This window comes from Poecilia mexicana, unplaced genomic scaffold (genome assembly GCF_051168715.1).
Source record: "Poecilia mexicana isolate PSO_F unplaced genomic scaffold, ASM5116871v1 scaffold_4, whole genome shotgun sequence".
NCBI lineage: Eukaryota > Metazoa > Chordata > Actinopteri > Cyprinodontiformes > Poeciliidae > Poecilia > Poecilia mexicana.
In genome coordinates this window covers 18,578,106-18,635,871 of record NW_028263373.1, presented here as the reverse complement: position 1 = coordinate 18,635,871, position 57,766 = coordinate 18,578,106, and the positions used below count along the sequence as shown (strand labels likewise).

Below are 57,766 nucleotides of genomic sequence, written 5' to 3'. Positions count from 1 at the left end.
CGCGGATGTTCCAGCACCGCCTCCCCTCAGCCACCGCCTCCCCTCAGCACCACCTCCCCCAGCCACTGCCTCCCCTCAGCACCATGTCACCCCAGCCACCGCCTACCCCCAGCCACCGCCTTGCTCTCACGGAGCTGCCAAACCCGCCCTGAAGATAGTCACCCTGTCATGTTCGACATTGCTCCCAGTCAATGCACAAAAATCTGGTGTAGATCAGCTAATATCGCAAGGAGACACAGGTGTTTGATTAACCTGGGTGCGCAGTAGAGTCAAATTGCAATTAAACTCTATTGGGCTCCTTAGAGGTTCACAAGTGTCACTCATAAAAAGTCTGGAGCAAATGGGATGATGCGTTTGTCAATAAGAGACGATCGTATGCATATGGTGAGGGACAGCCATTTTTGCCACACCCACAAGGGTCAGATGCCATTGACAGAGTTCATCTTCATGGCATTTTATGTCAGTCTGCACAGGATGAAACCCATATGACTTAGAGAGTAAAAGTCAGACATACAGTAGAAAAAACAGGTGACTTCCTGTCGGAAGTGGGCGGGGCTAAGGTGATGTCATCAATCGACCACCTAACTGTGATGAGGACTGGTCTATAATGAGACATAGAAAGTCTGATGCAGCTGTGACCTGGCATTAGGAAGTTATTTCACATTCATGTTTCATGGTGAATAGTCAAAGTTTGGGACTAAGCCACGCTTAGTCCCAAACTTAGCAGTAGGCATTTACAGAGTTCATCATCATCTCATTTTATGTCAGCCTGCACAGGGTTGGAATCCATGACACACCAACATTACTTAGAGAGTAAAAGTCAGACATACAGTAGAAAATAGAGGTGACTTCCTGTCGGAAGTGGGCGGGGCAAGGGTGATGTCATCAATCGACCACATAACTGTGATGAGGGCTTATCTATAATGAGACATAGAAAGTCTGATGAAGCTCTGACCTGGCATTTGGAAGTTATTTCACATTCATGTTTCATGGTGTATAGTCAAAGTTTGGGACTTAGCCACGCCCCCACGGGTCAGTAGAGTTCATCATGGGAGAGTTCATCATCATGTCATTTCATGTCAGCCTGCACAGGATGAAAGCCATAAGAATTAGAGAGTAAAAGTAAGACATACAATTGAAGAAAGAGGTTACTTCCTGTCGGAAGTGTGCGGGGCTAGGGTGATGTCATCAATCGACCACCTAACTATGATGAAGGCTGGTCTATAATGAGACATAGAAAGTCTGATGCAGCTGTGACCTGGCATTTGGAAGTTATTTCACATTCATGTTTCATGCTGTATAGTCAAAGTTTGGGACTTAGCCACGCCCCCACGGGTCAGTCGAGTTCATCATGGGAGAGTTCATCATCATATCATGTCATGTCAGCCTACACCGGATGAAACCCATATGACTTAGAGAGTAAAAGTAAGACATACAATAGAAAAAACAGGTGACTTCCTGTCGGAAGTGGGCGGGGTTAAGGTGACGTCATCAACTGACCATCTCAATGTGATGAGGGGTGGTCTGTAGTCAGATATAGGAAGTCTGATGCAGCTGTGACCTTCTATGTGGAAGTTATTGCATCTTGATGTTTCATGGCGAATAGTCAAAGTTTGGGACTTAGCCACGCCCACATGCTTTGACATAGAAAAATTCCTACGATAACTTTTCATCTTTAATGTCTCAAGTCTCTGCTGACTGAGTTTGAAGTCTCTATCTCAAAAGCTGCAGGAGGAGATAGATCAGATGCGATGTCTATGAAAAAGAGGAAATGGCTGATTTTGATCCAAAATGGCCGACTTCCTGTTGGGTTTGCACCATGGCTCCAAGAGACTTTTTTGTAGGTCCTGACATGATACACATGTGTACCAAGTTTCATAATTCTAGGTTAAAGCATGGCTTGGGGCTGATCATTTAAAAATTGCTAGGGGGCGCTGTAGAGAAATTAGGCCACGCCCATCAACGACTGTTATGGATTCCTGTTCGGGGATGGATAAGGATGCATCCTAGTGAGTTTGGTGCAGCTGGGCTGAACGATGTGGAATCTAGAGCCAAACGTATGGCGGCGGCGTTACCTCTGCTTCGCCGCGGTCCCACGGCCACGCCCTCTACAGAAGACTCTTGGCGCTTTAAAGCAAGTGAGACTAACATGTTATCTGTCATCCAACACAGAATCATGTTGATTAGGTGCAGTGAGCCAGAAAGGCAGCTTTCCATGGAAAAAAAAGCACTTCCTGTTCTGAGGGGGCGGGGCTTAGATGACGTCAGACTATGACAACATAGGATCGTAGGGGACCCTACCAGGATCACTCATGTCAAGTTTGGTGCAGCTGGCCTCAAAATTGTGGAATCCACAGCCAAACGTAAGGACACGGCGTTTAGGGTCACTTCGCCACGCCGCCACGCCCACCTGCTGGATTCAAATGAGCTTGGCTTGGAATCCTCAACACACCAACATGTTTTCTGTCTGTGGACACAGTTTCATGTTGATTAGGTCAAAGGGGTCAGATAGCGACAGTTTAGAGTAAAACATGACACTTCCTGTTCTCAGGGGGCGTGGCCTAAGTGATGTCATCATTTGACCATTGGGTATTGTAGGGGACCCGATGATGATCAATCACTGAAAGTTTGGTGCTGCTGTGAGTTTTTTTTTAAAAGTTATAACCGTTTTATTTTTCATGGCGACTAGGTGAACTTTGACCCCAGGTAACCCCCCTTCAGGAAGGTCGAAAACGCAAACCTGTGATAACTTTGGACCGGCCATGCCTTATGAACGATCTGACCGAGTTTGAAGCCGATCGATCGAAATCCCTAGGACAAGTTCGAAAAAATGCGAACCCTGTAAACGGCCAAAATCGTGTCAAAATCGGAGCTTCAATCCAAAATGGCCGACATTCTGTGATACTTGCACTATGACATTAATTGTAAATTCAGAGCGTCTTGGGGAGCTCTACAAGTGTGCCAAGTTTCAAGTCTCTACGATAAAGTAAGTGAATAGGAAAGGGTCTTTTGAAATTTGCTAGGTGGCGCCCTTGAGCCGTTTCTGTAGCGATTTTTCCGGGAACCTTAAAATACGTAAATTTTACACGGGCTCTATGCCCCCGCCAAGTTTGGTGAGTTTTTGAATATGATAAAGCCCCCAAAAAGCCAATTCATTTGGGAGAATAAAAAAAATAATAAACAGTACAGTTTCAATAGGCTCTCGCAGCGATAGCTGCTCGGGCCTAATAATAATAAGAAACAGTACAGAAACAATAGGCTCTCGCAGCGATAGCTGCTCGGGCCTAAATATATATTTGTTTTGCCATGACTGCAGAGCGCCGCTAACCCATGTATGAGAGTACGTGCGTGGCGTCTGGTTGGTAGGTTAAAACCCTCTGATGATGAACGTTACTAGGCGTAAGTTTTGAGTCGTTGTTTACCCTGTCGCTCATACGATCAACCAATGAGATTACAGAAATTCTATTAGCTCAATGTCACTCAACCAATCACAGACCACTATTCGGAGGGCCTAAACCCACAAACAAGCTCAGCGACAGCTGCTTGCTAAAGCTAAAAGAAAATCGATAAACCAAACGAAACCAATTCGTTTGAGCCAAACAGAGAGAGGACGATAATCTTCTGCAGGAGGTAATTTTTCCGAAGCGTATTTTACTAAAATATAAAGTACAATAATTTGTAGTTTGACTGCGCTGTCGGTTGTCGTCGCGACGTTTTGTTTGTTTTTTTCTAATTGCAGATATGGTAGCTGTTAGCCAGAAGCTAGCTAATTTTATTACAGCTGTACTTACTATATTCGCAATTGTGTGCGTGTGTGTGTGTTTAAATGTTTTCCTACTATAGAGACTGAAGGGTAGCTTTAGTTTTGTTCATTGCAGTTGACTAGTGTGGCAATATTTTAGCCGCTGTCATTTTGAATAGAATGCTAGTGGTATCAGCTGAGCAGGGCTAGCAGCAGTAACGGCATTGTAACAATAATTCACTTTGTTAATGCCTCATGAGACTTTTTGTATTTGCATGAAGCCTATAATATCTAACGAGCACAAGAACAATACATGTATTTCACGAGTGTTTGCATTTAGGACCATTTTAAGGAAGTAAACTGGATACAACATGGAAGTTTCGGGCCCAAATGGAGTTAAAGGTACCATTTAGGCCCCTTCATGTTGTGGTTTGGGACGGCAGGAGTTATTCTAGGCTCTTATCCAGTAAATCTTTCTTTGTGCGTTATTAAGGATGGCTTAATTTATATAGTTTAGAAAACGGTTGTTTAATCTGTGACAAGTAATTTTCAAAATATATTTGTAGATGTTTTTGGCTTGTTGGTGGATAGCATGTTTTTCTTTATAAAGTGTATAAAGTAGTGTTTACCAGTTTTATCTCTTCAGCTGCTTGAAACCTTATTAGGGATGGTTCTCCATTTTCTGATGCAAATACCTTTGAAGTTGTAAGCTCCATTTGCTTGGGGAAGTCACTCTGCCCTACATATTTGCAGTTGGTGCTGTTTTGCAACATCTATATTAAAAGTGAAAATAAATTTTCATTATTGCAATGTAACATGTTTCTTACTTTACTGTAGTTACTGTAACACATGAGCCAAAATGGGACTTTTTAAGTCATGTTGGTGTTGTAAAGTTGACTTCTCTGGGGTTTCACTTTAAGTAGATGTAATGTAATACATGCAAATATATTTGCTAGTGAAAGTCATATGTAGATGCAGTGTTCTTAAAGATGCAGATCAGAGTTTCAACAACTGTTGAACTATAATAAAATATGTATTTGCACTACAGAATCTGCTAAGTTTTTATAAAATTTGCTGAAAGAAATATTCTGTTTACAGATTGTATGCATCAAACTCGGATGTAAAACACGTTTTCTCAGTTATTTTCTATCATGCATTTTTCTGCTCCCCTCTGAATTAAAATATCATTGATAATCTGATAATATTTAGTAATTTATCTGTACAAACAAATAGAGTAGATTAAAATTAGTTGAAACAACTTGAAGCTAATTTTGTCTTAAGTATCAATGTGCAAGTTCAGTTTACTGATTTAGTAACATATTTGTTTTGTCTGTTTGATTCTCAAAAGAGAAAAAGTGCAAATTGATGTATTTTTTAGACTTGGCATAGAAAACTTTTAAAGACTGTAAGCATTGGCTACTTTTCAACTTGTTCTTTTTCAAAAGGTATATAACTTAAAAAAGTTAATTCAGAATTTGAAACATATATTTCAGCATGAGATGAAAAGTGCATAATATTTTTGCATTCATAATAAACTCCTGGGCTACGTAAGCTTTGTCGTTTTCCTGGCTTTTTTCTTTAAACTACATTCACTTGTTTACGACTTAATATTAGGACCAGACTAAGAATTTTTTTTGACTTATTTTTAATATGAGGACGTTGCGATAATACAAGGTTTAAGTCCGAATTTTATGAGAGCACTACACCAAGCTTCGTTAAAATTAGGAATACTGAGCATCCTGTGAATTTATAGTTGGTAACAGTTTTATATACAAGGAAATACTTAATGTTTTAACATGTCAGCAGGTCATTTAAACAACTGCCCATTTCAAAGAAAGAATGACAAACTTACTAAGTTGGTCAAGTCAGATCTTGGTAACTATCAAAGCTCTTTTTCAACTTTCTTCTGGCATTATTGCATCTTTATTCTGCCAGTATTATAGCTATTCTGGTAATATGACTGTGTTCTCGTAATGGTATGACTTTATTATTTTGATTAAATAAAATCAGTCAAGAGGTGTGGTACACCCTGGGCAGGTAGCTGGGCCATCAAATGTTAACACAGGGCAGACAACCATGCATACACAGACACTCACACCTAACAGCAATTTATAGAGACCTATTAACCAAAAGTCATGTTTTTGGGTTGTGGGAGGAAGCCAGAGTAGCCATGCATGCACAGGGAACACTTGCAAACTTCATGCAGAAAGATGCCAAATAGGGGTTTGAATCCAGTATCTCCTTGCTGCGGCAGAGCAACAGTGTTACCAACTTATTAAAATGCTGACAAAATTATACACTGCGTGGACAAAAAAATGTATCCGTTTGGATGTAACTAAAAAAATAGTTACGAGCTTCTGACTTGAGTGGCTATCTTTTAGATGGCAACAAGTTGTTTAACCCCAATTGATGCAATGAGTTATTTCTAAAACAACTGTGTTGAAAGACGTATAGCTGTGGTTGTGGAAACGATGTTAGTCTGTTTAAGAAAGGTCAAATTAATGGCATTGAGCCGATAAAAATATCTAAGGAAATTACAGAAATGACAAAAACCATGTTAAGAACTGTCCAGTGCATTATTAAAATTGGAGTGTGGGATCATTGTCTTTGAGAAAGAAATGTGGCCAGAAAAAAATCCCTGAATGAACGTGATCAGTGATCAATTACCCTGGATCACACTGCATGCAACTCTGCTAGATGTGCGTAGATGTGCTCCCAAAAGCATGCGTGAGTGATTAAAAGGATGAATGATGTTATATAAAATGCCATATTCCATGCGTTAACCGGTTGCAGTTTTGCCTTTTATCAGTCATTAAAAAGTCTGACCTGCTGATTCTGATTTTGGCTGTTACCAAATATTTTGTTTGAAATGTTGCTAAATATAGCAAGAAAGTCACCGAGTTGGCAACAGTGGTGTGATTATTGTTAACTGAAAATGTGTAGACATGACCTGGTGGACCAGTCTCAGTCAAAGCTTTCTCACAGAAGAGCAGAGGAGGACAGTGGTCGATTTATAGACCTTTGCTGAGATAGATAAGATTGGTGGATAAGATAAGATCAGTTTCACATATAAGTATCGGCTGATAACCAATTTCCCAAATTAAGGAAATTGGTGCAGCTAAATTGGTGCACCCCTAGTTCAACTTCCAAATATTTTGCCGCACATTGCTCTCTCATACTACTACTGTGACTTGAGTGGGAAAAAAAATAATGGTTTCAGAATCACATCCACATTTTATGTGTATGCGTAGTCATAAATGATGCATGCTGACTGCATACATATATAAACAGACCTATATATTCATTATTACAGCGAGAATTTCAATTTCTACCTTTTCTGTGATTAACATCTTCCTCTGGTAATTGGTTTTGATGGCAGAAATCGGACATTTCGTTGACATTGTAGGGCTTGAAATATATCTAACTTTTTATGAAAATTTCACAAAAATGCAACACTTTATCAGCTGTCAGACATCAATGTGAAATGGACAAAGCAAGTTGCCGAGCACATGCTGTACATTAGAGACGGAGAAGACTGATGTTATAGTTACTGACTAAATCAGAGCCCAGGACACAAAATAGAGCGTTTGTTTGGTCTTTGAGGTAATCAGGATAGATAACACACTACTTTGATTTAGACTTCAGAAATTAGAAATGCAATACTGTACAATTAAAAAAAGAAGAAAAAGAAAAAAAATAAACACAATACAATCAGAATGTGAAAATAAAATACAAATTTGACGAGGCAGCACTGAAACATCCACTGTGACAGTTTTTCCTTTAATTTTTGTTTAAAAAACAAAACTAGATCATGTTGGAGTGCATCAAGGATAAATTTGCATTCCTCTTTTTTGTTCATACTTTAGGCAGGATAATCATCCATGGAGTGGCTTGGCACTAGGGTTGCACAAATTACGCTGAACATCTCAGTATTGGTGAATGACACAGAATCAATTTATCTGTGATCAATAAACAAACAGATATTAATGCTTTGGGTTTATAGCAATAAAAAATATGTTTACTATAAGAAGCTAGAATTTAATGCTTGGTGTGATGGTTTTATTGTGAACACACCTAACTGTTTATTACATATCATTTGGTTTTCACAGTAGTATTTTTTTTTTAAAAATAGGTCAAGTCCAAAAAAATCAACCCCAACTGTCCTTGCTGTCCCCCACAGATTTACCTGCAAGCCTCGTAAGCATCTGATGGATACCGACAAGTCCATGGAGACGGTGTCGGCTCCGAACCCTGCCCCCACTACACCCCCTGATCCTGGACCGGTCTCTTTTCCTGCTCTCGGCTCCAGTCCAGCCCCTGATCATGTTCCCATCCAGGAGCCAGCAGCAGCTGAAACACCCAGTAACCCGGTGACCTCAGAGCAACACGCAGCTCCAGATATCACCCCAGTTCTGCCAGTAGACCTAGAGGGGACTTCCAAACCCGTTCCAGGTTTTGAGCCACTCCAGCAGGTCGGACCAGGTCCACCACCTCTTCCCCCAGCTGCTGCCAAGAACCCCAGCTGTAAGATCATGACTTTCAGGCCTACCATGGAGGAGTTTAAAGACTTTGCTCAATATATCGTGTACATGGAGAGTCAAGGAGCTCATCGTGCTGGCCTGGCAAAGGTAATGCTGCCAAAATATATGCACATATAATAGCTACTCGCTTTTCTACACTTGAATTCATTAGTCTTCTCCACACCAAGGCTTTTTTAGCTACATTTCCAGTCTAAAGAATAATGTAGGAGGTCAGGTGGATATTAATTTTCTTCATATAACTGCTAACCTTCCTTTTCTGTGTGCAGGTGATTCCTCCAGAGGGCTGGAAACCTCGCCAATCCTATGATACTATTGAAGACATGGTGATCCCAGCCCCCATCATGCAGGTGGTAACTGGTCAGTCTGGTCTGTTTACCCAATACAACATTCAGAAGAAATCCATGACTGTGGGTGAATATCGCAAGCTGGCCAACAGCAAAAAGTGAGTTGCTTTTGCTTTCGTCTTTGTAAGTTCTCTGTCATTTAAGCCACTAAGCTAGCAGCATTTCTTTTTTTAACATTTCTTGGATATCTCTTAAAAGTTTCCTCTCCTACATGTACACAAAAGTAGCACGTTAAAGACCAGTGTTTGATACAGTGAAATCAAGAAAAATCTGTAGGATCCAATTTTGTAGAGAACAAACTAAAATAAAGAATTGAGAAAATTGAAGATTTGTTGGAACTTAAGTTGTAGATGATTATCTGTGTTTGTAGCAAAAGAGATATCTGCACTTTCAGATAGCAGTATTTGATTATGTAAAAATTACTTCCAATCATTTGTCAACTATATTATTGAATATTCATAGATTGGTTAAAAATAGCAATATAATTTGGAAATAACTATTGTATTTATTGCAGTTGAAGATAAAAAGCAGTGAATTCCCTTACATCTATACATGGATACAAACATAAATTAAATCAGCAAGTCGGTGCTCTTGAACAGTCTGGAAATCAAAACCATAAATGCATTGGAAAAAAAAAACTCATACATTTTTCTTTTTCAATTAGAAATGTAGAAATTAAAATATTTTTTTCCGACCAAACCAATTTGGATTTTACAAGGTAATCTATAAAGACTGTAGATTGGATTACAGTCTTTTCTTAGAAAAGATCAACTACTGAAAGCTTTTCTTGTCATACCCCTTTTTATTATTTTTTTGTTTTAGAAACCAATAAACTCGATTTTTATGACTTACTTTTTACCTTTTTTCCAATGGTCTACTTGTTGAAGTTTGAAAATATATCAATAGCACCTTCTGGTGGTTCAAAGTAAGTATCATAAATAATATATTGAATTATTTTAATCAGATATGGTTTATTGCTGGCATGTGTATTAATGGATTTGTAAAGTGTTACTGTTAAAGAATAAGGGAAGATGCGCTCTAGGTGAAAGCGTGATCTTTTCACAGTTACTAACTTTAAAAAGAGCAGCAGCTGAACTCGGCAGACATAAAAAGGCTTATTTGACTAAATTTGTCCTGCAGCTCTTGTTTGGGAGTCATATTTGGAGGCAGCAAGCCTCCTCCCAAAATGTAACCTATATCTAATACAACTGTTAGGCAGAGTGAAAAATCTCAGATCAAAAATTCACAAGTTAGAAAAACATTTGTACAATTCTTAATTTTTCTTTTTTGCTTTTTTTGCTTCACTTTGTTTTTCTCAGATATTGCACCCCCCGCCACAAAGACTTTGATGACCTGGAGAGGAAGTACTGGAAGAACCTGACGTTTGTGTCACCCATTTATGGGGCTGATGTCAGTGGCTCAATCTACGATGAGGTGAGGAGTAGTTTTGTCACTGCAGTGGACAAGAAGCAGCTATTTTCAATGGGAAAGGTGGATAAGTTGAACCTAAACGTACAACCCAGATTCCAAAAAAGTTGGGACACTAAACAAATTGTGAATAAAAACTGAATGCAATGATGTGGAGATGGCAAATGTCAATATTTTATTTGTAATAGAACATAGTTGACAGATCAAAAGTTTAATCTGAGTAAATGTAACATTTTAAAGGAAAAATATGTTGATTCAAAATTTCACAGTGTCTACAAATCCCAAAAAAGTTGGGACATGTAGAAATTAGTTGCTGGAAAAAGGAAATCAAGCATATGACGATCAGCTGGAAGACCAATTAACACTAATTAAGTCACTTGACAACATGATTGGGTTTTCATGATGGGATTGTTGAGCAATCTGATGGCCAGAGGGAGACAACTATTTCTGAGTCTGGCTGTTCTGCAGCGGATGCTGCGGACTCTCCTCCCAGACAGCAAGCGGATGAACAGACCATGGAGAGGTTGGATGGAACCAGAGAGGATCTGGTTTGCTCTGGCTAAGCAGCGTCTGTGTGCAATGCTCTGGATAGGACATTGCACACAGACGATCCTCTCGGCTGTCTTCGCCACTCTTTGCAGAGACTTCCAGTCTGAGGCCTTGCAGCTCCCAGACCAGATGGAGATACTGCTGGTCAGCAGGCTCTCAATGGTTCCTCTGTAGAAGGTGGAGAGGATGGGGAGGGGGAGCAAAGCTCTTCTCATTCGTCTCAGAAAGTGCAGGCGCTGCTGTGCTTTTTTCACCTGTGAAGCGATGTGAGTTGTCCAGCTGAGGTTGTCTGTAATGTGCACCCCCAGGAACTTAGTGCTGCTGACGATCTCCACTGCTTTGTCATTGATGAGGAGCGGTGTGTAGTTTGGTCGAGACCTCCTGAAGTCGACAATGATCTCTTTTGTTTTGTCGACATTCAGGAGCAGGCTGTTTATTCTGCACCAGTCCACAAGATGTTGTACCTCTTTTCTGTAGTTCACTTCATTGTCGTCCTGAATGAGTCCCATAATTGTTGTGTCGTCTGCATATTTCATGATGTGGTTGGTGTTAAGCCTGGGACGACAGTCGTGGGTCATCAGGGTAAACAGCAGGAGGCTCAGGACACAGCCCTGGGGGAACTAGTGTTTAAAGAAATGATATTGGAGATGTTATTACCCACACGGACAGACTGAATTCTGTCCATGAGGAAGTCTAGCAGCCAGTTGCACAGTGGAGTATTGAAGCCCAGGGGGACCAGTTTGCATACCAGATCCTGAGGGATGATCGTTTTGAATGCTGAGCTGAAGTCCAAAACAGCATCCGTACGTGGGGTGTTTCTTTTCTCCAGGTGTACCATGCTCAGATGAAGAGCAGTGGAGATAGCATCTTCAGTCGAGCGCTTGGATTTGTATGCAAACTGGAAAGGGTCAAATGATGGAGGCACTCTAGAGATTATATGACCCTTAACCACTCTCTCGAAGCACTTCATGACGATAGATGTTAATGCAACTGGTCGAAAGTCATTAAAGCATGTGATGGTTGGTTTCTTGGGCACTGGAATAATAATAGCTGACTTAAAACATGAGGGGACAATGGCCTGATGCAGTGATGTATTGAAGATGTCCGTGAGCACATGGGCTGTTTGGTCTGGACACTCTTTGATCAGCCTTGCTGGAATGTTGTCGGGACCTGCAGCTTTTCGGATGTTAATGTTTCTCAGTGATTTTCGCACAGCAGATGTTTCAAGCCTGAGGGCCTGTTCATCAGGGTGAACAGCGTTCCTTGCAGGGTTTTTTTTTAGGGCTTCAAATCTTCCAAAGAAGTTGTTGAGCTCATTAAGGAAGTTAATTTAGTTAAGTTAGACCTCATCTCTTTCAGGGAAAACCCTGCATTTTTCAAAAAGATAATGCCAGACCACATTCTGCAGCAACCCAACATCATGGCTATGTAGGAGAAGGATCCGGATACTGAAATGGCCAGCCTGCAGTCCAGATCGTTCACCTATAGAGAACATTTGGCGCATCATAAAGAGGAAGACGATTGAACAGTTAGAGGCCGTAGTAGACATGGATGGGAGAGCATTCCTATTTCTAAACTTGAGAAACTGGTCTCCTTTGTCCCCAGACGACTGTTGAGTGTCCTAAGAAGAAAGGGGGATGCCACACAGTGGTAAAAATGGCCTCTTCCCAACTTTTTTGGGATTTGTTGATGCCATGAAATTTTGAAAAAACATATTTTTCCCTTAAAATGATACATTCTCTCAGTTTAAACTTTTGATCTGTGATTTGTGATCTATTCTGAATAAATATTAGATGTTGGCACCTCCACATCATTGCATTCAGTTTTTATTCACAATTTGTTTAGTGTCCCAACTTTTTTGGAATCCAGTTTGTACCATTTAGTGTTTTTTATAAGATAAGATAATAATGAAGTACCATGTCTTAAATGTAAGAAGTTGTTTTCAGACTGTTTTTTTTTTTTTTTTTTAAGAAATAGCAACTTATTTCAAGTGGTGTTCTGTGACATCTTTATCTGAAGTCTATACTTTACCAGCATCATAGAAGAGTTAGCATTCTTGTTCTAACATTGACATTGCTTGGCTAGACGGAAAACTAACCTGTCTCATGCAAACATCAATGTTTGCAATATGCTAATATAATGTTGACTTTTCTTAGATAAACATGTTAAGCTTTGTCTGAATACCTGTTAACCATTATCTCTTTAAAATATAATTTTCTGCAAATTTACCTCATTAAAATGTCTGGTGACTGCAGACTACTTAACTATTGATAAGTATTTCACTGAACCCCACTCACTCAGAAATGCAGAGAAATGCTCTTAAATTTAGAGCTATTTCCCACCACTGCTGAGTTCTTAATATACAGTACAATGTATGACAACAAATGGGCGACTGACACACATCTAATCATCAAAACACTAATAATGAAATGCAACATTTATTGTCCAGGGCATTCATGAGTGGAACATCGGTCACCTCAACACTCTGCTGGACATGGTGGAGCAGGAGTGTGGTATTGTCATCGAAGGAGTCAACACGCCATACCTGTATTTTGGCATGTGGAAGACCACCTTTGCCTGGCACACTGAGGACATGGACCTCTACAGCATCAACTACCTTCACTTTGGGCAACCAAAGTCCTGGTCAGTCTTTTTTTTTATTTTTAACCACACACATCTTCAGGGTTGTTTTTGTTTTTAGGATAATGGTAATTAAAAAAAAGAATTATTCCTAAAAGATGGATTTATAGTTGATGCATTTAACAGACTACAGAGCCAGTCACGTTGCTGGTGCTTCTGTGCGTTGCCTCGTACACTGTTGCTGCTCGATGTCTGAAATTTACCTCAATACGTATTTCACTCAAACTGGACACAGGCTGATCTGTATGGATATTTACATCTCAACATGCTGGTCAGCACGTGGCTCTGTGTCTGCACTGATAAAGTTTATGTATGTGGCCCCCAATGGTGCGTTAGTAGTTCAGCGGTTCAGCCTGTGGAGGAGTTTTCGCGCTTGCCTTGTAGTCATGTATCATGCTGGTTTTATTTTTATTTTATTATTATTTTTAGTATTATTTTTACGGTTACATGATGCATCAAACCATATCAAATGCTTTGTCCACTTAGTCAGACAGAGTTGATGCGTGCGGTCGCGTCCCGTAAAGCTCGGGCAACCAAAACAGTTTCTGTGGCTCTTATTAAAAACTTAACAGACACGAAATGGAAGAGCTAAAGCCACATTAGCAGCATTAAATTCAATATCCCGTTTATTGTGCATCGCTACACCTCTGTACAGTGCAGCGGATTTAACTCATCATGCAGGGCTGGACCAAGTTTGTATGTGGAATTGAGCAGAATTGAATTTAGGGGACCCTCTTCGTGCTAATAGCATGAGCACCACTAACAGCATTTCAACATAGATTTAGTAAATTCCTTTGGGAAGGGGGTAGTTTAATTGACATGACGCCGACTCCGACCCCATTCTGACGTAGAGCAATCCTCCCCCAATCATTCCAGGGCACTTGTCAGCAACTGACAATCAGTATCCCAAGTACAGTACTCAGACAGTATTGACAGTATCTATCATAGAAAACACCCAAACACATCAAAGAGTCTGGAATAACGCAAGAAATGGATCATGGACTGCAGCCCACCTTAAGTCCAGTTGAATGAAACTGATGGATGGAAACTACCACATTAGTCTGATGGCTCCATGCTAAAGTCTCACGACTCCTTAAAAAAGGCTGAGGCTCCATGCTAAAGTCTCACGACTCCTTAAAAAAGGCTGAGGCTCCATGCTAACGACTCACGACTCCTTACAAAAGGCTGATGCTCCATGCTAACGACTCAAGACTCCTTACAAAAGGCTGAGGCTCCATGCTAACGACTCACGACTCCTTACAAAAGGCTGATGCTCCATGCTAACGACTCAAGACTCCTTACAAAAGGCTGAGGCTCCATGCTAACGACTCACGACTCCTTACAAAAGGCCGATGCTCCATGCTAACGACTCACGACTCCTTACAAAAGGCTGATGCTCCATGCTAACAACTCACGACTCCTAAAAAAAGGCCGAAGCTACGTGCTAACGACTCACGACTCTTACAAAAGGCCGATGCTCCATGCTAACGACTCACGACTCCTTACAAAAGGCTGAGGCTCCATGCTAACAACTCACGACTCCTAAAAAAAGGCCGAAGCTACGTGCTAACGACTCACGACTCTTACAAAAGGCTGAGGCTCCATGCTAACGACTCATGACTCCTTAAAAAAGGCTGAAGCTCCATGCTAATGACTCACGACTCCTTAAAAAAGGCTGAAGCTACGTGCTAACGACTCACGACTCCTTAAAAAAGGGTGAGGCTCCATGCTAACGACTCACAACTCCTTAAAACAGGCTGAGGCTCCATGCTAATGACTCACGACTCCTTAAAAAAGGGTGAGGCTCCATGCTAACGACTCATGACTCCTTAAAAAAGGCTGAAGCGCCATGCTAATGACTCACGACTCCTTAAAAAAGGCTGAAGCTACGTGCTAACGACTCACGACTCCTTAAAGAAGGGTGAGGCTCCATGCTAACGACTCACAGCTGAACGGCTGACGGCTCCCTGCTAACGGCTGACGGCTAAATGTAAAATAAACATAACTCAGTTAAATTAGAACAACAAGGGGAAGAAATGCGGTAAATGTTGCCAGGCCGGGAATTGAACCTGCGACCAGCGCCACGAGGACTAAGGCCTCAATACGTGGGTTATGCTTTGCCCCTGCGCCACCATAGCACCCCACACTACTCTATATTTCTAAGTATTTTCCTAAAGGCAGATTTTCACAAGCCATTATTATTATTTTGTAAGTGCAAAGTGCGTCCCTCAGCGTTCACACTCGTGTCCAACCACACTTTGTGTCCTTAATTTTTCCTCTTGGGTTTTATCGTTGATTTCTCCATTATTTCCTGCTTATAACCTTATAGACCTGACATAGGACTAGTTAGAGAACTTTCTTGCCTGCTGTCTTTGCCTCAGTGTTGGTTTATAAGACAAAAATAACTCAAAAAATGTCTCAGGTAATGCATTGAGGTCTGTTAGTCTGTCATAACAGTTGGCTTGTCGGAGGACAGCTCTACTAACGCAGCGGGGCGGCGTCATGTCAATTCGCAAACCTAAAAAGCAATCAGTGATAATTGCAGTTTACTGAGATGTATTTGTGAAAAAAACAGAACTTAAACTCAAAGATTAAATTCACAGCATCAGATTGTAGCTATGGTAACAAAACAATCTAACTATGAAGATTGTTCTTTGAACTTTCACAAGTAAACTTGCCAACTCCTTAAAATCTTAAATTTAAATGTTAAACAATTTCAAATCTTTTAATTTATGTATGGTGAAACCATTAAATCAAATTTAGCAGCATTGATAATCTCAATAATTAAATGTTACATTCATAAATCTGTAGTCTGTGTTAAAATATGCATTTATGGAGGTCCCTAGAGGCCTGGGGGGCCTTGAGCTGCTGCTGACTTAATTTGGATTAAACAGAAGAGCAAATAATTGATATTCATTTTAATTGTATTTTTTGATTTGTTGTTTTTAAGACTAGTTGTGGATTTAAATGGGATTTCACTGACGATAATTTCCTGTAACATCGTCAGTGAGTATTACTGAGTAAATGTACTCAGTAATACTTTTACATTTCCTGTAAACTTAGCATATTTTAATACACGGTGGACTACCAGTGGAGGGCCTCGGCACTCTGACGACTGCGCTTACCAAGTTTTCTGGGGATGAACCCTGACCTTCTTCCCTGTTCTTTGTAAACTATTTTATATAGGAAATTTGTTGCTTTTGTATAACTTCTCATTTCTGATTGTATGGACAGGCTGATTACCTTATTAAGTCTACAAAACATATTGACTGTCTTTGTCACAAAAGGCTAATGAAGTCAAAAGGAACAACTAGCCTCTTCTGGTCAGTTTTTGTTGTTAGACCTACAGACTTGGTGATAGACGAAATCTCATAGTGAAAAACTGCACCACCTAGTGTTCTTAATGTGCATTTCATTTTTTTCATTTTATTTTTATTTCGTTCACTTAATGATGTATATGAAGAGTTCATGTAACAAGTAAAAGAAATCATGAATGAAAAGCAGCAGAAATAAGTATATAATTAGAAAAACATCCTTGTCAGACTCCAGACATTGTGACTTTCAAAATTCTGTATTCAGTCTGCAGTTATATCAGAAATGTCCCCATTGTGGAACAATAAAGGATATTTATTTTCTATTCCATATTAAATTATGAAAGTAATTTATGCAAGTACTTTGCAGCAAAATAAACAGAAACAAGCTTGGAAGGAAGTACTTCTGTGTCAGATGGTGTCCTGTTGGTTTTGTGTAAATCAGATAGGAAAGAAGAGATTCTGCTGAATAATTACTTTTTAAAGTTAAATTATAGTTTTATTTAAAGTGTGATCAAATTAGAAACAATGAAAGCATTATTTTCAGAGCTTAGGCTGAGTTTGAAAGTAGGATTGTAGTTTTTGTTTGTTTTTAAATGCATGAGTTTGCTTTCTAAAATTGCTTCCTTATTTTTTTTTAACTATGCACAAATCATTGAGTTTATTAGACCAAAACATTTTTTTGTGAGTTTTAATTGCTTTTCACAACCCATTAGGCAATCTGTAATAAAACTACATTCAGCATGAATTTAAAATCTATAAATAGCTGAAATTAGTCTTTGCAGTGATATGAAATGGGCCACTTTTTCATGATATACATTTTTCAAAAGGCAGAGTTCTGTGGCTTGCTGATGCGAAGCACCTGACAGGTTGGTGCAGCTGGCAAAGAGAAACTCCTGGGAAATATGAGGGAAATTTCAAATATTTGTTTTTACTCAAACTATTGATCTCTGCATAGAAACTAGTTGATTTGGATGCTTTCTCATGGCTGTTAATGCATTTGATACAACATCATCATCCTAGAGCAGTAAACTTTTCAAACTATTTAAAAAAATAATTGAATCATCTGAAAAGTGCATTAAACCTCTGACATCCCAACCCTTGTTTATAGACCAGGTAGTTGCTGTGATGTTTGTCCTTGCATATTGCTTTCTATTCTGTGCATCATTTTTATATTTGGCTCAGGCTTTCTCAGACACATGAATGTCCCGGTTTCCTCACTAAAATAGCTTCTCTCTTTAGATTGTTTGTGTGTGTTTTTAAATCGTTTCCTTCCCCCCATGATGTTTTCCATCCTTGGCACCGCAGGAGGGAAACGGGGACGATCCAGCTTTCTGAATTACGGTGTTATCTGTGCGTGCATTTGTGCTCGTCTCCTGGCTTTCCTCCTCTGCCTTCTCTTTCCTCACAGTATGCTCTCCCACTCCACACTGTCACCTCCTCCTATTTCTCCTGTCTTCGCCATCTCTTGTCCCCCTCCCGGTGTGTTGTAGGATGTCTGTTACAGTTTCCGCTGTGATGAGATCTCATTAAAATCATCGATTTCCATTTTCACAGCTCTCACTGTGCGTTTGCTATAACTTGCTGTCAAGGTCTAAGCAAATGTGTGTGATTAAAACAAGGTTCATGACGTGACTAAGAAGAAACGTTGACCTGACGCTAGGAGTTTTGCCGGATTCAGATTTCTCTTTAAAAAGTTTATAGGAAGCTGTATAAACAGTATTCATCATTTCCCATCCTCCCTGCTGTGACCAGTCATTAATTATTATTAGGGGTGGGGGGCTGACTGTGAGAGTCAGTGTAAAAATATAACATTGTTTTTTTTCTGTTGTCAAACACAGTCAAAATCATGGTTTCTCCAGTCTCAAAGTCTACAAAAGTATGTTTCTTTGCCCATTTTTCATGTCTGGAGAGGTATGGGGGTTAAAGAATATTTTGCATCGAAAGACATTGAAGACAAAAATCTAATAAACAAAGGTCTAAACTTTCTATATTTTGGATTTTATTTTGCTTTTACAAACAAAATAAATCTAAAGCACAGTTCACAAACTGTGCTTTAAAGAATATATATTAGAGGATACGCCAAGTCTTATTCAGCAAGCATAAAAGTTAGGTTTATTTTAACCACCTTACTTGCCCTCAAAATAGTTAACCCCTTAATTTTTCTTCACTTTGCTGCAACTTCCACACTGAAAAGTGTTGCCAAGTCGACATTACATATAATGCTTTGACTCTCAGAAAAAATATCAATTTTTTTTTTGTCTTTGCAGATCACTAATCACAGCACAGTGCTTAGAGCAAGTGTAATCCGTTTAAATATTTATTTTTGTGATGTAAATTAAAATGAATTTTGCACCACGGTACATGACCCATGTACGGAGGACTCCGTCCTCGACACGGTCGTCATGGGCTGGAGACCCGGCCCGTTGACCTTTGCCACATGTCTTCCCCTCTTTCAAAACCCACTTTGCTGTCACTTCCATATAAAAAAAAGCCACTATAGCTGAAAAAATCTTTGAAACAAAAAAAAGAATGCAGAGAACATGCTAAGAAACTAAAGTATCTGTCTCACATATACATTTTCTGCATTGGAAATAAAAAAGCAGGGCTGAGATGATTAATACTCAATCAACTATTGGAGTACTCATCAGCTAGTTTACTAGTTTATTAATTAACGGACTATGCATATTCAAAAAAAAAATCTGCAGATTGTGGCAGCTTTTTTTAACCCATTATCATAGTAAGTGATTACCAACTGTTTGTTGCAGCCCTATAAAAGATATTCTATAGAAAACCGATCTTATCTGTTTTGAAACAGAGATCTGCTCAGTTTTGACTTATGTGTCAGTTTACCTCATTTTATTCTTATTCCATCTTTACATTACCCATGTCATTTCTAAAAGCCAATTAGATCCCAGATTGATGGACCTTTCAGTTCACTATGAGTGCTTTTAAACAGGTCCGCCTTCTGCTTTTGTTCTGTTCTGTCTGATGTTTCTCCGTCACTCTGTCTTGAGTTCTTACCAAACCCTCCCACATCCCCCCCCCCGACACTGAACTGAATCAATTTCACTTCCATACTTGTGTGTGATGGGATAATTACAGCCATTTAAACAGAGCACAGTCCCTTAAAACACATTTATGCACCCTCTTTGTCTTTTTCTTCCTTTCCTCTCATAGTGCAACGGTTTGTGAAATTAAGTCTATTCCCCCAGCAACTCTGCTCCCATCAAAGTCAGTGCTCATCATAACTGCTGCTTCAACTTGCACACACAGTAAGATGGACAAGCAAAGGATCTCAGCCTTGACTGGCAGTCATATTTGTCCCCATCTTTACTCCATCAATTTATCTCCGTCTTTTCAATGTTGAATGCTTCTCTGTCAGCCCTGTTACCCCAATACACACACACACACACATAATCCTTTGAGCATGTGAGTGGAAGGCAGGGAATGGCTGACGTGAGTGAAATATTTTTTTAAGTGTTCCTCAGGAAGTCCATTATGTCTCCATCAGTTTTCATCCCCCCCTGTGTAGTCCACCATTATCATTTCTGAACTCAGAGGATAGGAAGGGTAATGATGGTCCTTATTCTCAGTTTGGAGTCTGGGTGTGGCATTTTGGACATGAAGTTAATGTCTTGTTCAGGAAAGAGCCATTATGACTGTCTTAGTCAGTTATTTAACCAAATTCCTGCAGTATCACACTATTACACGATATTGCTGGGTTCTTTTTGTTGTGCTCTTGTGATATGAATGCAAAACCACATATTTTTGGTGCAATAGCACAGCTTAATTTTTGTGTTTGAGAGCTCAGTGGTTTTTCACAGTATGCTTACAAATGGCAAGCAGGTGTAGAGAGACACAGGGTAACAAAGCACTGCTGGTTGGTGTGCTTCACAATGCCTGCTCTCCCATAAATGCATGTTTTTGGCTCTGTGACCGACTCCACAGTTAACTCCCCATTCCCATTTACGTGCTAAACACACAGGATATGATCCACAGACCTGCTAATCTTTCCTTCACTCTGTTTGTGATTCAAATTAAAATGTTTACATGAAAATAAAAAAGAAATGATCCTGAACGTAATATGTTTCTACATGGACTTAAGGGGTACATGAAGCAAATGGACTGTAAAAAAAAGGGAGTCCCATGCTCCTGAATCACACCTACGCCCTTTCAATGGTCACCCCTACGTGATTCACTCTCAAGTCACCTGTGAATGGTTATTAGGGAAGTCATTACATTTGAATCCAAGAGAACAAAAAAAGCAATGTCTATATTCACAACAAGGCCTGTTTCATTCATTCATTCAGAAAGACATCTGGAGGAGTTCATTCAGATGTTTTGTTGAAGCAACTTTCCTGCAGCTACAGTTTGTCTGTATTGGTTTTGAATGACTACAAATAAGATTTGTACCCATTATTCTTTCCAAAATGCTCCAGTCTATGGGGTGGGCCGTGTTTACTTAAAATTTCATCATGACATTTTCTGGTACTATTACAATAATTATAAAAGTAAAAAGAAGAACAAAGAATGATTAATGCCCACCTTTACCCCAAACTCAAACTGCAATTGAAGGCATCTGGGATGGCAATTTACCACATATTGTTTCTGGGAAGAAGTTTTTTTTTTTATTATGTGCCTACACTTTGACTGGGCCATTCTAAATCATCATTCTAACCTGCTTGAAAGTGAACCTCTGTTCTTGTCTCAGTTATTTTGCAATAACTCCCTGGATTATTGTCTGTTTAGCTCCATTCATATTCTCATCAGCTTCACTGGGCCGTTCCCAATGCATTACCCATAGCATGATGCTGCCACCCCCGCATTTTATGATGGGTGCCATACAAAGGTTTTTACATTCAGGAAAGAAAGTGTATCACATTATAAAGTAGATAGAGATTGATTAGCACAGAGAGGAATCCTCTGCAGTAATGGGAAGGCTGTTGTAGTCTGTTTCTGTGAACAGAGAGCTGAGGCAAATGGGGAAGTTGTTTTACAGCTTATTTACTGAATCCCTAAAAAAATAAGTGCAAATACTACAATGCATCCCAATTGTGTGGGAATCACCGTATGAGCTGTGCAGCTTCTCAACCTGTGATGACTCCTTAATTCCACCTGCCAGGAACATTGGCCCACCATAGATTAATCATACTCCTCCCCAGGAAAGGAGGGGATAAGTTAAAGCCTTCATTTTCTCTGTGTTGTCTTATGTGTTTTTTTTTGACTGCCTCTGGAGTCACATACATGTTGCTGCCATGGTAACAGAGGTGGATGGGATTTGGTGGACTCATGCTGCACTGCTGTTTTTTTTTTTTTTTTTTTTTTGTGCTGCTGCTTGTCTGCTGCTTACTGGATGCATAAACTGTTGAACAAGTCTTTAACATTTCAATAAATGTCTTATTTAATGCCTGGTTGTATGCAAAGATGAGCCTTCAGCTTAACCTTGTTATTTCCATCTAGTTAAACAGAGCCGCACCACTAAAAGTAGTTTGGAAAACGCACCAGGTTACAGTGCATTTTTGTGTGAAGTGAAGTTGGCATGAAAAGGTCAACAAGGCAGAGTGATCTCCTGTCTACGTATCAGTGCTTCATGGATTCTCATTTTGTAGCTTTATGAGAATGCCTGCTGGGCACATGCAAAGTGCGGCTGCTAATGAAAAATCATAGCCTGAAGTCAGGCAGGATTTGGAATGGATGCAAAGTTTCCAATTGTCTCTAGAGGATGATAGGATCTGCTAGCAGTTGGAAGTTATTACTTTTTATTGTCTTTGTTATACAGCCACAGGACAAGGTAATACTAGGATCCTAAACATTTGCCTTTTTTCCCTCATTGTGCATTTTATATTATATATAGGTGCAAAGATTTTGGTAAAATTGTCTTAAGTTTATCAGTTGCAGCTGATCTAAGAATTAACATAACTATGATCAATAATTCTTTTTTATAAGCTTTTAATATTTGTTGGACAGAACAGATAAGCAGTCTTGTTGGTGTAGGAAAAACCCTGGAGCAGTGTGACTGAGTGAAGGTCTGTGCTTTAGTCTGCAGGTGGCAGTGTGGCTCCATTCCTTTATCGTTGTCTATTCATTTGGACTTTGCCTTTTACTCGATTTTTCTTTATTTTTATCTTTTCTTTTTGTCCCACGCTTCTCCTCATTCCTCATGTCTCTCATTAAGTGTTGTTGCCTCTCACCATATCTGTCTTTCTTTCTCCTTTTTCCATTTCTCAGTTTGTTTCATGCACCCATAAGAGTTGAGCGAGGAAGAATAGACGAGGTGTTTCATCCAAGCTGTGCTTATAGCCTACAGTCTCTGGAGAGTTACACAAACTAGTGGAAATAATTACGGGAAAAATAATATCTAATAGTGTTTTTTCTTTTAAAAAAATGAACAGATTAGAGTTGCACTTACTCCCTCCTACTCTGTTTTACAAATACATTTAGTTTCTAAATGCAGCATCTGACATTTGAACTAATGTTTCATGACTTTTCAGTCCCTACCTTCTGTAAATTTAGTATAAACACATTCATAATGGTAATACATTCTTACCCTGTAACAGAGAAGGCTACAGGGTTAGTTTATTTTTACAGTAATAGCTCTGATAAAATTCATAGAAGGAATGATGGGACATTTAAAGATTTTAAACAAAAAATAGAGAATAGTAGAATGCAGATGCATTTCAATAAATTAGAAAACACTGAAACATAATTTAATTCAACAATTTAGTTACAGCAATGAAACTCAAGTTGTACTTAGATTTACACACAGTGTACAGTGATTCATTTAAATGATTTCTTTTTTAATTTTAATATAAAGCTTCTAGCTAAAAAAACCCCAATATCAAGTTATTAGACAACAATAGTTTAACACTCTGTAAGATCAATAAAAGTAGATTATCATAGAGATGTTGTCCTTGTCGTAGCGTTCACAATTATGGGAAGGGGTTCTCACTTCACTGTTGTCCAGCATACAGTCATTGTCATCCTCTATAAGGTGAGAAAGCCATGAAAGGTCATTGCTGAAGAACATGGCTGTTCACTCAGGGCTGCATCCAAGCATGTCCATGGAAAGATGACTGGAAAGAAAACATTTAGCAGAAAAAGAGGCAAAGACAGAGACCCTATTGGAAGAATAAAATGGCATAGAATCCAAATTTATGGAGGTCCAATCAGACATTTATACAGTCAAATTAATTTCTCTTCTACCAAGAGTGCCATTCTATAACATGAATTGCTTTTTTATACTTTTAAAAAATGTCAGTTGTGTTACTGAATAAACAAAAACATCTCAAACATTATTAAACTTAGATATATTTATGAAATACAACAAAACGGAAACCTATTAGCTTGCTGAATAGAACAAAAGGTAAAAATAATAATAATGAAACACTTAATCCCCCATGAACAGAGAGATGTAAAACAACAGAATAACATTTAAGTTAAAGATTAAGCTCTGCTGGAGCTTAATCTGACGCTCTCACAAATCAGTGGTGCGAGTAAGATTTTGTGCAATTAGTCATGTTTCCAATTCAGCTTCCTTCTTGTTGTAGTGCCCATCTAAACGGGAGGTAATGGTTGCTCTCAAAGAAATATTAAAACTTCGCTCCATGAAATGCACTTATCACAACATCCCTCAAAATCAATCATACTTACTGGCATCATGTCTTTTTTTCATCATGTTGCAATTTTTCTGTGTTATGCTCTCCGCTTTTCTGTAATCACATCCTTGCCTTCGGAGCACATCAATTTTGGGTTGAGAAGTACTTCTGTGATCTACATGTGTTTTTGTTACACTTCATGATGAACAGATCAGTCCTGACATGGAATGGGGAGTTAATGTTGAACAACCAGTTTGAACTGGGACTATGGAACCAGTTTTAATAATAATACAATGCAAAGCAAAAAGATTCTCATCAGAAGTAAAGGTCTATTGGTGCACACGGAGCAGAGACACTGATTAATCTTCCACTGACCATTTAACTGAGAAATGTTGAAAGGCAGAATATAATGGGGGGGAAAAAACAAGTTTGTGGGTCTGCAGTTGTTTTTATACTAGAAATATACAGTAATTTAAAACTTGCATGTGTGGTGAATGTATACTTTCTAATTGAAGTATGGAAAATAACTTTTCATTGATTTTATAATTTGATATGGATATTTAAAATTATTTAAAGCAGGAATTGCACCTCTTAAACATTAAACAGAACAGTGGCCTTCACAAATCTTACATCAGTGCAGAAAAAAATTTAACACCCTGGACAATTTGTTTTCTGAAACTGCTCAGAGCTGAGGGCCAAAAAAAAAAAAAACAGCCAACACTCTCAAAACAGTCATTTCTCTTCTTTTTTCCTTCACCAGTTTTTTTTTATCTCTTCTATCATCACCTTCCATTTTGCCCCCTTCTTTTCTCCATTCAGACATTTTATGATATTCATCTCCGCAAAAAGATTTATTTAGCACTCATTTTTTTCTGAGACTGATGCTGTGATGTTAGTATTAATTCTTAAAGTAGTTTCACAGTCATGTCCTCATATATTTTTCATAAATGTCAACACTGAGGGGATTTTTCTTTCTGCATTTATTTTTTAACAAACAATCAAAGAAACTGCTTTGTAGACATGAAGTGCATCTAGCTAGCAATATTCAAACAATTCAGATTGCTTTTGAGTGGAGTGTGTTGATGTGCCGAAGCTCAGAGCTTCTATTTGTTTCCTCTGTTTTTCCACTAGAATCACCATTCTTTATTTTATTTTTATATTTAGTTTGATTGCATTAATATGTAGTTATTTGCCTCCTATTGCAAACAAAGCATAATTGCTATTTACTTGTGACCTAAAAGCACCACCGTGAATATTGTTTTTGCTTGACAAGGTCTGTGGAGCAGAAGTCAATAATTTGCAACTTGTTCAAATTAGATTGTAGAAAACAGTGGGCATTAAGTTGCTGAGAAGTCAGGCTGGTGATCGTCCACCTTTACAGTAAAAGACATAACTGAGCACCTCATTGCCTCTCTTTGCAGGTACACTGTTCCTCCTGAGCATGGCAAGAGACTGGAGAGGCTTGCACAAGGTAAGCCAGAAGAACCAACTTTAAATTTCATATATTATGCATGAGTTTTTTTCTTTACCACATTTAGATGCTGTACAGGCTTTACTCAGTAAGAACATCTAAGCCATGCTGTTTAGTGCATAAAAGATGAAGAAATGTTATGAGCTGTGGCTGAATTTTCTTATTTTGATCATGCTTATTGTGTTTCTTTATTTCTAAGGCAAGCTGTGTTAATTAGCTTTAGGCTGCCCATGTAGGTTCGGTTTCTTAGAGGCTGTTACTGTTTCTCTGACTATTCCTGGAAATTGTCATTAACCTGTTTTTCTCAATGCTTCACCACCTGGTCCTGATTTCTCACATGCAGCTCTCGTGTAAAGCTTTGGTTATTTCTGTTGTTTTTCAGATTGTCTTTTCTTCATTGTGTTGTTGCAACATGACTGGACTTTAGATCTGAAGTTTTCTTTTTTGAGATCTCGCTGTCTTAGTTTTTATTAATAAAGGCTCTGGCATCATAATAGTCTGATTGCCTGGATGCCTATATTTGGATCTTTTGTTTACAACAGATGACTGGACCAAACCTGCTTAGATTAGAGCAGTGGTTCTTAACCTGGGTTCGATCGAACCCCAGGGGTTCAATGAGTCGGTCTCAGGGGTTCGGCGGAGCCTCTGCCGCGGAGGTAAAGACACACTTGTGTAAAGTCGTGATGACGCCCCGCTTTGCCATCACTTGCTGCAGAGGATCACGTTACATTGCTGAGCCAATCAGTGCTGCGGGAAGGAGTTCCACTCTCAGCATGGATTTGAACTTGTGTCTTTAATTACTTCAGCAAAGCTCACCGTAGCTTTCGGTGTACTTCTAAATCTGCTCTGTAGTCGCATCTTTTCGGGCCTGCTACTGCCTCTAGTGGCGTGGGGGTGGGAACACAACTAATATGATTACAATACTAAATCAGAATACGGCAAAGTCTTTATTATTTATTATTAATTTTTCATTCTCTTAAGAATATAGAGCTAATTAAATAATCTAAACAAGACCTTAAAGTGGTTCCAGTTTCTCTCGATGGCCAACCTGTTGAAACTGTGGAAAATTTTAAATACCTTGGGTCGTTCCTGGACAGTCAGCTCAACTTTGCTGAAAACACCGACTATATTTTGAAGAACTGTTCTCAGAGACTCTACTTTTTAAGAAGACTTGGTGATCTTGGGGTGATTCTAGTTGGGTCACCTCTATGTCTTGAATTTGGGGGGGAGGGGGAAAATCTGATTTTAATTTTATTTATCACTACAGAAGGGTTCATTGAATGCGCATATGAAACTGGTGGGTTTGGTACCTCAAAAAAGGTTAAGAACCACTGGATTAGAGGTTTTTTTTATTATTATTTTGATGCAAACTCAAATATATTTGGCCTTCAGCTTAAGCCTGCAGCAGGGCTTTTTACAAGTAGATCATATAGGAGGAGAATTTAACAAGCTCCAAACATTCTGTTTCATCTTCCATGGGGGGTCAAGGTGAGCCCTTTCTGACAGACCTGACTTGCTTTCAAAATGCCTCACACCTTAGCTTCATCTTTCCCTCAGCTTCAGCCCTAGTCTATCTCCGATCATCAGTTCCACTGCCAAAATCGGACTGCTTCCAGCTCCATGCGACACTCCGTGTTATGTTTCCAGTCTCCAGCCTCAACAATGTTGTATTTTTCAGCCTGAGCTCACCATGCTTAATGCCATTGACTCGGTCTTAGTTTAGGTTCATTCTTCAGCCTTAGCTTAGTTCCTATATGTCAATCGGGAGCTTCTCCACCACAGCACTAATGTAAGCTGGGAAATCCAGCTGACCTTTGGAGAGATTAGTGCTCCATTTCTGACAACATAACATCCAACAACAGTTCCTTCTTGTCTGAGAAATGTATTTCTACTGAATACAGTCACACACTCTGGGGCTCTGCCCTACAAAAACCTTTTGACACGTATTCTGTGGGAGTGTGCATCAATGTCCTACTTTCTTATGATTTCTTTTGTCACTTTGCTGAGGGAAGAAGTGCAGCTTGGAAAAATGTTTGTGTTAAATGTCTGCTTAACAGATTAGGAGGGTAGAGAATGGTGAATTAAAAAGATTTTTTAATGGGAGTTGAATGTACCGGTATTTATTTTTCTTCAAAATTTCAAAAAACTTTTTGTACAGGTTCATGAAAATAACTCAAACTTCTAAATTGTTGTGATTTCATTTAGTTTGGTTCCATGACTAGAGCTGAACCCTTTGCTGTCTAAACAGAAATCTCACAGAAACATGGCTAAAGCAGAAAAAAAATTAAATAACAATACTAATTGATTTCTTGCAGAGTTATGCAAAATACTTGAAGAAATCAATGTTTTAGTTTTATTTTATCAAATAAAGTCTTGTGAACGGTTTTCCTCCTAAGTAGAATTAGTGAAAAAAATACTGCTTTAGTTTATTAAGATCTAAAAAATACTATTCTTTTACTAGAATCTCAAGATCAAGTATGCTCTTTAGAAAGAGATATGGTGACACAAACAATTAGTTCACTGCAGCAAAAATAAGCTTTTCTTTTTTACAAATGGACCCATCTAGACCCCATTCTGAGCTGACTCTGGTCAGTGGCAACACGCAAATCAAGTCAGCAATATCACAGAGCTTCAGAATAGTCATTATGTGGGTTGGACAACCACCCTTTTAAAAGGCTTGCCCCTATTGTGTCTGCCTTTTCAATTTAGTTAGATTTGAAGCGACACCTAGTGGAGAAACGACCCACAACTGAAACCAAATGGGGTATTCTACTTCTGATGCCTTCCCAAAATGCTACTGATAAATATCCACCACACAAAGGTGGTCTTTGTGTTTTTAACTGAAATCACAAAATTGAGCTGAAACAGGTGGTCTACTCTTACACAAGTCAGCTGCCTCGCACCTGAGACTGTCTTGCTTGGCGAGTTGGCAGCATAAGAGTGTTGGGTTGTCTGCAACAGCCTAACCAAAGTATGTTTCAGTCCCATAGATGTAATGGATAATGTAGTGTGTAGCTGCCTTTCTTTGCACACGTTCCTGCATTGGTCATATGATAGCTCACCTTCTCATTTGCCAGTACTCAATCACCAATCCCAGCTTTTCATTGTCCAAGCCACCTGCTGGCTTTCGGAAAGTATGTCGCCCCTGGCAGCACTTATATATGGGGCTTATTGAGTTTGCCTTCTCAGTGAAATGATAATCTGAATTATATTCTTCTTTGTGCCATATTCAGTGTCAAAGTAAGAAGCATTATCTGAGGTGGATAAATGAGACGCAGTGAAGTGAACCCATTCTGTCTTCTTTCTGTGACACATGACGTCTACTTTCATCCCCTACTTTCTTTTTAAGATCTTGCGTGCCCGTCTTTCTCTTATTTTGATCAATGGGGATTAGCTTTAGTAGTGCATGTTAGTCAGAGAGGGAGAGGGGAATCGGGAATCTGAAGGAGAGTGGGTTAATCCAAACTACATGACAGTCTGTGATGTCGCGACGTGCTCAAAACAAACCAGTGATGAATGTCGTCCTTTAAGGATAGAATAGCTAGGAAATGTCGCACTTTACTTGGAATATAAGAAACAAGTAGTTGCTTAAAAGTACATCTGTCACAATAGCAAATTTTTTTGGATGATAAACTGTCCAAAAATTATTGCGATAAACCATTTTCACACAATATATGTATGAGGTTATATTAAGAGTTTGTCCTATCAAAGAGTAATAAACTTTAATTTTGTACAGAACACAACACTGGAACTGGAAGACATTTTAAATATGTAAAATAAAACATAACAATCAAAAACAATAAATTAATTGGAAATGAAAATCACCCAAACTAATATAAATAAAATAGATTATAAAGTCTGTCAGCAACACAGCCCTTCAAAATTAAGAATCATATTTGAAATTATCAAACTAATTTTGATTTATCAAGTGATTGATTAATTGCTTATTGCAACAGGCTTAGCTAAACCCTGTTTTTTCCAATGAAATTGGTTAAAAAGTACAATTCTATACATTCTGTGGCTTGATTTGCTCAAACGAAATTAAACTAAGGTAATTCACATCATGTAAAACAATTCTTAATACTATATTAATTAGTCCTCAGATCATACCTTAGCAGCTGTCAGTTTGGATGGAAGCAGCTGTTAAATGGCCAACACATGACCCATTAAAGCCACTGTTGGCACACGCAGCCATGATGTTTATGGAGGTCCCAATCTGACGGTTTTTGCAGAAATGCTCAAAAGTACACAGACTGTAGTCAAGAAAACACTCCAATCAAGCTCTGGGTTCAAGTTCACCTGTAATTTGTATCACTTAGTTTATAGATTCTCCCAAAATGTTGGACTTTGTATATAAGCAGGGAAAAGGCATAGAAAAGCGAGAGAGAGAGCTGCCTAATTCTGAAACTCAAAAGGACAGAGTGAAACCTTTAAGTTAATATTACCCTGTGGAGATCTCGGAGAGCCAGCTGCATTTTAATGGGGATTAATACCCAGGCTCTGTCAGCACATTATTCACCTTTTTATCAGCTCCAACAAGCACGAGGGCAGCAAGAGCGTGGAGTCCCTCTCTCCCACTTTTGCTTTGTAGGGAGGAACAGAGGCTGAAACAATGTGGTGAAAATGAAGGATGAAATGGGCGCCGATTATACTGTCAGTCACTTTAAAGTTTAACTGGTGGGAGGCTTAGATGGAGCCCCTCCTCTGAAGTAAAGGCGAGTATAGACTATAAAGAATGGGAGCGTTGTCAACGGGGGAAAAAGTTCTTTCTTTCGATTATGCGCAGACCGTCTGAGGCCGTCTAAGAACATAAACGAGCCTTTGTTTTAGAGGGCGAGCGCGGGCTTTAAACCTCCAAAATGTCAGTTGGATTATGATCTCAAGACAGTATGTGCCATTAAGGAAATGTATTTATCTTGCATAAAAACATGCAACATCAGAAGTTGAGGCAGCTAAACAATTTCTGGTTTGCCTATTAAAAGATTAGTAACCTTTTTTTTTTTTTTTTTTTTTGTATATTTGCACGTCACATAGTTTAACAGGTCTTAGAAAATACTGCCACTGCAAGGGTTTTTAGTTAGGACCTGGACTTAGGATCAGCAGTTTTAGTACAGCAATAGAAAAAAAAGTTATATTATTTAGGATTAATTATTTTGCATAAAGAATACAGAGTAGCCAGGACATTGCTAAAAGAACATGTCCTCTTTCTATAAAGGGAATTTATTATTTTTAGTATTATTCACATTTTGCAGGTTTATGTGCTTCAAGTTTGGTCTCAGCTGCTTCTAAGAACAGCCCTAGCACTTCAAAAAACAAAAACAAAAAAAATACAGAGCCATTTTTTGGCACGTTTGGCTGGTTTTACTCCTGCATTTCTGTTGGTTGCGAAGAAGGCTCTTCTTGCTTTTTAAAGATGGACGGTTATATAATTACATATCTGCAACAATTTCGTGTGAGATTGTAAAAGCTGAGTTGGAGGGCGTGGCCATCAGTATCTTATTTGGATTTAAAGTGACGAGACTTTAAATCCAAATAGCTCAATTTGAAAGGGATTCAAAATGGGCAGAACTGACCAGATTAACATCTCTTTATCTAAGAATAATTTTGTGCTAAAAAGGTAAGGCCATGTTTTGCATAGCACATAGACCTATCCTAACCTGTTCCAGGAAGCATAATAGGTCACCTTTGATATTCTCCTGTAAAATTGTTTCCCTCCATTCATTTTACACCACAGATCTCCAGGCAAAGATTTTCCTCTTTGTTTGGCTTGAGTAGCATCACAGTTTTGAGGTGATGGAACCTGGTTTTAGTTTAGTGCTGCAATCCATCAGATTTCTCCTGAAATCCAACTTGAATCCTCAAAATCGATGCATTTACATGGTTTTTAGTAATGCGATTATAACGCACTGAAGGCAGCAAATTAATTTGTTTCCGTGTCACTGGGGGAAACTGGATTTCCCTTTCCAGGTTATGGGATTATAACAGTAATGTGATAAACGCTGCTATTTTTCACATGCTGAAAGCTCTTTAATTGTGGGTGTCAAAATACATTTGGATTATCTAAGTGTTTGGAAATCTGTGAATTTTGTGAATCAGACTTTTTCTTTTAACAGAAACACCATGCCTGGTTTATTTAAGATGTTTTGTCTGTTGTTCTGGTTAAGAAAAATCAGGAACCTAACAGTGATATTGTAGAAATCGAATGAAGAATCCAGCATCCTCTGTTTTCTGCTGGACTATCAATAGCCTTAATGTTTTGGCTGTTCATTACCATAGATGTCATATTAACTCTGGGCTTTTAATAATTTATTCAAGTAGTTTCCATGTTGGAGTAATGTGAAAGACACAGCTTCAGTTACATGGGCTGACAGCCGCTAATATCATTGTAATGACTGACAACGGATGTTTACCAGTATTGTACATATTTCCCCACACTTCAACAACGTGAAAAAGCGACCACTCCGCTGACATTGCTTCTCTGCTTCAGTTCAGCACTTTGCAACCCTGTGTGTCACTGTGACATGACCAAACAAAGAACACATGCACAAACTCACCCAGAAACACGGCAACAAACGGCAACATCAGTTGTTAATATCAACCTAGTTTCACTTCTTGTAGGCTCAAACATATACTTTCACTCCCATTAATCTGTAGCTAATTTAACCTTAGCAGGTTACAGAGAAATTGCACATTTTAGTTGCCATCAATAAGCTTTTGGTGGGACCTTTGACCCCTCGCTTTGGCTAAAATTGGTAGAGTTAATTTAAAAGTAGTTGGTTTCTTGGCAGGGACATAAAAAATATATCCTCAGCCTGCTGCAGCCATTCCAAAACCAGTATTGATGTGTTTTTAGGATCATTGTCATCCTTTAAACCCAATTTTCCACTGTTAGTTGTTAGTAGGATGTTTAGGGACACCACAAAACCCAGTCAGGCCCATGTCTATCGCACACTGGTAGATACCTGAACATCAGTTTTACTGCTCATGGCCATCAACTTAATCTGACCAGCCAGGGTGCATGTTAGTAGCAGATCTAAACATTGCTTCCTTCACCTTCTTGAAGCGCCACATGCTCTCTGTCAATCCTTTCAGGTTTCTTCCCTGGCAGCTCCCAAGGCTGTGATGCCTTCCTCCGGCACAAGATGACACTGATATCTCCATCCATCCTGAAGAAATATGGCATTCCCTTTGACAGGGTGAGTGGCGCATACACGACATAAGCTGACACTTTATTGATCAGCATGATCAATTTGTTGTTATCTAGAAGCATTTGTGGCTTTATTCAGCCAGTAAGTTGCGTCAGAAGACAGGCACTTAAAGACGTATTGATTGGCAGCCTCTATTGATGGTCATTAATTCATTTTTGGCCTGGCTCTAGTGGTTGGCACAAGAGAATTAAGTTTGAAATATCAAAATTAAGATAGTGTCAGTAAAGTTATGTTTTCTCACTCGGTGTCCCTTTCCTGGGTCATCCATAAATTACAGAGGAGGTTGGGCTTGTATCAAATGACTCGGCGTTGACGCCGCCATGAGTAAAGATCGTCATTGGTGCCTGTCACAGAAAATGAATTGCCATCTTTTCACCTTTCTGTCGCAGCACAAACCTCCACAGTGCAAAAATTAATGAGAAACTGAAGGGGGGGCGCAGGGCAGACATCCAAAGTTCCCCACAGCCAGCATAAGACCCTCTCCACTTAACTTCTCCCAGCACTCCCCCCTCAGGACGTCATTATCACAGTGAACATGTTGCGTTCTGCACACCTGCCGGTGAACTTTTCCCGATTCATGTGTAAAAATAAAACTCTCCTTTGTTCTTGCCGGAGCGAAGAGGGATTTGTTGGTTTGATATGTGAACCATTACTGTTAGCTGAGGAAGTTAATGTCTCGCTTTCAGCCTCCCTACCCATTTCTCCCCTCATGCCTGTACTTCCGTTTGGCTTGATGTGTCTCTTGATTGCAGGCAGGCAAGTTTCTCAAAGACGACGGGATTCGCAGTTGCACATGCAGGGCTTAGGTTTCACGGCAATATGCAAAGAAAGAATGAAATTAAGGTGTTCGCATATTCTTAAGAAATGTCAGAATAACATGGAGCCTGTAGGAAGATGTTAAATTCTGGGAGATGCAGCTAAGTTCGACTGGAGGAGCCAAACTCCTTAATTGCCTCTAAAACTTTGTTTTTGCCTGAGATTGATGGGTAATAATCATGTTTTACACTTTTTGCTTATCTAAAAAATTCTAACCTTAAATTTTAACTGCTATCATTTATGGATTAGATAGTAATACACTAGCCAGTAACAAAAATGGCCCAATTTTCTACTGATTGACCCAGCAAATGATAGATCCACTGCTCAAATACTCATGCTTTCCACACCTTTTAAAAGCATAAAATTTAAATACTCCACTTTTTCTTTTTTTTATATCCACAGAAAACCCTTTACCGGAATGCATTTTTATAGTTTCGTACATATCAGATAAAGAGTAGGAGTATATGTTTCAATGGAGAAATTGTGATGGTCCATCATTTGGTTAAAAAGTACCTCTTCTACAAGGAACTGGGAACACTTTGTAAGCTATCAGTTATTTTGTTTCAACAGTTGTAACAAATACCTTAAACAGTTGGACAGTAAAGGTCTGATCACTATAAGTGGGCATAGTTGGCCTATCCAAGAATTTATTTGACTTCTACATTTGAACTGCATTTCGTTTCTTGTTTGTATTTTGTGTCCCAACAGATAACTCAGAATGAAGGGGAGTTCATGGTTACATTTCCATATGGCTACCACGCTGGCTTCAACCACGGCTTCAACTGTGCTGAGTCCACAAACTTTGCAACTCTACGTTGGGTCGACTATGGAAAGAACGCTACACTTGTAAGACGAGACAGATCAGATATTTACTCTAAGTTATGTTCAAAGTGTCTTTGTTCATGGGAGGTTTTGTGTTTCCAGAGTTTTGATGACAGTTATGTAATTGAAATTAAGGCTGACATATTTAATAGGTTGACCCTTTGAATGCTCATGTCTTAATCATAACATTCTTTCTAGATGAATGAAGACTTGAAATAAAATAGATTTTGATGTGATTCAGCAGCTTTCCTTCTCCTTAAGGGATAGAGACATAGATCACAGCGATATATAAAAGTAGCGTCTAGTTCTCTGCTGCACACCATCTGTTCTTGACACCGACTGTACACTTGAATCCTTGCGCTGACGCAAACTGCCTCTTTGCCTGTGGGCTGTTGAGCATGAAATTGACAGGGCATGGGTAGGTTTGTGAAAGGGAGTCCAACTACAATGTCCTGTGGAATAAAGTCCCTCTGCACTCATCTCTTTTCTATACATTTCATTTTGCTGTTCATTCCTCCCTCTCTTTCTCTTTGGATGTGTGTGTGTTTTTCCTCGCTGTCTTTCTCTCTACTTGGCTGCATGTCAGATTTATGAGGTGCCAGTTTGCAGAAGTACATCTCCCTCCCTTCCTACTCCTTCTCATTTCCAGCCTTCCTACTTTTACCCATGTGACCGCTTGTAATTTAAGAACCAGTAGCCCAGGCTCCAGTGCTCAGGGGAGCATCTCCAGCTCACTTTGTCAGTTTGATCAAGAAGAGGGGTCTTTTCTGCTCTGCTAAACTAGGCTTACAAATTTACAGTGCACCACATGGAGCCAGAGAAATGTTGAAATGCAGCCTGAGCAAAAGTCTCCCAGAAAGTTCAGTGTATTTCCGTCCTTAGAAAAGTTAGTATCAATATTCTCATTGAGGTTCTTGTTGACAAAATAGAATATTATGAGTAAATGGCTTTGACTACAGCAGGAAATATGTACACAGCGATCAGTTGTTTTAAATGTGCTATATAAATAAACTTGAACTTTTAATAAGTGTTAGATTGTTAGATGTACGGAGCTGTGTTCAGTTCGCCCACGCTACCGAGTAGTAAAAACTGAGCCTCTCATTCTCCCTTTCTCTGAATGCCTCCACCGTTTTCTCTTTGATTCAGCCAGTCATCCAACAACTTGTTTGGCTGTCTTGGCCCCTCGCTCTTTTATTTATTTATTTTTATTTATTATTTTTTTTCAAACTGAGCCCTATTCTGTCAGCAGTGAACAGGACAGAGAGCGATGGGTCGCGGTATGAAATTTGTCACCGTTTTGGGTCTGCTAGCAAACCACAGAGAAAGGAAAAATGGGGAGCCAGGCCGTGCTTCATGTCCCGCTCTTATTAAATACAGCCTCCTCAACTGCTGATCCATCTGCTTGACTTACTGAGAGAAGACACACACACACCTGCGGTCAAAGCGGGAATGCTGTCAGCAGTTTTCGCATGCTGCGTTTGCATGTACCTCTGTTCTTTAGGAGACAGTGCAGTTTTAATTAACTGTCCTCTCAACCTTCCAATCTGCACATTAGCCACCAACTGTTTTATTTATTTATTTTTGGGGGGGAATTTGACAGTTATTTCACTGCTTGTCAGATAAACATGAATGTATAAGTATAAATGGCACAAAAATAGCTTCTGTGGTTTCACCATAGTTTGAAAAAGCTTATCCAAAACTTTAAAATGTTCCTTATGTGTACAAGTTGCATAAGGAATAAAGACGAATAGCTTTACAAAAGTAGTGACTGTAGGTTTTATAAACTGTGGAAGTTCATTAGTGAGATTGGTTGACAGCAGTGAAGCACGGCTGGTTAAAATAATCCTCAAGATTATGGCGGTCGTCTGTCACATGCTGCCGAGTATAAACACTTTGTCTTCGGAGTTGGCTGGATTTTTAGTGAAAGCCTCTTTTCTGTTCGTTTGGTGCTCGGTCACTGTTTGCTGCCGCTCCTCAAAGAAGTCATGGTAATTATTTTTCTTTCCTGTCTGAGAGAGGAGCTCAAATCATTCTCCAGAAGAAATTGCTGGCCTTTTTCCTTTGGAGAGTGAACCTCAGTTTATTAGCGAGTTTAGTTGCGAAGTTATCTTGGTCTGACAAGATTTTTTTTTCTCTCTTTCAGTTTTTCTTGAGATGTTGGCAAAAAACATTCATACAACTTGAAGTTTTCTCCTTGGACATTTTTGTCACATTACAACCACAAACTTCAAAGTATTTTATTAGGATTTTTTTTGTGATAAACCAACAAAACTTACTTAATAGTAGTGAAGTGAAATAAAAATGACACGTTGTTTTTGAAAGGATTTTACAAGATAAAAAATATGGCATTAAGATGTGCCTTAACATCACGAGTGGGTGTTTTTATTTTCTTTCTAAACTACCTTTCAGCAATTAAAGCTGCAACTTTGGGTGTATATTTGTATTCAGTCAAGTGGATCCAGGTGTGGACTTTGATTAGACCATTTTGACAGGTGTTGCTCTAAAACATTCTAGGAGTGCCATCCTCCTGTTCGAAAATTAACTTCAGCCTTTAACAAGTCTTCTTCCAGGACTACCCTATATATAGCTCCATCTGTCCCCCCATGAATTCTGGCCTGCTTACTTGGGTATCCTCACATCATCTACCCCTGCACTGAGCTCCAACTCACCTGAAGAAGCCTGGATGCTCTGTGAGGATCTTGTTATTGTATTTCTCCAGTGCTTTTAATTCCATCCAGCTGTTGCTTCTGAGGGACAAGCTGGAGCTATCAGAAGTGGACCACCACATGTCCCAGTGGAACTGGACTACTTCACCCTCAGTATGTGAGGATACAGGACTGTGTCTCTGACAGACTGGTCTGCAGTACAGGGGTCTCCCAGGGAATTGTAGTGGCCTGGTTCCTCTTCACCTTCTGCACTGCAGGCTCCCCATTCTGCCATCTGCAAAATTCTCAGATATCTGTCATAGTCGGCCTCATGTCAGGCAAGGATGACTGGTGGAGTAGTGTGAGCAGAACTATAGTTCCTTGAGGAAAACCAAGGAACTGGTGGTGGATTTCCACCAGACTGATGAACATCTAGGGAGCTGACATTGAGATAATAGACTCTTACCACAGATTTACACTACATGCTTCTCCACTTGGCTGCCCACTTCGCCAGCAGACCGGAGATGTTTTAAACCACTCTGATTTACACTTCATGGACCTCTGCTACCCTGTGAACCCCAGAGGTGCTCAGAGGGGCATACATGGGAAATGAGAGATTGTACTGTAAAGCCAGTGATTAAAAAGGATGAGTGGTATCATATGAAATACTGTAGTTCTCAACTTCCAAAATGAATCTTTTACATACATCGCTGTCACTCCGTCTGCCTTGACCAATGCACTACTCCTACTTGAGCAAGAAAACTTGATTTTTGAATTAAATCCGCATGTTGTATGTATACAGCACCATCATAAATGATGCAAGCTGACAGAACATATCAATAAATATATCTATGTAATATTGTTAGTATTTTGTGAAAATGTATTCTGTTGTTGTACTTGTGTATTTTTCTGTTGGAGTGGTGGAATCTTTAAAGATTATAAAATGTAGAACTATTGGAGTAAAGCAAGGCAGCTTGAAAATGCATGTCACTTTTTATACTTGTAAAAGCATTTACAACTTTCTACTATTTCACTGCTCCACTTTCTGTTGGTCATAATACATAATGTAATACATAGATGCTTATTGTAGTGTGACGTATGGGGAAAAAATCAAGACCTGTAAATACTTTTTTCAGTTTATCAGTATGAGATCCTCCTTAATATAATACCAAATTAGATAGTCTTAGTTTTGTGGCCTCAGTGGGTCACAACAGACAAATCAGAGTTTATTGCACTATCATTGAGTTCAAGGGTCCATTAAAAGGCCTCTGGCTTCTGGTTTGCTTTTGAGTAAACAATTTAGCTCCATTAGGAGTCAAGTGGCTCATTGACTGTCTGCCTCGGCACGTTTGTAATCTCAAGTCTTGGGCATCTTGGAATGTGTTTAGTACTTATCAGACAATGAAATGTATTTTTCTCGGTCCTTGAAAATACTGGCACTGGCTGTTAACTTTAAACCGTTTTATAACAATAACAACTTGCTGTACACAAAGAAAAGCAGCACATTTTGGTACACTCCTTTGAATGTTTCATGATGGCTGCAGTCAGATGCACTAACCCCTCACGGCACCTTCCCCCCCTTCCACTCCAGCGCTCTCCACCCAATACCATATTTTAATGTTTCCGCCTGTCAAGTGGTGCCAAGATGAGATGTTGGCTGGATATTGTTTTGCTCTGGCTGTTTGAGCTGTTGTGTTTTCCCATAATTGAACATAAGGCTCCGAGTACAGCTCACAGGCTGATGGGGGGGCCAGAATGTAATACAGCAAGCAAAGCAAAAAAGAAAACATTTCACCCCCTCCCTCCATCTATCCTATCCTCATTTCTGTTTGTTGAATAACTGCTGTTTTTATTTCACGTCTTTCTGGACTTTTTCTTCTTCTTTTTTTTTTTTTTCTGCCGATTTGTTTTTTTTTTTATTTCTGTGCTTTTGCTACATTACACAGCTGCTGCCTTCTTCACTCAGCAGAATGATTCACAGAGTTCAATGTTGTCATTGACGGATGTGGAGACATTTTGAAGTGTGAACAGATGCGTCTGTCACACTTTTTCTTCCCACTGACGTACAGTGCCTTACAAACATATTCATATCTCATAAACCTTTTTTCATTTCATGTTGCACTCTCAATTCTCAATATAATTAAGTAGTCGTGCATAATTGGAAGGGTAGCAGAAAATGATACAAGGTTTTCAAAAACTCTGTCATGCATTGGTATTCAGACCCCATAACTCTGGTAACCCTAGTTAAATTACAGTGCAGTCAATTGCCTTTGCAAGTTTGAAGTTTGCAAACGGACTGAATCTCAACGTAATTAATGTCGTTTTAAAAATAATCAAAACAACATCATAAACACCAAAAAAAAAAAAAAAAAAAAAAAGCCAGACAAGTGAAGGAAAAAGTTGCAGAGGGGTGAAATTTTAAAGCAACATTTCTAGTTTTCAACATGTTCTATCATCCCAAAATAAATAGAGTATGGCACAAGTGCAAACCTACCAGCCCAACTGACAGGCGGGGCAAGGAGAGCATTAATCAGAAGAAATGCATTGTATCTTTGAAGCAGCTGTGGAGCTTTACAGCGCAGGTGGGAGAATCTGTTGAAGAACAAGCATTAGTCACGCACTAAACAGAACTGGCCTTAATGGAAGAGTGACAAGACAAAAGCTTGAACAAGCCCAGTTTTGCCACACGTTATTCAAGGGACACTGCAAATATGTGGCGGACCAGAGATGAGTTCTACCTCACCTCTGGGATGAGCCGTAGAAGATAACCTGTTAGAAGGTGAAAAAGACTTGACTCTTGGCAAAGTCCCAATCTATTTCGGAATCAAGGCAAGACTGAAAATTTTATGTCCAGATGCTCTCTTCCAAGTCTGACAATAAAAAAAGATTGAAGTTGGTGGTTGGAATGTGGCAAAATGTGAAAGTTCATAAGTTCAATAGGTGTGAATACTTTTGCAAGGCACTGCATGTTTACTGATTTACCATCCTGATATTTAAAAACCCTCTTTTTAAATCCTATACGCAGTGTCTTTTTGACCTTTAAAACGATAAATTGCTCTCAGAAATCATTCTGACTATAAATCTGTTAATTCTACGTGATTATAGCTTGGATATTGCCTTTCTAGGCTCAAGGCAAGATGCGTCAATTGCACCGTAATTAATCTGATGGAAAGAGAGAAAAGAAGAGTTCTGCATAATTTGTGCCCCAATACATTTATAATCTTGCTGCTCTGGGATTTCAGTCAAACATCTGTAGTTTGACTGAAAACACCAGAGTGACATTTATTCACAGGTTAGGAGCTTTTTAAACATTTATTACAGAGAATTTGCATCATTTTTACCTGCAGCACTTCTCTGTTCTAACAAAGTTCTCTCTGTGCATTTTTGTTCATTTTTGTCTTGTTTTTTTTTTTAAAAATTTTCTTCCCCTGCAGTGTTCCTGCCGGAAGGACATGGTGAAAATCTCGATGGATGTGTTTGTTCGCTGCCTGCAACCGAGTCGCTACGAGCTATGGAAACAAGGCAAAGACATCACAGTGTTGGATCATCTGAAGGCTACAGAGTTGTCCAGTCCTGAACTGGAGAGCTGGAGGCAGCAGAGGATCGCCTACCGGCAAAACCTGCTGCAAAAGTAAGAGGACCAAAATGTATCATTTATGAGACTTCATATACAAAGATCTGCTTATTATTACCCAATATTTATAATTACCTGTGTTTTCTGCACATCAGAGCAATGCACAAGATGAAGCAGGTCCGGCGTCTTAAGCTTGAGGAGGTGAAGGTGCTGGCGGAAGAGGGAATTGAGCTGAATGCAGCTGAGTATCAGCGTCAGGTGGAGGAGCGCGAGGCTCAGCGCAAACAAGAGAGGGAAGAGCGTTTAGCCAGGGAAGCCATGTTGGCCTTGGAGGCCTTGGAACGTGAGGAGCAGAAGGCTGCCGAGGCCGCTGCGAAGGCAGCAGACAGTCCTGTGAAAGCAGAAGGTTAGTGGGAGCCCGCAGATGAAACCATTATATTCCAAACTAGAATTATAATAAAAAATGATTTCATTAAAACCAACAGTGGTTTTAAATCCCCGACATTACCTTAAGCATGAACTTTTCTTAATTGTCTTTGTTAGAGCAAGAAGTTGATATCAAGCCACCAAACTTCATAGAGGACATTGAGAAGAAGAAACTGAAAAAGCAGAAGAGGATGTCCAACATTCAAGGACCCATCTCTGGATTTGAAGAAGCATTTGAGCAGTTTGCTAAATCTGCCAGTAGGAACGTGGATACATCGTCAATTAAGAACGAAGACATGAGCATGGAAATAAACACTGCTCAGGTAAAAACAGTCATGCATAAAACTGTAATGTCTAAATACACATATTTATTTTACATGATCTTAAAGGCAGTAATTATGACTTAATTAAGATGAAATGATAAACAAAAGTCATTGTCCAGTGTGTTCCCTATGAAATGCAATTTCTTGGTTTGTTTTCAAGTCTTTTAATAGAAAATAACCACTTACAGAAACAAAGACAAGCTCTATCATGATACTTGAGGGACTTTACCTAGGCAGGGTTTGCATATTTGTAATTTTAAGATAAAAAAAAAATGGCCCAGTTTACAGTACAAAACTTGTTCTAGGATAAATGTGAATACAGTTTAGAAAAGGTTTTTTCCTTTTTAACTTGGACATAAAATGCAAAACAAGAGGCACTGCTTGACTGAATAACTTCACCTGATGTGAAAATTCATGCTGCAATTTTCTTTAACTTGTATGTAGTTTTTCTTACCCTAGATGGCTTGCTAAGCTGGCGACGTAGTGATTCGTGCTAGAATGAGGCTGGATATCAAGGATAGATGAAACAAGTTATCAAACAGCTTGCTATAAACATACTATTATATGACCATCTGGCTTGCCTTATTCCACTACTGCAACATCAGTGGTAATCCAAACTGCAGATTGCTCATTACTAATTAAAAACGGCAAGGTCTTCAGTCTCCTGAAGGTCATCATCACCGACCATTCTTACCATTCTTAGTTTGGTCTGGAATGTTTTAGATGGTAGCTTAATTTGTTTATTTCTGACAAAAAGCAATACAAACACCTGTACATGTCCTATTCTGGCTGTATTTTTCATCTGACATGGTTGACAAATAGTAGTAGTATCAAAATAATTGTAGGCTTACTCTCTAACAGAATCATTTATTACAAGAAAGGAATCCTGGAACAACCTTTGAATAGTTAGATTTTTTTTAAAATATCTTTTATACACTAGTGGCCTTTATTTAGCAGTGACTTGGCAGGAAATGGAATAGAGAGAGGGGAAAGACATGCAGCAAATGACCCAGGACAACTGTGTTGTTAAATTCAACAATACTGAAAACTTAAAGAATGTGTTATTATTATTACTTTAGCAGCTGACCTTCACTAAGATGAAAATGCCAAAGGAGGTGAAGAAAAGTCGGCGCCATCCTCTTAGTAAACCACCCATGCGCTCGCCTCTGTCCATCGTCAAACAAGACCCGACCACTGAGAAAGGTGCGTGACTTTTTTATTTTTTTTTCATCTGTAAGGGACCATTTAAGTAAACAGATGGTTTAGAGATGAGGATGGAGCATTGCATTTTCATCTAAATTTGAGCAGGGTGAAAATACAATGAGCTTCACATAAATCCTAACTACAGCTGCAAAAGGCAAAGTGAATACTTTTTCCAGGTCATACAAACACTTAAAGAAACTGTTAGAAGGAAGCAGACTTGTTATAAATTTATGCTACCCATAAATTGCCATTTTAAATTTGGTCTTAAAGGGATCTTATTAAAAAGCTGCAATAAAATAACATTCAGGTTTGGAAAAATTACTTATGACCTAAAACAAACATAATTTTTTAATCCCTCCTGTTATTCATTCCTGTAGTTGTTCTCTCCATCAAAGTGCTCAAAGTGAAGAGGACACCATTTTTATTTGTTTTATTGATCTGAGGAAAGAAAAACAAGCTGGACTAAAGTTCCCTGTTGGAATAAATGAAATCAAGATGGCAAGGCTTCTTTTTCCTACTCTCCCCCATTTTTTTTTTCCTTTTCATTTTCTGACTGACACTTATTGATCCAGGGATCATGACTTCCAATTACCTGCTTTCAAAGTCACTTTAGCTTGTGTGGCCGGGGACTACACTCTGTCTGTCCTTCAGAGGGCTTGATGGTGGGAAAGAATGAGGAGGAGGAGCAGTGGTGGGAAAATAGACAACAGTTTAAGGGGAAATCTTGTGAAAGATCTGCCCGACTTCTGTCCAGGCCTAACAAAACAAAGTGGATCAGTAGCTCAAGGGCTACGCTGCAAAATTGATTCTGACCCGGAGTGGCAAATTATTGATGCTTGTGCTGTTTGTGTTCATCACCAATTATATAAGGACTGACTACAGTGTTGCCTTCGAGCTTATTGCTGTTTCTTTCCAAGACCTCCCTCCAGATATCTTTTAAAAATGCTTTATATGTAGTTTTATAAAATGGGTCTTTGCACAGTTGGGGCTGTCAAAAATAGGTGAGACCATCCTTTTGTTTCCATGCATAAAATGATTAAAAAAAAAAAAAAAGTATAAACGCTTTGAAAAAAAAAAGAGACAAAAAGCAGATACTAACATAGTTTTATGAATGCAATTTCAAATGGTAAAATTATTCTGGCTTTCTTTAAATAAATGCCCTTACATTAAATCAAGCTGGTTTCAGTAGGAGGCATTTTTACTTATTGAATAAGACATTCTAATGCTTATATATTTTAGTTAAATAAGTAGTGATTTTTGATGATGACTTTGAAGAAATTATAAAGGTATAAAATCATGCACTTTCTTTGTGCTCACGGGATGGGGAAGCTGACATCTACCCAAGACAGTCTGGCAACAGAACTAACCAATGAAGCATATCTGTATGGTGGAAAACCCCATAAAACAGCATGAGAAAGGAGGAAAGTTGATTGTTATTTTCAGGCAGGAAGTCAAGTAAAGATCAAAATGGACAACGAACCCTGCAGTAGAAGAAGACCCCGGTCTTTTGATCGTTAGGCTGAAAACTTGCCTTGTGGTGAGAAGGATTCAACCCCTGAGCTCCCAATGCTATGGCTCCAGATCAGACATCCCTTATCAGATGAGACTCAAAGCTCGACAACAAAAGCGAAAAAACTTGGTCAGTGAGAAACTATATCCACTCAGAGGAAAAGAAGACTTTACGCAGCCTGTCGGCTGTCCAAGAAACTATCAAATAATGTTCCAGAAGATCTGATCAGACTAGAGTAGGGAAGCTATTCCATCTCTCGAAGCCTCCACTTAGAATCTTCCCGTTTCAGAGTTAGTTGGGGAAAGTCAGGTTTGATTAAATTTATATATATATATATATATATATATATATATATATATATATATATATATATATATATATATATATATATATATATATTTTTTTTTTTTTTTAATCTGAATATTCTAGGCTGCTGAATTAAGCTGTTCTGACCCTTGCGAAGCATTACTAATTAAAGAACCATATAAAGTTTTGGAGTAGTTGTGGGCCTTCAATTATTTAAGTCACCTTTAATCCTAAGTCTTTCAATGGTAGTAAAATTGCCTTGATGCCCGGCTCGTAAATCTATAGAAGGTTTTTAAAGGTTGCCTTAAGCCTAAAATTAGTCAAACAACACACTGGGGCTCCATATGAGTCATTAAATAGTACCTGGCTCAGAGTCAAGAGCAAGCTGCAAAATAGAGAGTGAACGACCGCTATTGTGAATCCTAGTTAACTGTTGACTCAGTCTCATTAATTTATGAAAGGAAGAGGAGTTGGATGGAGAGCTGGTTGAGTGTTTACCCCTCAGAGTGAGAAGTTAGTTGGGAAGAAGCTCAGCGCATCAGACAACGAACGAGTGATTTACTGAATACTACGGGTTTTCACTCATGCTTTTTGTGTCTTTGTCCACAGAGCTGTCGTCTCAAATGCCGATGGATAGCAGCATGAAGAAACAGGAACACCTATGGCGGAATCACTCCCCGAACTTTTTGGCTGAGAAGTCCTTCAATGCTGCCGTGGCCGGACTTGAACCATACTGTGCTGTCTGTTCACTTTTCTGTTCCTACATGAAGGTAGAAACACGCACTGCTGCGTACACACTTTTTTTTGGAGGATGCACATGATTACTCAGAAATTTAATATCTAATTTCCTCTCCATTCAAGCCAAACAGAGATGTTATCAGCTTGACCCCTGAAGCCTCCCTACCTCGACATGGTATGTCAACTCGACCACTGGTCCCAGAGATGTGCTTCAGTGTAGGAGCAGTCAACACAGAACCACCACCCACAAATTACCACATCGGGGAAGATGGAACCAGTCTTTTGATCCGGTGTAAATGTTGCGCCATGCAAGTTCATGCCAGTAAGTACTAAGCTCATTAATAAACAATATACTAGTCAAATATAAGTATGTTAGAATACCATGAAAGGAGCTTCTTTCACCCTAACAAGCTAATGTGATTTAGGATTTTAATAAAATATTGTTTACATTTTTTAGATCCTTAATTTTTGTGCCCTAATAAATCATATAAACATTAAAACTGTAAATGTGCTAATTAAAAATTAAATCTCATTGTGTAGTCATACGTAGTAAAAAAAAAATAAAATAAAAATCTCCTTCTAGTATGGAAACAATAGATTTCAAATGAATAATGCGAGTTTCTTGAAATGCCTGATGGACTGTGTTTGTACCAACCCGAACTAACAAACTCATAAATCACATCACTAACACATACACACAAAGTCCACAACACACACATTAACCCTCCTGGGTTCTTATTATCCCTAAACCTGGAACACACCTTCAAGGCCAGTTCGTTATTCATCCTGGGAAGAGCTGCTGAAACAGCGCTGCTATTGATAGGAAGACATGAAGCAGAAAGAGCTCCTGTCAAAAATGCCAGTTGTGCATTCCCACACCTTTTGTTCCTCAGTGTTCTGGGCTGAACATTCAACTAAAAAATCATTTAAACATGCCCTGGTGTTGTATAAGTCTGCTGGTCTGTGGGCTGGCAACCTCAAATTGGGGATTGGAGCAAGAAAATTGGGCTATTTATTAACAAGAAAAACAACTGCTTAGCAAGGAGGTTTGGTGTTCGAATGTGTAATAGCAGAGAATAGAAGGAAAGGTGGCCCTTCAGGCCGTTCTGTGTTGTACACATCGACTGATACAAAATTCAAAATATGTCATAGGGGAACTGGTTAAAATAATCATCATCTCCTCTCTTACAGGTTGTTACGGTTTGAAGCCAGAGTCTGTCAGGGATTCCTGGACCTGCACCAGGTGTACAGCAGAGGCCTGGGTAGTGGTGAGTGGACGCTTAGCTGATGTTCACACACAGATGGAGAATAATGGCTAATATTCTTCACTAATGTGTTAAGTCATCATGCATGTTCAAGAAATAAATATCCAGAGAAGTGTGAGGTGTTCTAAAAGAATTTGGGTTTTTCAGCTCAAACCTTTGATTTTAAAGAATGTATCTGTTGTTCCAGGAATGCTGCCTCTGCAACCTGCGTGGAGGAGCTTTGAAGATGACAACAGACAACAGGTGAGTGCTTGAAGACCTTTTGTAAGTTTATATATTTGAAATGTTAAACTAATCAGGAAGATGGATTTATAACAAAAGAATCCGACATTTTGTTCTTAGAAGATCCAGGTTTTTTTGTTTTGTTTTAAAATTTCTTTCCTGTCTGACTTGATCTTCAGATGGGCCCACGTCATCTGTGCCATCGGTGTCCCAGAAGCTCGCTTTGTCAACGCTATCGACAGGGAGCCGGTGGATGTCAGCGCTGTCCCAGAAAACCGCAAGAGTTTGGTAAGTGCAGATGGAGACAAATACAAGGTCTGCATAAGTCTCATATCGTAGTTTATTATTAAACAGGCAGAGTTCAGCTTTCTTTATACTCCCAGCCGTCTCTGGGGAAAGTAAAAACTTTTCTGTATTGATGCTCGCCATGATGGTTTTCCTGTATGCTTATAAAGTCTCCAGGGCCTCCTGCGCTCCTCCAGTCTTTTCCTACTCTGAAGCGGATTGCTTTCTTTCCTGTTCATTGCCTTTGTGTCTGTCACTTTCTCAGTTACCCCGCTTCCTTTCCTGGAGGATTGATAGATTTCAGTTTTTTTCTTTTTTTTTTTTTTGAGAAGTGGGGTAAAACAGACATGCGGAGGGGAATGGCTGAATAATCAGCTGTCATTTCTCACTGTGCCAAATGAACTGCATCGATCCCGAGGGTTGAAGGCAATTTCCCCATTGCTGCCGCATCTTTAAACACAATTTATTTCGTTCTTTCCTTTCGCTGCTTTTGTTTTATTACAGTCCCTCTTTTGCAGTCTCTGCTCTGTGGCGAGTGATCGGAGCGCTTGCTGCTACATTATCACAAACGCACAAATAATGTCACCTCTCAGCCTCCTCTTCTCTCTGAATAATCTATCAAAGACAAGCTGGGTGACATTTGCATCGGTGCGCTGTCAGAGAAGGTTTCTTCCTTCTCTACTTAAAAAGCTTTGAGAAGAAGCTGTGCGCTCTAATGATTCGGATGACTGGTCTGATCAAATGTGAGCACGCACCCATGGAACCAGTTTATATCGCGCTGTGTTCTCCAGTCACTGTGTCACCCTTCTACCCTTAAACATTTGCCTCTCAGGAAACTTGTTATTGTTATGTTGGATTTTATAGGCCATTGTTGGATGGTAAAAATCCCAAAAAGATGTGATTTTTGGCTGAAATTTGATTACATTTTTCACATTCTACAGTAGTGTTTTTATAGTTAAGAAGTTGTAAATCATAATCAACAAATCATAATTTTGCTTCAGCTGCAAAATTCAGAACTATGAAAAAAATTAACATCAACTTGTCTTTATATTAATTATTCACTTAATTAGTTCAAACTAAAATGACTTTCAATTCAGCAGTGGCATGCTGCTAAAAACTAGGTAGATCAACATGCAAGTCTAGATCATGCAAGAATTGGCATAAGCTGTTTATATCATATTTATGTTTACTTTTACAATACTAATAAAGTTTGCAGAGATTATGTAGAGATTTTGAAGATGAAAATGGAAAATCTATTTTAGTAAAGGCAAAACTGATGTAAATAGTGATTTGTTATTCATTCTGACAAAGACAAATGTCAGAAAGTCCTTCAAGCTGACACAGTAATATATTTTCATTGTAAAAAGAGCCATTCCAAATGGTTAGGATGAAAACTGTAATAAAGTTCTGCGCCTTAACCAGCACTGAAGCGTGACATAAAGTCTTGACGCTGGAACCCTTTGTGATTGCTGAAGGTCTTGGGTAAATAAACGTATGCCTTTGCCAAATAATAATTAATCATTTGGATTTCACTGGAGCGAAGGGTCTTTTTTGCAGTAACTGTGGCCTGACTTTCCCAACAAAACTATGATGGGGGGGGAAAAAATTATATATGTTTATAGTTTATATACACCAATTACATCACATCTTGACAAAGTTGTTAGTAGTGTTGCTATCAGATCCTGGTAGGCCAGTTGGCAAAGTAGTTGGTATGCTTCCCATGAGGAAATATTTCTCGAGACATGACTTACACAAAACATAAGACACAAAAATCACAGTCAACATAACGCACACTTTAAATGTATTTTTATATAGGTATTGCATAGCCTTGTTTGCAGCCGAAGTCAGCAGTTTACTTTTAAAGAAATGTATAGCGAACTGTCTTATTTGCTGACTTAATATGAACATTCAGCAGCGAGCTGCAACACAATTAATGTTGCTGCTGAGTTTTGCTGTTTGCTCTTATATTACCATCTTCATGATGTTTCATCAGTGGAAAACTGCTAGCTGGTAGCAATCATAGGAGGCAAACTGGCCTGCACAGGAGCAAAAATGAAATATTGACATGATGATAAAAGAAATGTATTCTTTCATTGATTGGTTGTGTTCTCCAGCTGCTTGGTCATTTTAGTTTTAATTTATTTTTAAAGGAGGGGCTGTATAGAACGGGGACAGAAAAGGGAATTTAAAAGACAGAATGTTTCTGATTGTAGATGTTTTCAACTGAATGATGAATGATGGTGTTTAATTAACATGTCTAAACAGATGATGTGATGGTTCTTCTGTTTAAACAAAGTTTGTTTTATGAGTTGAAGTGATGTTATTTAGGTCACCAGAGATATTAATTCAAAAGGCCTTCAGTCCTTCGCTCATAATTTAACTTGCTTGTAATTGTAGTGCTGCAGATTACTCTGGTCCAAGAGGTTTTTTTTATGCAGTGCACACAGAAGTGGAAATTTGGCAAGAGAGCTTCAAGTGTCTGCCTCATCTCCTGGTCATCCTGCTGCTTTGTAGTCTCTTGCCAGAGTGTCCAGTCATTTCTTCTAATCCTAAATACATATTTCATTGTGAGTGATAGAAGGAATCATGTTGGATAGGGGGAATAGTGGTTTTTCAGTCACTCGAAACTTAAATCCTAACATATTAAATATTTGTCTGGTTTTAAAGTTACAAACAAGAGTTTAGTCTTAAATACAGAATATTCCAATAGCTGCAAATAAAGTATAAATGGAGAGTAGTAAGAGAAAGTGACAGGAAAGAGGAAAATCGGTCAATATGGGTGGTAGAATTTGAGTTTTCAGCATTGAAGAGAGTACATCTCTATGCTTAAAGATGAGCTGACGTTTCAGTGTGTGCTTTTTGTCTTTACAGAAATGTGTGTTCTGCCACACAACCAACCCCAGTCCAAGCCGTGGCGCCTGCATCCAGTGCACACATGAGAACTGTGCCACCTCTTTCCATGTCACATGCGCCCAGATTGCCGGAGTGGTGATGAAGCCTGCAGACTGGCCCTACGTGGTGTCAGTCTCCTGCCACAAACATAAAAAGGGCATCCAGATGGTGAATAAAGTGAATAAGGTGAATAAGGTGAGTGTGTTAGCATTTTTCACTTCTTCCTGCTATGTTGGTGTAACTCAGGGTTGTTCAAAGTGTGACCCGGGGGCCATTTAGAACAGAACATGATTAGTAATTATAGAATAACCCAGACATTGCTCTTGCTGATTCCCAGTCCTGACTCTTGTCTTGTTTTTGTCTGAAGCCTCGGGCAGCCCCTAAACCTGCTCCTCAGGGTCTAGACCTGGGCCTCAAGGTGATTGGGCGTAAATCCGACACTTGGTACTACCACTGCACCATCATTGGCATCGCAACGCAGACGTTCTACGAGGTCAACTTTGAAGAAGGATCATACTGTGACAACGTGCACCCAGAGAATATAGTGGTGAGTGTTTTTACCAACAGGGTTGTTATGCAGTCTGGAATTTGATCTCCATATTTACTGGGTCTGAAATGGAGAAAAAAGGGTGTGGAAAAACATTCGTATTTGCAGACTTTTATTCCCCAGATCATTCATCTTTGTGTTCTTAGCTGTGGAAGCCACTTGGTATAGGCAATGGAAGGTAGACTGAGTACTCAGGAAAGTTCTCTGTCTGGAATATTTATATGAAAAATTTGGAGGAGCCCTCCTCCATTAATCCAAGCAGCTACTCGTATGATTATAGTCAGTATGGTATTTTCATTTCAAAGCGTACAGATATATCCTAGCAACTGAGCCATGACTGAAGGTATGGAAAATGTATTCCGTGTTATAAATAAAATAACCCTTAATATTTGCTGTTTAAAGATGGCAAGAAACAGTGCTTTAATAAAATTAAATTATTAAAGCTTGCTTCTAGGGAGGTTGAATCATGACATAGCTATACAAGCAATCTAATTTAAAATGCTAAATACTACCCTTGAATTTCAGAAGGTCAAACTTTTTACTAAGCTGTAAGTAGCTGGAAATGAAGACAACCCTTGAGATGTAAAATTAGAACTATGAACGAAATCGTGCAGAATTCCATAATTCAATTCTTTTCTCCTATATTCTCCTATGTTCTCTCATCTTTGTCCTTCCTCTTCCAGAGTCACGACTGTCTGCGTAACGGTGCTCCTGACGCAGGGGAGCTGATTGAGGTTGTTACACCGGATGGTGAAAACCTGAATGCTTCCTTTGTCAGAGAGCATGTCCACAAGCTCTACCAGGTGAGGGGAAATCTGTTAGCCTGACTCATCTGTCGATGCACAGACAAATCGCATGTAGCTGGTTTAAGTGAGACAAAAAGTTTTGTAGGTGACTTGGCTAAAAGGTGTTTTATTACTGTTAGTATTGCTGTTGCAGTTTTCCAAATGACCTCCACGAGAGTCATTTTTGTATCATAAAATTTTTTATTTAGTATTTTTGACATGGTTTTGCGCTGAACTAAAACAAAACAAAAGAAGAAAGAAAGAAAAACAAGCCTCCGGCTGTTCAAGCAGCCAGAGTCACAACCCTGACCTTTTTCCTCTGTTGCAGAATATTGTTAAAATCTACATTTATATTTAAGGAGCTTAAGTGAGGCTCTGATCCAGTCAGTGAGCAGCTTTGGTTCAATGTCATGGTCAAGGATAATTTGACAGCAGCGCATGTTGGTTGATGGTTCCATTGTTGTGGCGCTGACTGAGACAGGCCCAGGCTGGGTTCCCTGGCTTACCTTTGAATTTTTACTCAGAACCAATCTGATGTTCTCTCTGTCATTTATTCCCCACTGTGTTCCCCTTTGTTCTGCAATGAAGGCAGTTTAACCTCTCATGATTACCAGTTTTCCCAACTTCAAAGTGGTGCCACATATTTTCTGTTTTACAAACGGAAAAACAATTGAAATTTCCAACTAATGCATTGTTTAATACTTTCATTTAGGTGGAGTTTCAGGATCAAAGCCAGCTGATGCTCAAACAGTCAGAGATCTTCCAGCTGGATCATGAATTACCTAAAAGAGTTAGGGCTCGACTGGTGAGTATTTTACTCAAACTTTACTTTCTGCTGCCCTCAAACTCCACTTTTGTCTAATTAAAGTCCTTTTAAAGCAAATGAGACACCAAACAGGGAATGCATTCATGCGTGGCTCCCTTGTGCTTAAGAAGTCATTACCATGTTGGAGTTCAAATGTCCTGTGGTTTTCATACCTCATTTATAATGTCTATTTTTTTACTTAACCAAGCTTGTGATGGCCAGAAAACAAAACAAACCTGCATTACTGTCTTTCACAGACGACTAGGTGATGTCGCAGGCTGCACCACACTCACTCATATGAGTCTTAAACTCAGATTTTCCTGTTTGCGAATTAAAAGGGAAGTTTCAAGCAGTATTTCCATTGCAATTACTACTTTATTTTATAGTTCCCCAACAGAGAAATTATAGCAAACAGCATTAAACAGCCCTGATCATAACTCAATGTTGATTTTAGCATTTCAGCATAAACACTGGAAAATAATCTGATGCTAACATTTGTTTGGTAAACGAATGCTTTGTTTGGCCAGTACAGGCTTTTATCTTCAACATAAAAGTATTCATAAAATGCTGGCGATAATCAGCGTTAACAGAAATCACATTGAGGTTCTTTTTAAATGATTGCTTTTAAAATCAAAAACAGTTATAGCTCTGCATATTCCACACGGCTGCTTTTGTTGTACAAAACCACCCAGACTGCTCAGATTTTCAGAAATCAGTCTTCTGATTATATGCAAAGTACGTCACGTCGTCAGCGTCAGGCGTTTAAATCTAAATGGATGTGAAAGCCGAGGATGTGAAACTCATATCAAATTCCTTGCTGTGTGCACAAGCAATAAAATCCACAGTGAGATATAATTTTATTATTACTGCCTGTAGATCGGCCTTCTTGAAGACCTCAGGGCACCGTAGGCTATTAATGTTTTTTAAATTCAAACTTCAGGTGTCTTTTGGGCCACTGAACTTTAGCAGTTATTTTATTTTATGAAATTTTAACCTTCTGTAGTTTTGTTCCACAGTTGGACTTTAAATTGATTTTACATTATACTGGGTTTTTTTAGTAGACATTTTTTTAAATTTATTTTAGTTCAATATTCTTTGTTTTGTAAATGCTATTTAAAAAAATGTAGTCTCTGCTCCTTTAATATTTTTATCAACCACCACTGGTTGTTTCCACCTCATCACACTCATTCTCTGAATTATCATCATCATCATCAGTAACAATTACATTTCCTCGGTCCATCTTTACTACACATTTTCTCTGCCTTTTTTTCATGTTGCTCTTTGATTAGCTCATTAGGTCTGTGTCATTGATTCTGTTTGGTACTTTTAGTTTCTTCTTTTATCTGGTCTGAACCACTTAGCATTGCTCTTAGATTTCAGGTTATTTCAAAGACTCTAGTAGGACTTGTTTCATGCTGTTCCAAGGACCCAGATTAACACTTCACGCACATTTTGACAAGAAGATCTGGATTGTTTTTCTTATATTTTCCATAGTAGTTTTATTCTGAGGGCAGAGTCCTAAAACAATTGCATCAGCAGAAACTCCTCCCACTTCAGCAGCTTTGACCTCTCGGCCACCGAGTTCACAAATGAAAAGGCAGAACTTTTCATACATAAAACCATCAGTGATGATTCTGTCACTGGTGATTGCAACTAAATTAAAGGGATTTCAGTGTTTTATTGCTTGTGAGGCAAGAGGAAAGACTCCAGTTGAGATTAAATGCTACTCTGGTTCCTGAAAAAAGGTTCCTGTTGTGGAACTTCACCTTTTGTTTGTGGAAAAACTTCCTGGGATCGAGCACACGTGAATGGAAGCGCAGAAATATAAAAAAAAAAGTGGTAAAGATGACATATTTCAACTTGATGAAGTTTTCTGTGTGTTTTTCTGTCTGCGTCCAGGCTTTACCTACCCCACAGGAGGAAGTTCGCCCAGCTGATGAAGCTCAAGCAGCGAAACGCCGCCGGCTGCCCTCCAGCTCAGCTGGGCCTAACACCGCGGATCCACTTCCAGCACCAGCACAGCAGAATCACAGTATTACCACTCAACCAACCGTGGAGCCTCCCTCCATGACTCCTACTACCAATCAGGAAGCCCCCACTCGCGTCAGCAGCATTCAGACGGACACAGAGACCCCAATGGACACAGGCGACAACCTCGCTGAGCCCCCTCCGGTCTCCAACCCTCCGCTGACACAGCAGCACACCCCTTTTCAGGCCACTTTGAACTCTGACCCCTTCCTGTCTGCTCCGTCCTCCTCATCGCCACTGCCACCACCACCACCACCTCCACAGCACATGGGCGACAGCTACACACCAAGCAGCGGCTATGTTTCCTACATGGAGACACTCCTCCACTCACGTTTTCCTCAGGACGAAGGCCCAGGCCCAGTGTATTAGAAATCACCTCCACCATGTTATTAGTCAGCTGACAGTGGCTGAGCCAACAGGAAGTAAGCTAACGGAGGGGAACTCTGAGTGCTGTTTCGATGGACACATGTTTCCTAGGTGAGAGGAGGAGGAGGAAACAGGAAATCAGAAGCACTCTTTTAATGCATGGTCCTTTTTTTATATTTTTGAGTTAATATGTCTGCAGTGGTGCTTTGACTTTCTCTGGGGCAGCACCGTAGCAGCAATATTTTTTTTTTCTTTTTTTTTTCAATGTTATAAGATTTTTTTTTTTCTTTTTTAGACTTTTTTTGGCAGCTGCTGTGCTTTTCTTTCCTTTGTGCTGATATAAATAATTCTCCAGGTTGGCGTCTGTTCCGTACTTTGTTGCATCTGTTCAATTATGCCACACTCCCATGTTCTTCCCACAGAAACTAAAGCATTATGGCAGCCTCTCAGCAGTGAGGCCTGGTGGACATAAGCTCTTCTTACTCAAGTGACCAGCAACATCCGTTTTTCAATCCAGCTAGTGGTAGCCTGGATACCATCAGGTGGACCCGCGTCATCCATCTGCAGGCTCTCCTTTTAGTCGAGGCGTGTTCTTGTCATATTTCCAGACATAAACGTTGGGGGGGGGGGGTTTAAAAGAGAAATGTATTGTAGCGGGAACTCAGTATTTAAATGTCTTTGTTAAATATTGAAAGAATTATTTGTAATAGAGCAAACATGTTGAATGCAAACACTAGTAGATTTGTCTGGAGGGTGCATTGAAGTTTAGTGATGTAGTTATCAGAGGACATTTTGTGTTAACATCATGTGGTGGCTCCCCGTTTCTTTTTTCTTTTTCTTTTTTTTTCTTTTTTTTTTTTCCTCACATCAACACGATCTCAGGGTTCCTACAAGCAGAGCCCGAGTATGACGACCCAGAAATTTCCCACGTTCACAATCGGCAGAAGAATTACCGTTCCTGATATTTTCAATTTAGTCCCTGGTGTTCTGCTGTTTGTCAGTGTTGTTGTGGTTTAATATCACCAAGCTCCTAATTGCACTTAAACCTGCCAAAACATAGGAAGTTCAGCAATTGGAAACATCTGTAGGAACCAAAAAAAAAAAAAAATTTAAATATATTGCACCGTATTTGAGTTTCAATTGTAAGTAAAAAAAACTATATTGTAATTTGTTGTCTGTTTTTCTATTATTCTACTCTTTCTATGTCAATTTTCTGAAGTGAATTCACAAACTCGGCCCATCATGAATATTAATACCTTGATTTTTGGTTAGGTTCTACAAGCCCATTACTCAATTTGTACTGCTAACCACAAGTCCTGTTTCCCGTTTTTCCTGCATATGTTCATTCTGTGCTACAGAAATGCACAAACTACTGATGAACTGAATTCTTGTAACACAGACCCAGTGTACATACCGCAGGCCTTGTGTTGTGATTCACATTTGTAAATGTCACATTATTTCTCCCTATAACCCGTCGCAGCTAAAACATTTGAGCAGAGGTGCGTTTCAACTGAGATCCATTCAAACAAAAATTAACTCATGGGATTAAAGTGGGCTACTTTTGGCCAACTCCTTTGTGTTTTGTGTGATTCAATGAACTTTTTTATTCTTTCTTGGTCAAATAATAGGAATGCAGAGGTACTAACACCTGATATTTATTAGTTGTAATAATTAAAGCTTGTCGCTGTAAATGTAATTAAGTTATTTTTGTTTTTTTTCTGGAAACTAAAGTCATGATCATATATGCAACTTACATGTTAGTAAAATAAATAACTCATAAACATCTTTCAAAGTTTGGCAACTGTCACTTTAAATAAATTAGCTTAGCTCCAGCACCTACCTTAAAATAATTTTAAAAAAATCTATAGCCCATATATTTTTCTTTAACAGTTCTTTAATTAGTCTATGCTGGACAATGCCAATTCAAAATTCTGTTTTCAGTGATGGCTGATGTCTTATCACTTGAAACAATTTAAATAAGTAAATTTATCCGTTTTTAATATAATTTCTTAAATGTAAGGTAAATTAATAAAGTCTTTAACCGAGTTTCTAAATCTAACCCGAAGAGCCAACAGATTCCAACCTGGTATTTATTCATTTGTATTTTTTTTTTTTATACAAAAGTGTTAACGCTGTGACCATATGAGACAGCTGGTAACAAAAATCAATCTCCCAGTGCAGAAATACAAAAGCAACCAATCAGAGCCAGGAGGAGGGTCTTAAGTTGTCAATCATCCTCTTGTATGCGCTTTTGAATGTGTTAATGGCAGAGAAACAACTTGCCGTTATAGGAAAATTATTTGTCCGCTACCATTGTTGGCTATGCTAACTAGCCTTAGCATTCATGTAGCAGACCCTCGTCAAGACCCTCCTCCTGACTCAGATTGGTTGCTTCTAAACAAGCTGTGTATGTCTGTAGTTATTGCGAGAAGACAGAGGAGCTCAGTCCCCCCCCCCTCCCAAAGATTTTAATATGTAAAAAAAAAATTATTGCATTTGACTTGCATTTCATACGGCGTTTGGGCTGATTGGATGCTAAAGGTAGCCATTTGGCCGTCAACTGATTTTTCTTCGATGTTTACACTCCGCTTGACATTTTTTCAGGTGAGTAATATCTGATTTCTTGTAACACAGATCCAGTAATGCAGTTTAAGTGCACACTGTGGGACATAAAATGCATAAGCGGGCATAACGTTTTGGTTCAGCCCACCACCTCTTCTCCCCCGTAGAAATGAGAAATCTTAATGTTCCAGAATAGCAGAGTTTAGTGTCGCACATTAATATTCTGCGTGAGTTCAGCTGTAAAACATTTTGTTCGGTACAGGTGAATATTGCTTACTGCCAATATTTGCGGTACAAATTATGTAAACGTATTAATAAAGAGCTGATTACTTATTGGGTTGTGCTAACTTTTCTCATTCCTCCTTTTTTTCATAATTCTGATTTTTATCTATCACACGTAGAAAACACTAAAATCGACATCTTTCTCCAAAAGCAAAGTTCTGCACAATTGCATATCTGTCCTTAAAGCTGTCTTGCCTTCATGTGCCCATCATTAAAGTCAGATTTTCTTTTTTTTTTTTCCTCCATTGGGCCTGAAAATGTATCACTTTGATAAATTTTCTTGCTTGTTGCAGAACTAAAAACATTATTTTATTTTTTTTTTTACATTAAAGCATTTTCTCGGAGTATTAACTCAGGGTTATACTCGCCGATGGCATCAATCTACAAGAATAAAAATGCATCACAGCCTGATTTTTACCCATGAGTGTTTTCCCTCATGTCCTCACGCATGACCAGAATTCTCTCATACTTTGCACCTCTGAAATTTTAAGGAGCTATTGAGAAGTGGGTGGAAGTTAAAGGGAAGGTCACT

At 39.1% G+C, this 57,766-nt stretch overlaps 1 protein-coding gene across 2 annotated transcripts; it reads left to right on the top strand.

Moving 5' to 3' along the window:
• Nucleotides 1-3,497: 3,497 nt before the first annotated feature.
• On the top strand, nucleotides 3,498-55,959 carry kdm4b (lysine (K)-specific demethylase 4B). 2 transcript variants are annotated; one of them, XM_014980539.2, is made up of 22 exons: nucleotides 3,498-3,630; nucleotides 7,923-8,370; nucleotides 8,550-8,725; nucleotides 9,947-10,061; nucleotides 13,054-13,247; nucleotides 25,575-25,624; nucleotides 32,717-32,820; nucleotides 34,357-34,494; nucleotides 40,550-40,746; nucleotides 40,845-41,095; nucleotides 41,233-41,438; nucleotides 42,521-42,641; nucleotides 45,067-45,227; nucleotides 45,319-45,517; nucleotides 46,387-46,463; nucleotides 46,648-46,703; nucleotides 46,862-46,970; nucleotides 49,839-50,054; nucleotides 50,227-50,406; nucleotides 51,090-51,209; nucleotides 51,904-51,996; nucleotides 53,896-55,959. In XM_014980539.2, the coding sequence occupies exons 2-22, from the start codon at nucleotides 7,951-7,953 to the stop codon at nucleotides 54,391-54,393; spliced, it is 3,681 nt and encodes a 1,226-aa protein (XP_014836025.2). In that variant the 5' UTR covers nucleotides 3,498-3,630; nucleotides 7,923-7,950; the 3' UTR covers nucleotides 54,394-55,959. The 2 variants fall into 2 exon arrangements, with proteins under 2 accessions (XP_014836025.2, XP_014836023.2); XM_014980537.2 differs by having other exon boundaries at nucleotides 42,518-42,641.
• The last annotated feature ends 1,807 nt before the right edge of the window (nucleotides 55,960-57,766 follow it).

Coding starts and splice junctions, on each gene's coding strand:
- kdm4b (XM_014980537.2), top strand. CDS start 7,951: ATGGATACCGACAAGTCCATGGAGACGGTGTCGGCTCCGAACCCTGCC. Junction 32,821..34,356: donor ATGGCATTCCCTTTGACAGG/GTGAGTGGCGCA, acceptor GTGTCCCAACAG/ATAACTCAGAATGAAGGGGA. Junction 40,747..40,844: donor CGGCAAAACCTGCTGCAAAA/GTAAGAGGACCA, acceptor TCTGCACATCAG/AGCAATGCACAAGATGAAGC.